We start from the raw sequence: 72,089 nt of genomic DNA on the forward strand, positions 1-72,089 counted from the left end.
GACGAACCTTTGTTGGCAAACTAATGTCTCTGCTTTTGAATATGCTATCTAGGTTGGTCATAACTTTCCTTCCAAGGAGTAAGTGTCTTTTAATTTCATGGCTGCAGTCACCATCTGCAGTGATTTTGGAGCCCCCAAAAATAAAGTCTGACACTGTTTCCACTGTTTCCCCATCTATCTGCCATGAAGTGATGGGACCAGATGCCATGATCTTCGTTTTCTGAATGTTGAGCTTTAAGCCAACTTTTTCACTCTCCTCTTTCACCTTCATCAAGAGGCTTTTTAGTTCCTCTTCACTTTCTGCCATAAGGGTGGTGTCATCTGCATATCTGAGGTTATTGATATTTCTCCTGGCAATCTTGATTCCAGCTTGTGCTTCTTCCAGCCCAGCGTTTCTCATGATGTACTCTGCATAGAAGTGAAATAAGCAGGGTGACAATATACATACCAGCAATTTATTTTCTAATGCTGGAGCCCAGGACCTAACACCATTTTGAGACACTGATATGTAACAGATGATTGAGACTAAACTATGCAGATGAGGCTGACACCATAGAAAAACTGAATAAACACAAATGACACAGGTCTGGAATTTCTGAAAAACAACCAAACCTTGCAAAGCTGATGGTACAATGTGAATAAGATAAGCAATCTCTCCTTAGCTAATTTATAACCAAGATGAGATGACAAATATGTATGATGTAAAGAAAGGACAAGGAAATGGAGAAGGAAAATGAAGGAGAAGGAAATGGTAACCCACTCCAGTATTCTTGCCTGGAGAATCCCATGGATGGAGAAGCCTGCTAGGCTACAGTCCACAGGGTCGCAAAGAGCTGGACACGACTAAGTGACTTCATTTACTTACCTACTTACTTAAAGAAGGGACAAAGCTTTCTATAAAATATTAGAGGAAGGACTTTACACCATTCTTTCTGTACCTCCACTTACCCTACGCCTAAAAGGAAGGAAAATCTCTCTGTTTTAGGCAGCTACTCACTATAAATTGCATCTTCAATAGAAGTCATTCATAAAGGTTTCTGTTCCTTCTTTTATAAAGCAAGGTCCTGTACATATGCACCCATGTTCAAGTGAAATATTATGATGTCTGGAATTTTCTTCAAAATAATCCCATGGTGATAGGAAGGGAGAAGGGGCAGAGATCAAACTTCATTGACCATCAGTTGATAATTATGGATCGATGATGGGAACACAAAGTTTCTCTGCACTACTTTTCAACTTTTCAAATGTTCAATGTTTGAACATTTCCATAAGTTTATAAATCGCCATCTACCTTGGAGAGCAAGCTCAAACACTGGTCATCATTAACAGTAAGTATTTTCTCATAATAACTTTCCTCTGGAGAGTGGGAAACCAAATCAACACTGCATTGGAAGTGGACTCAGAGAATAGGGGTCAGAGGCTCTGGAGATGTGGCTTACCAAACTTATCAGCATCTGGCCAGGACTGCAGATACCAGCATCTAAGGATATTTGATTCCTGACAGGGGACTTCAGACCAAGGATCCCACAAAAGATTATGAATAAAAGCACTGAGTGGCTCTGTGATGATCTCTATAAAGACTCATAACTCCAGTCACAAATGTGAAACAAAGTCATCACGTGTAAGTAATGCCATACAACCGAGGATGGTATTATAGGAAAGCAAGGTATGTTCCATGGAATCAATTTGGGACCACAGCTGTTTCTAGAAGAAACAAAGTAAAAGCATCTGCTGGCTTTAACTTGTTCTCTGTACTGACTCTGAATCTTGTTAATATCAGGGGACCAATAAACATGAGTGGATTGGCGCTGATTTCTACCCTGAAAATCCAATCCCTTTCATCTTTTTTAAAAAACTTTTTATTTTGTATTGGGGTATAGCTGATTAACAAACAATGTTGTGAGAGTTTTGGGTGTGCAGCAAAGGGATTCAGTCATATATATACATGTACCCATTCTCTTCTTTTTCTCTACTGTAGAGGTTGAAAAGCTAAACACACACACTTGCCTGGACTTGAACTTACTGGTAGCCATATGCAAAACGTATTGTCTGGAGGCTGCAATAACTGGATGAAAAGGAGCCACCAGGCCAACGTGTTAAGGAAGGCAAAGCTGGACGACCCTCAACAATGCCTGCTAGAAACAAGTGTGTTACACTACTGTTCAGTTGGGGTTTTGGTTTCATGCAGCCAAATACACTCTTATCTGCTTCAGGAAGAGAACCAATGTCTCCCTAAGCAAATGAGAACCCAAAAGAGATATGTGTGCTCCTAAATGTTTAACAACCAACTTTCTGAAAGACAAAAAGAAAAGGCCTAATTTGTAAAGTTTGCCGGTTTTTATGGTGTGAAAATTCCCACCATGGCCAAGTTCAAGGTACCAATGGATATCAGTGGTGAAGCTGGGAAGGAATGTGCATACACGTTTGGCAGCAATACAAACTGGGTCCAACACGCCACTGATTGGGACCTATCTAGAATTCCCAGGAAGCCAGACTCAAACAAATTGCTTAGAAACTGCCTCTAACCCCATAGAGAAATGGTATTGAGGTGCAAGAGATGACATGGGGAAGATGGATGGGAAGGAGGAGGAAAATGGAAAGAGCATGGATTATTTTAGAATTAGTAAATACTTACCAACCTGGAAAACATTACTTTAATGCCTAGATTTCCTTGGGAGGCAAGAGCTTTAGAACAGAGATCTCCAACCCCCGGGCCATGTATTGGTACTAGGCCATACGGCAGGAGAGGTGAGCAGTGGGTGAGTGAGGGAAGGTTCATCTGTATTTACAGCTGTTCCTCATCACTCCCATTATCACCTGAGCTCCACCTCCTGTCACAGCAGTGGTGGCATAATAAATATAATGAACTCAAATCATCCTGAAGCCATCCCCCTCTCCCAGTCTGTGGAAAAATTGTCTTCCATGAAACTGGTCCCTGGTGCCAAAAAGGTTGGGGACCACTGCTTTAGAATTCTAAGATATCAACAACTTGGGAAGGAAAGGTTTTGTGCTATTTTGTTATCTCACCTGACTCAGATTTGGTTTTGTAACCATTAGGCAAACCTAAAGTGCAGGTTGCTGCTGCTGCTGCTAAGTCACCTCAGTCATGTCTGACTCTGCGTGACCCCAGAGACGGCAGCCTACCAGGCTCCTCCATCCATGGGATTCTCTAGGCAAGAGTACTGGAGTGGGGTGCCATTGCAGGTACCTCTGTGTTTACTAATTTAACCCTTAAGCCTATACATGGTATTTTCACACAAGATATTTCTTTTCATCCCCACAATCATTCATAGATAAAGAAATTAATTTTTGTGCTTTTTACAGATTAGGAAACTGAGGCACGGTTCAGCTTAGTCACTCAGTTGTGTCCGACTCTTTGCAACCCCCTGGACTGCAGCACGCCAGGCCTCCCTGTCCATCACCAACTCCTGGAGTTTACTCAAACTCATGTCCATCAAGTTGGCGATGCCATCCAACCACCTCATCCTTGGTCTTCCCCTTCTCCTCCTTCAATCTTTCCCAGCATCAGGATCTTTTCAAATGAGTCAGCTCTTCACATCAGGTGGCCAAAGTATTGGCGCTTCAGCTTCAGCATCAGTCCTTCCAATGAATATTCAGGACTGATTTCCTTTAGGATGGACTGGTTGGATCTCCTTGCAGTCCAAGGGACTCTCAAGAGTCTTCTCCAGCACCACAGTTCAAACTTCTCCAACAGGCACAGTCATTAATGTATTCAAGGTAAGGCAGCTTCACAGTTTACACCTTATGGAAGTAAACATTTGTGATGACACTTCTGACTACAACCCCAGCCAGTGTGGGGCAGAGTTGCAGACACAGGGAAGGTTTCTTTTAGTGCCATTGGATTCCAACTTACAAAGAGAGCGCTTAGTATGGTGGCTTATGATGAATACAAACACAGTAGCTTGTTTTCCGTCTTTACAGAAATTGTGCCTCTAACACAAGAACAAAACCCACAGAGACTGTGCATAAAAGGTATTATCAATTTTAACATTTATTCCTCAGACTGCATAGTTTTCAGTTTTAGTAACAGTTCAGATCGTTGGCACTTCAGTTGCATTTATAGATAATTGCTCATAAAATGAAAAGGGTAAAAAGAAAATCAGAAGCTTCTAGAAGAGGAAACTGAAAATCCTATAGAGAAGATAATTATTGCAATAATAGATATAATTATTGCTAAAGGATAGTTTCTGCTCAGCAAAGCTTTCATTTACTACTTGTACTTCTCTTTGCTGAACTCCAACTTCTCCCTCAGAATTGTGAATGTGATCGCAGATGGGAAAAAAAATACAGCCATTAGAACAAAATCCAAATATGGCTAAATGAAATATGCCTTATACCTACCAGATTTAGGAGTGATTTCAGAATCCAGTTCTTGTCTCTTCATCACAAGACCCCAAATGCCACCAGTGAGAGGGGAGTATTGCTTCAGTAAATAAAGATTCACCTTGACAGTACAATTACTATCAAGTGTTGGGGAGACCAGCCTACTGAGAAAAGGAAAGTTTTAACGGGCTCTAAAGAAAGGTTATGAGAGGGAGAGAGAAGCAAGAGTAAGAGGTGAGTAGAATGTAAAGCGATGGGGAAAGGCAGTCTTGGGGAAATACTGAATGGAGGTTGCTAATATTAATAAATGCAGAGGATTCAGAGACTGAACGTGGTGAAAGCTGACATAAAGGTGGGCTATGAAAGATGGAAGGAATTTATCCAAAGCAAAGTGGTCTAAGGTAACAGTACCCGTGAACTAAGCTGCTGCATCCAGAGAGGCTGAGGGTTTGCATGTTTGATGTAGCAAAGTGGAAAACTATCTCCCTCAAAATCAGACAGAGGCTTGTGTGAATTGGGGACAATCCTATGGACAGTTCGTTGCCACCCTCGGCCCTCTGGGTAGACCCTGATAAAAGGACACTCATCATGCACAAGAATGTACACTCTGTACTAGAGGACACTGCTGAGTCCCACAATGCCCGAGACCCTGTAGCAGGTATAGAAAATAATTGCTGCATCAGGCCAGCTTCTGGGACTTGTATTACCACCTAGTCTTTCATAATGCAAATCAGTCAACGTTCTCTGCACCAGAACAACTGGAAGCAAAGTGGACTGGTGTGTTAGTGTAAAACCTCCCAAAGTCTTCCTTGCTTCAGTAGACACTTAAAGCCACAAGTTTGCAGATGAGTTACTCCAATTGCCTTTCTGGGGGTATCCAGGACTGTAGAACGAATGTATGACTTGTTTTACAATTTTTAAGTGAAGCAAGGGTTCTGTGGGGTACAAAAAGGAAGGATCAAGGATTTTAGGCAAGATTCCAAACGGACATAATTACTTTCAAGTATTTAGGAAATATGTTGCTGAAAACATAAAGCATTAAGCCCTGAACATTGAGCTATGTTTCAAGGGTCAGAAAACTGAGGCTCAGAAATTTACTACCTCAACAGTCACACAGGATTCTAATCCAAATAAATCAGAGGCCTGATGGCCCTGAAGTGGAGAATCTATGCCAGTTATCAATGTGTTGTATCTTAGCTCCAAAGTCCCAGGTCCATACCGCTATGCGATAGTGGACAGAATTCATTTAACATCCCTAGTTTACAATGAGCACGATGCTGGGCCTTGCCAGTAGAGGGCGTCGGAGGGACATTGCAAGAGAAAAGGAGTTAGTTCGCGGCTGCTTCCGGCAGCTGTCAGGAATGTGGTGTACCGTGGGTCAGCGGTCAGCGGTGTAGACGCGAGGATGTTTAGGGGAGAGGCATGTGGATCTGTGACCCCGAATGGACACGGGATGTGAAGATAGCAGGTGGACAGAAAGATGCCGTGGTGGCAGTGATGGAGGCTGTGCGTGGGCAGGACAACACAGACTTGCCCTCAGGAAGGCTGACCCGGCTACAGCTACTGCTGAGTGTGTAACCTGCTGAGGGCAAAGATCCATGCTGAGCCCCGGATATGGCACCATTCCTTGGCAGGACAAGCCACCCGCCTGTGGGCATATGGATTACCCTGGACCTCTTCTCCCACTGTTGTTTTAATTGCTAAGTCGTGTCTGACTCTTTGTGACCTCATGGACTGTAACCCACCAGGCTACTCTGTCAATGGGATTCTCCAAGCAAGAATACTGGAGTGGGTGGCCATTTCCTCCTCCAGGGGATTTTCCCAACCCAGGGATTGAATGAGCGTCTCCTGCATTGGCAGGTAGATTCTTTACCACAGAACCACCTGGAAAACCCTTTTTTTCCTATAGAGGGAATAAATATTTGTCCACACTGAAGTAGACATATATTCTGGAAATGGGTTTGTCATCCTGCCAGCACCACCATCCCTGGATTCACAGAAAGCCTTATCTGACATATGGCAATCCAACCTTGCATCTCATCAGGGAACTCATCTCCCAGCAAGGAAGTGCAGCCATGACCTTGTATCCATGGAAATAACTGGTCTTATGACACCCTCCATTACCCCACAAGCACCTGGCATGATTGAGAGGTGAAATGGCTTACTGAAGACTCACAGTGTCAACTGGGAGAAAACACCTTGCTAGGATGCGATTCAACCTCCCAGGATGCAGTTTATGTTTGAAATCACAGATTGTCCTGTGTCTGCCATACCCAGAACACATAAGTCCAGGAATTAAGGAGTGGGAGAGGCAGTGGGAACAGCCCCTGTTACTATTACACCCAGTACCACACTTCCCGCATTTTTGTTTTCCATGCTAGGAATTTTGAGCTCTACTGTCTTGGAGATATTAGTTCCCAAGGAAAGGATGCTTCCTCCTGGGGCCACACAAATGGCTTCAGGGAACTGGAGGTGGGAAGTGCCAACTGACCATTTTGATCTTGTGTCACTGAACAAACTGGTGTAAAGAGAGGTTCGTCTACTAACTGGGGTGGTTGATCTTCATTACAAAGGAGAAATCAGTTTGCTGCTACATCATGAAGGAAAGGACGACTGTGTCAAATAATAAAAAAACACCTGACTGAGGTCAGAAGAGATGGAGGTAAGGAGGAGGCTACTGCAATAGGAACAGGAGATATGCAAGTACCTCAAAGGGCAGGCAGAAAGTGTTTTTCTTTTATAGGAACAAGGAACTCTGGCTAGAAAAAAACGATGTGGGGGAGTAGGATGAGCCTGTGGCATAATCAGGCAGTTAATCAAGGAATATCTTTCTTGCTGGTCAGCCGATTCTCAGGAGGGGTTGTTAAGGAGGGGCCGTTCCACATTCTGAGGCTGAAAGCAAGTCAAAGTTCAGGGATCTGTGTGGAGGAGATAAGCTTGACTAATGTCTGGTCAAGCCAAACTAGCCAACATTATGTCCAGATTGGCTAATGGAAATAAATGTGCATATATGTGTGTGTGTGTGCGTGTGCACGCCCATGCATGTGCGTGCGTGCTAAGTTGCTTCAGTGGTGTCCGACTCTGTGTGACCCTATGGACTGTAGCCTGCCAGGCTTCTCTGTCCATGGGATTCTTCAGGCATGAATACTGGAGTGGGTTGCCATGGCCTCTTCTAGGGCATCTTCCTGACCCAAGGATCGAACCCACATCTGTTACATATGCATTTGCAGGTGGGTTCTTTACCACTAGCGCCACCTGGGAAGCCCATGGAAACAAATCAAATCAGATCAGATCAGTCGCTCAGTCGTGTCCGACTCTTTGGGACCCCATGAATCGCAGTACGCCAGGCCTCCCTGTCCATCACCAACTCCCGGAGTTCACTCAGACTCATGTCCATCGAGTCAGTGATGCCATCCAGCCATCTCATCCTCTGTCGTCCCCTTCTCCTCTTGCCCCCAATCCCTCCCAGCATCAGAGTCTTTTTCAATGAGTCAACTCTTCGCATGAGGTGGCCAAAGTACTGGAGTTTCAGCTTTAGCATCATTCCTTCCAAAGAAATCCCAGGGCTGATCTCCTTCAGAATGGACTGGTTGGATCTCCTTGCAGTCCAAGGGACTCTCAAGAGTCTTCTCCAACACCACAGTTCAAAAGCATCAATTCTTCGGTGCTCAGCCTTCTTCACAGTCCAACTCTCACATCCATACATGACCACAGGAAAAATCATAGCCTTGACTAGACGGACCTTTGTTGGCAAAGTAATGTCTCTGCTTTTGAATATGCTATCTAGGTTGGTCATAACTTTCCTTCCAAGGAGTAAGTGTCTTTTAATTTCATGGCTGCAGTCACCATCTGCAGTGATTTTGGAGCCCAGAAAAATAAAGTCTGACACTGTTTCCACTGTTTCCCCATCTATTTCCCATGAAGTGATGGGACCGGATGCCATGATCTTCGTTTTCTGAATGTTGAGCTTTAAGCCAACTTTTTCACTCTCCACTTTCATCTTCATCAAGAGGATTTTTAGTTCCTCTTCACTTTCTGCCATAAGGGTGGTGTCATCTGCATATCTAGTTCAGTTCAATTGATGAGACAGAGAACGGGCATTGGGAGGGTCTGTGTCTGGCCTTGTCATAGGTAAAGAAGGGGGCCAGCCCAGGTCTTACCTACATCCTATGGGAATAGACATTCTTTACAATAAGCCATTTCCTGGAACACAAAAGGTTTTGGGGGGTTTCTTTCTCTTTTTTTCTAGCTTTATTGAAATATAATTGACATATACATAAACATTGAATAAGTTTATAAAGTGTACAACATTTGGATTTGGTACACCTATATATTGCAAAATGATGACACCACAGCTTTAGCCAACTCCTCTATCCTGTCACATAATTACCAATTCTTTTTTTTTAAGATTTATTTATTTATTTGGCTGTGGTGGGTCTCCATCGGTACATGCAGGCTTTCTCTAGTTTCAGTGAACAGGGGCTACTCTTCATTGTGGTGCACAGGCTTCTCATTGCAGTTACTTCTCTTGTTGCAGAGCACAGGCTCTAGGTACATGGGCTTCAGTACTTGCAGTGAATGGGCTCAGTAGTTTCGGCTCCTGAGCTTTGTTACTCCAAGGCATGTGGGATCTTCCCAGACCAGGGATCTAACCAGTGTCTCCCGTGTTGCAAGGTGGATTCTTAACCACTAAACCACTGAGGAAGCCCCTACCATTTCTTTTTTATGGTGAGAACATTTAAGATCTGCTCTCAGCACCTTTCAAGTCAATACAGTATTATGCTAACACAGTTCTATCGGCATTATTAGCTATAATCACCATGTTGTATGTTAAATCCCAGAACTCATTGTTCTTAAAACTGGAAGTGTATATACTTGGTGGGACCATTGTATGATGTGTGGCATGTTATAAGGAATGGAGTATTAACCGCTGAACCACCAGGGAAGTCCCTGTAAAATCTTTTGATACAGTCTCAATATGGCCATGGATGTCACCTTCATTTCTTTATGTTTTGTTTCAGTCGAGTGCCATTTTGCAAGGTGTGTGTATGGGAGTCACTTACTTCCCTCCTCCCCATTATTGTGTTATCTTTAGCATAAGGAAGAGTCTCTCTGGATACAAGAGACCATTAATCAGCTTACCCAGCTGTTTAGTGGTCACATAGCTCGGGTAAGGCTCTGGTCGCTGCTCTTCATGACCCGCCTCATCCTTAGGGAGCAGAGTTTTAGACCCTTTTCTAGGGCCGCTGTGTGTCGTCATATAAGAATGAGGCAATCCATATGCTATGCCATTGCTACGCCCATTTCTTCCCTTGAGATGCCCCTTTCTCCACATAATTGAATTCTGTGCAACGTTCAAGGCTCAGCTCAACTGCCATGTATGTCTTTAAATTTTCTCTAATCAGCCCAGACAATAGGAATCCAGCTTCTCTGAAATTCTTTCCCTCTCAAAGTCTAGTTGTTCTTTTTTGTGCTGTGGGTTTTATCAATTACATGTTCGTATATACATCCCAGACTCAAAGGATTATGAGTTGACTGAGTTGGTTGATTAGTCTGCTCTAGATTGATATCACTGGGAATGAATGAAGAGGAAGAGACAGAGGATTGGTTGAATATGTGGTGGTTGAGGGAGAAGGTTGATGCTACTACTTCAAGGTTGGTAGGCTCACTGACAGAAATAAATCAAGTCCTCTCTTCTGAGGTAGATTATCTACCTTTTGTTGGCTGGTATAGAAGAAGTACTCAGTTAATCCTCGTTGAGGTTAACTGAATTCACTTCAATTGGCACCTTTTCTGTATCCTTTTGATATTTGTTCAAAGTCTCAGTGTGGTGCTCTCCATGCCATTCTTCTATGTTTGGGCTTGTCCTTGACAGATATTGCAAGGAATGGGATCCATACAAGTCTGTCATGCCGTGGTCCCCATTCTCTATCTGTATCCTCTGTGGATAAACTGTGTTCACATTCACACCCTGTCCTGCAGCACCTCTCCATACCCCAGCTTCCTCTCTCCCCCTGCTATCCCTGTGTTCATTTCTGCCCTAGGCTAAAATTTGGGAGAGAAAGGTATCTGGCCTCATGAACAGTGGAGTATTGCATCCACTGTTCCAATAGCAATAGAAACATCCCCAAATGATGCCTTCCTAACGGGGGATTTCAAGCAGCATCGGAGTGGAAGCCTAAAGGAAGGGCATTTTTTGAAGGGCATTTTTTAAAGGGCAAGATAGTAAATATTTCAGGCTTTACAGTCCATTTCACAACTACTGCACTGGGCTGCTCTAGTTAGAAATATGTAAATGAATCATCAGGACTTGTATCCCAATAATGTTTTATTTACAAAAATAGATAGCAAGCCATGTTTAGCCCACAGACTATGGTCTACTGAACTCTGGTCTATAGTCTTACTTTATGACATTCCACTCTTCCTGAAATCTAACACAAAATCAGTGGCCATTTCATCTATCTATCCATCTACTTATCTATCAACCCATCTATCCATCTATCTTGCATTTCTATGACAGGAAATTTTGTGATGTGCAAGGAAAATTGCAAGGAAGAAGCAAGGAAGTATGCCTTTCTACTGAGAATCCTGGTTGTGAATGTTCTAAGTGCTACCATGGCAGAGATGCCTTCCAGAAGCTTCAGTGGTTGGTGACCTCTAGACGTAGAATTAGAACAGGGAAATAGGAGTAGCTGTCAGGTTCCATTCTTGGAAACCTGCTCATTTTATGCAGTAAATTTTATGCTGCAAAAGCAATTTAACAATTATGGGTACCAAAAGGGAAATGTGGTGGGGGGAGGGGAGGGATAAATCAGGACCTTGGGATGAACATACACACACTACTACCTAGAAGATAGATAAACCAACAGGGACCTACTGTATAGCACAGGGTACTATACTCAATATTCTGTGATAACTCACATGAGAGAAGAATCGAAAAAGGATGAACATATATAAGTGCATCACTTTGCTGTACATGTGAAACTAAAGTGAAAGTGTTAGTCGCTCAGAAGGAGGGCTAATGCCACTGGCCAGCAACTCAGCCCTGCAGAGGGACAGAGGCTGCTGGAGAAGCAGGAGGCCTGCAGTGTGTGGCCTTGTGGGCATCAGGCCTGTGGAATCCAAACCTGGGAAAAGCACATGATCAAAGGGAGTCAGGGCACATGGTGTCCAGGTGGGGACAGCAGCTAGTCATCTCCAGGGTGGGCCAGGCCAGAACTGGGAAGTCTCAGGGGCCTTACATTCTGGTTCCATGGCTGGGTTTGTGAACCTCCTAGATTCTCACATCACAGCTCACAGTGCCAACCCCCCTCGACAACTGGAAATGGCAAGAGAACCCCTTTCACTTGCTGTGTACCTCATGCACCCTCTACTGAGAAAGCTCAACCTGTGTTTACTGTAAAGGAGAAAGGCCTAAAGGAATTCTGCCCGCTGTCACAGATCATGTACTGAAGGGTGAATGGGGCCGAGGCAGTGCGTTGTTAACCGGCACTGCCCGTCTTCGGTTATTCAGCTTCCCTTTGTACCCCTACGTACATTTGAACTTTTTACAGCAGCAGAATGATCCCATGTTTCTACCTAAGAGACACATCAATCCTTTTGTGTGTTCACCATTCCCCCCAGATTAGATGACTCAGTCCCAAGTCATTGCATCCATCATGGGATCTGTTAATTATCCCTCCAATTCAGTCAGGCAGTCATTGAATATTCTGTTGTTACCTTCAAAAACTAAGCTGTAAAATTAACTTCCAATAACTTGTATATAAAATTAAAAATAGGAAGCAGGACAGAGAAAAAGACAATGGTTGAGTATGTACAAACAGACACACTCATATGATAGACATAGAGAAAATACGCAAAGCTACTATAGACCTTGTTTCTGTAACTGGTCTCAAGATTTTTGCTTAATTACTGATTACAGTTTTACTTCATCCTTGGTTAAAACATCAGATGCTTTGGGTTCTTCACCTGGTGGTGGTACTAAAATGATCTCCCAGGGGTCCGTGTCCTGAATCACTCTACTCTTTGTTGCTGTGTTTCCCATTACCTTCTACTATTGTGTGGTGGCAAGAGTAAGGGTCCCCCAAAGATGTCCACACCCTAACGCTTAGAAGCTGTGACAATACTGTTAGGAGACAAATGGGAATTAAGGGTGCTAATCAGCTGACCTTCAGGTAGGGAGATTATCTTGAATTATCTTGGCTTAGTCTCACCATGGTTCTTAAAAGTGGCAAAGGAATGCAGGCGAACCAGAGATGGCAGTGTGAGGACTCAGTACAGCATTGTGGGGTGTGAAGGTGGAGGAATGAAGCCATGAGCCAAGAAATGTGGGTAGCCTCCAGGAGCTGAGAAAGAAAGACTGTCGTCCCCTTAGAGGATCTGGAAAGACTGTAGACCTGCCAACATCTTGATTTTAGCCCAGTGATGACTCTTCGACTCCTGACTGCCAGAATTCTAAGACAATAAATTTGTGTTGCTTTAAGCCATTTAATTTTGTAGTAATTAAAAAAAATTTTAATTTATTTTTAGCTGTGCTGGGTCTTCGTTGCTACACTTTTCTCTAGTTGTGGGGAGCAGGAGCTACTCTTCTGTTGTTGTGGATCATGGGTTCTAGAACACAGGCTCAATAATCGTGGCACACAGGCTTAGTTGCTCCACAGCACGTGGGATCTTCCCGGACCAGGGATCAAACTCAAGTCCCTTGCTGGCAAGCAGATTCCTTACCACTGTACTACCAGGGAAGCCTTGTGGTTAATTTTTTAAAGAACCAGTAGAAAACTCATACAGAGTGTCAACGAAAGGTTTTATATCCACAGATTACCCAGAAACCTGATCTGCAAAATAGAGAACCAATTAAAATCCATAATAAGTAGTCACTGAGTCACTTAAGAATTTTTAACTTTTATTTGAAATAACAATGTAATAGGTAAACAGTATACAGCCACTCATTGTGCACCAAGAATTTTTTCTCACAGAACAGTGATGGATTCCACCCAAACTATCTGTCCCAGAGGACAGAGCCTTCCTCTCATGGATACCAGAACCTTCTTCGCCTTTTCATTTGCCCTGCATTTGGAAGTGCAACAAGCTGAAGAGCAGCATATGCAGAATGTATAACACTCTATACTCCATACCAAAAAAATTTAATCTCTTAAAACTACTAGCATGGCAAGAGCAATACAATATTGTAAAGTAAAAAAAATAAATAAACTCAAAAGTCATTCAAAATATAAATAAATAAATAAATATAAATATATAAAATAAAAATATAAATAAAATATAAAATAAAAATATAAATAAAATATAAACTAAAAATAAATAAATAAAAATAAAATAAACTTAAAAGTCATTCAAAAGGAAAAAAAATAATAAAAGGGAAGACAATAAAGAAATGGAAAGTAAATGTAGCAGATTAAGCTTTTAAAAAAAAAAACTACTAGCATCTTCATTCTCCTTTAAAAAGGAAATGACTTTCCCTCACTCTTTCCAAAACTCTTGCTTTGATGCCAAGGAAAATAGGTTCAGATTTAACTATTCTATTAGAAGCAAAAAATCTGAAATTGGAAAACAGAGTGTCACTCTCTTCCTCTAAATCTAATTCCAAACTCCAGCTGCTGAGGTGCTACACAAGTTGAACAAATCTCATTATTGTGTCTTCAACACCTTCCACAGAGATAATTCAACCTAGGAAACATTCCCCCGCCAAACTCAGCAATCTTTAGCTTCCATTCAGACCTCTTTTTAGACACACTGTGTTCTCAACAAACTTATTTTCCCAAACTTTAGAATCTGGTTTTTCTCTCAGAGGGCAGTTTTAAACTTTCTCACACCAATGAATTCTCATCCACTTCTTTTACGGACCTCCAGAATGAACAGCATCAACATGCCCTTGGATTAATATAGCCATAGTAGAACCATATCCCATCCACAAGGGGGACTCACCCATGCTGGAAAAGGTGGGACTGAAAAGTTTAATCCTTTTATATGATGTAAGAAAGTCTCTTAGTACAAATCATTTGTTAATAGCAAAGGTACAAGGCATTACAAATTCACTGCCTCAAAGACAGCAAGAAGCTAAGTTACAGAGATGGCATGAACTTAATATCAGAATTACTAAATCCCTGAATTACATGGCACTTCAACAGAATATGACCACCTCAGGATCCACAAGGCTTTTACCCAGAAGCAGATCATATCCAGGCACAGGTTTTTTGACACTGTATCAAATCAGTAACAAGACTTTGAAATCCTACAAGTACACTTTAAAGCATGTATGGTTTACTCATTGAAGGAATAAGGCCACCATACTATAAGGTTTAAGTAAGTAAAAGAAATCTGGAATTAAGTCTTATAAAGTTGAGTGAAGCTTCGTCAAGCCTTCAGGTAAAGTTCTGGTCATCAATATTCCTTTTAGGCAGTGCAAGTGTCCCTCTGAAGAAAATGGCATGGCGCTCTTAGATAACCACGAACACTTTGCCAGCAGACAAACAGGAAAACGTGTTGAATTTCTTGAGGGCAAATCAACTTCTCCGTTCTCAGGGTTTAAGCTTGATGGTATACAGCCCTTTTGGCATTAAGGAAAAGTTAAGCAAACAATCTGTAGACTTGATATGGTGTTCAGTCTCATCTATGTACGCCCAAAAGGATGCATAAACGACGGGCTTCATTTAGTGTTTATTGTCAGGACCCTAGCAACTATTGTTTTATTGCCAGGACTTCAGCAACTAGTTTTTTCATTTGTTTTGCTAGAACTTCAGAAACTGCTTTTTCCCATCAAACTGCTGAATCTGATCAGCAGAAGAGTAATTTTGTGTCTTTTGATGTTAATATTAATACACTTACAAAGGAAAGGTATGAATGAATATAAGAAAAAATGTGATCAAACTCCTTTACAAAATATAAACAATTCAAATATACAACAAGAAAATACACCAAGATACTCTACACACTATGGAAATGATTCTCCAACTTTCTGGAAGCTCGCCATCAAACTGCTGCCTCTCTCCTCAGTTTCAGAATTAGTGGGTCCATGGTGCAATCAAGAAACTGCATTTCTCACAAGTCCTTCCATGTTTCTTATAGTACTGGCTTGAGGACCACACTCAAAATTCACTGCATTAGTAGAATATGGAACGCACAGTTCTAGTCTAGTAGGGGAGATGAATGTTTATCACAGAACTGTGGGTTAAGGTGTCTCGATCAGGGTTAGAACAAAGATTTATTTTCAAGTCAGTGTTTCTGCTTAAACTTTGGTCCTGGATGCTAGTTGCTCCTTTGTGCTTGGCTAGAGTTGAAAGTTTTCCTTCCATGGAGAAAGTGATAGCCAGAGAGGCAGTCAAGCAGATTTGTGAAATGTAAGTCTGTCTTTATTCCTGCTCTTGAGAGGTCTTCCCTGCCTCTGTGCTTGAAGGTGGGGAGCTCTCCCTTTCCAACAGCTCTTCAAAGATCTCATTATGCATGTAAAAGAAAACATACCCAGAGGAAAGTCTAGCTTTTTGCATTGTGGCCTCTTCGATATTTGACACCTGCAAATCATTGTAAGTGAACCACTCTTGCCTTACAAAGTCATAGGCATCACAGATATAATGGCCTGAATTTAGGCTCTTCCCAAGATGGCTGAGAACACCAATGAGCCGGTAGGCCTGACGGTCTTCCATCTCAGCTTCTCCTTTTGGTTCATTGGATGCAGCTTCTGTCTTCTCTGTACGTAAAGAGCCCTTTTTTCCAGGCTTTTTATTGCGACCCGATGCACCTGGGGACTTCACCTTGGTTCCCCGGACGCCTGATTCCTTTGGTCTTTTGAGTTTCTCTGTGCACTTTTTCTTTTGAGTCTTTGTCTTTGGAATGCTTTGAAGCAGTGCCAGCCAAAGGGCTTGTTCATAGGTTTTCATCCTTTCTTTATCTGGGGTCTGTTCAGCCACTGAGGAAACTTCTGAAATTTTGGCGTTTTCATCTTTATCTTCGGTGGTCTTAGCCACAGCATCAAAATCTGCAAACATACTCATTCTCTCGTCGTCCTTTAGTTTTGGATTTTCAAACACTCTCTGACATACATCTGGGTCGCTGATGGTTATCTCTCTCAGAGAAAATGAGCCGTCTTCCATATTCATCATTAAGGCCACTGCTAACAGCTCTCTTGCAACGATTATTCCATCTTGTGAGTTTGCCAATGCAGAGTCTAGTATCTCTAGTACAGAGCATTTTCCGAGGTCTTTTTGTTTCTCTTCTTCTCTTGAATCTTCATGATGAACATGATCTTTTTGTGGTTCGGGCTCTTCGTCTGGTACAATGTGTGAAGGCAAAGAATTCATGAATTCCAAGGCCATCTTTGCTGATGGTGTCAACTTACTGATAGCTTCAGAATTTATGTTTCGAAAGATTTTTAAAACTTTGAGATTCATAAGATGTGCTTTCTTGTTTAAAGGAAATGGTGGTCTGGTATTTTCATTGCAATAGGAAGATATCTTTAAATTTTTGGAAATAATGACTTCTTGGTCATCCTTCTTTAAGGACCGAAACTGAATAAAGTTATAGCGCTTCAGATGAACAATAAGGACCCTAGGTAGCCTACTGAATGTATACTTTATATGAGATTTCTTGTGTTTACACTGCTCACATGTATACTCTAGATTTTCTGTTTCAAAGAAAAGATCAAGACTAGATTGAATAGAAAAGGGAAGTGCTTGCTGTCCTTGGGGAGGATTGATGGAGAGGTAATTATTCACTTCTGTCTTAAGAACAGTGTGCCCACAGCCTTTACAAGTAATAGAGCACAGCAACTCAAACTCGAAATTAGTGATGACAGGACAAAGGAGTGCTTGCTTGGCTGCACTGCCAGCAAAAAATGGTTGAGGTGACCTTTCTTCCTTAGATTCAATTTTAGTCTTCCCAAGTGTGTTTAATTTTTCCATGTTTTCTTTCATCTGACTTAAATAATGACCCAAAAACTCATGGGCATCATTCTGCCTGTTGTTAGCAAATATCTCTGCAACTGCTGAAATGGTTTTTTTAATATTCACAAGTAACCTCTTCTTAATATTTATGTTATAAATGTCTTTCAAGACAAACATCTGTGCCAAGCACATGCTAAGTGCATCAGGGGGAATTTTACACCATGGGTAACTCCGATTGAGTAAATCATCACCAAATGATGGAATCAAAAATAAAGACTGTAGAACTGCATTCATGTAACAGGTGTTTCCCAAATTGGGGAAGCCTTGCCATAGTTTCTCCGGGTAGTAGTCAAGAGTCAGCTTGAGTCTGTCCCAATATGGGTCATCCTTATCATACTCTGCTTCTGACAGAAATGTGAAATATATATTCTCAGACAGTTTTGGGACAAGATTAGTGCCATGTAGGTAAGGACTGATCTTAAATAAAAAATCTAAATCTAATTTACTCTGTTTTAACCCTTTTATCCTCAATTCCTTCTTCTCATTGTGGCTTACAATTCTTAATAGGTGTCTCTTGGATTTCCTCTTTTTCACAGAGCTACTCTCATTTTGGAAATCCCATGAGAGCTTCTTATTCCTCTTCCCATACTCATCTTCTAATAACTGTTCATAGGTAGATGTTAGTGATTCTGATGCAGATGAAGGTGTCCCGTTTTTTTCTTCTTTCTCAGAAGATTGACTATTTGACTTCTTACCCACTTTTTGAAATGAAGTTTCATCAACGATCTTCTGTACTGTTGTGCTGGCAGAGGCACTGCTATCCACATCAGGTCTTATGGATGGTGGAAGATGATTTTGACAGACTCCATCCAGGAATGCCTTCAATGCTTTGACATCTTTAGAGGATATTTTTTCCATAAAAAAGAAGCTGTTGTTTTGGAAAGTTAAATGCAGGTGATTCACTTTTTCTCCATAGGATCTAACGATCACGTTTTTAATATTATTATGTAGTTCAAAAGTTCTGCTTTCTCCATTACAGAAATGGATCACCAGTTTAGTTTTCTTCTTTTTTCCCGATAGTTCAACGATTGCTTCCTTCGACTTAGACGTCCCATTCTTCTTGTTCCATAATTGGACAAAACCATGTGCTGCTACAGGATCCATGGTTTCTTTACAAATAAAATACACCTATCTTGAATTATTGACAATCTTAAAGTTCCAGTATGTTGGCAAGTTCACCTCTGGAGACAACACCAAAGAAATAGTTCTTTAGTTCTCTATATAGAATGATCCTGTTTCAAGTGCTAGTTTTATCCTAGAGCCTCTTTGGGCTCTGGATAATCCAGCTTTCTAGTGATAAAACCAGTATGCTTCAAGAGCTATCCACAGTTGCATGAGGGCAGAGTCTTGATTTCCAAAGCAAGGCCTCTATGGAAAAAAAAATCAAGAAAAATTATTTAAGTTATCAGAGAAATGCTTGGATAGAATTCAAACCTCACTCTCTCACACTAAATCTCTTTTCCACTGCAATACTAGATTCTATCCTGATTAATTTCCACACTTCAACTGAAATCATTAAACACTTGGAAGACTTTCAGTACATAGCTGAAGGGCATAATGAATAGTGTCTCAAATGTATGTATATAATATGCTAATCCCCCTGTCACAGAATGACCCCATAGGCCAAGCACAATAAGTGAATAAGAAAGTGAGAGGCCCTATGCAACCCTCAACCCAATAACAGACGGACAGTTGAATCTACTTCCTTCCAAATCCTGTTATGTTCTTTTCTTTCATGTAGCACCAGAGTAAGTCCATACATTCTACCCCGTGTAGGGTGGGGGCCTAACTACCACTGCTTAAAGCAGGTATCAAAGAATTGGCTAACTTCAGCTCTGGCCACAGGGTCCATATAACCTTCGCTAGCTCCCTGTACTCAAAACCAGCCAGGAAGGATTGGATGTACTTAATCACTCAAAATTTTAAATTTCTGAATAACTGTAGTGAACCAATCTGAATTAATGAATAGCTCAGCACTTAGCACTACAAATGTTTTTTATCAGAAAGCATATGTCCAAGAATTGATTGGAAACTATGTTTTCTCCCTACATAGTTAATATTATTCCTGAATCTTGTCTATGTTATTAACTTGCTCAACAAACCCTATCTTTATGAATAATAGTAAATGAAACTTCTGCTTGATTCCTATCCAAATTATCAAAAACTCAAAGTTGGTGAAGCAAACATTAATGAGATTTTTGTTTTATCAAGTATTTTATCTATCAACCTATGTTTAGTAAAGTAGGGATTGCACTCATCCATATAAAAAAGTGCATATGAATCCAAGTGAGAATGATTATGTTTATCATGATGGAAATGGGGCCATAAAAACTTTGAAGCACAACTGCAAATTCAACTGCTTGGATTATTTATAGTTCACTGTCCTACTATTGGTGCTAAGTAGGAGTTTAAACTATTCCTCTCCACAAAAAGTCTTAATTGCTCCTATTTCAACCACTTGAGAGGAACTACAACCCCAGAACTGCTAGGGGAAGCACACTGATTGAAACTGCCCACCCTGGCCAGGCACCATAGTAACCATTTGCATGAGTTGTTTTATGACAGGAGGTCCTGGTAAGGAACACGGAACTAATAAGCCACCACCAACCAGAAGAGGTCGAAAGGAGACACCGCCTGACCGTCCACTTCCCAGAATCCCTCTCGCTAGCATCCATCTTGGCTGAGCCATGCGTGCACCACCAGGAAAGACTCTGAATTAGAATGATTGGCCAAAGACCACCCGGAAACTAATCCTATCACCATAAAACCCGACATTGCAAGCCACACGGCAGAGCAGTTCTCCTGGGTTCCCTTACCCTACTGCTCTCCACCCAGGTGCCCTTTCCCAGTAAAATCTCTTGCTTTGTCAGCACGTGTCTCCTCTGTCAATTCTTTTCCGAGTGTTAGACAAGAGCCCGCTCTTGGGGCCCTGTAAGGGGGCCTCCCCCTTCCTACAACAGAACCACTTCTAGTTTGCATTTTAAAATGCTGTGATCCCAGTTAATCTGTATTTATCAAAAATGGTTATCCATTCTTTGAAATGATAGCCAAGATAATCTAGACTCCCACGGCATTTCCACTCTCTGCTTTCAGAAACAGTGTAGAGACATGTTTCCAAAACAATGGCTCTACTTGTCATACCTTCTTCCCAGTTCAACTTAAAGGAGACTTCTTTGAGCCCACCGAGTACTGGAAGTGAAGATTAAGGACTGTGTTGCTGATACACAGTTTAATGGTCACTGCTCACTTCCTAGCACATCTTTAGCTTAAATCTCCTTTCTTGATTCTGCCTCATCACTCAAAGGCTTTTAGGGTTTCCTTTGATTGGTAGGTTTGGGGGAAGATTTTAAACTAAAATGTATCAATTCTTTAAAACTCATCTGGAGAGAACTTTGTGACTATTCTATACAGCCTAAAGTAAACGTATGATACTCTTCCTCCTTTGCCAGACCCTCACCAAATTCAAAACATATGGATGACAGCTACATTTAAAACTTATGAAAGTCAAGGTGCTTTTCTCTCCTTTTTGTCCACAAACTCAGTACACTGTTTGATTAATCACCTACTAGTGCAACACACTGGGCTAGCTGCTGATCTCAAAGTATAGCCAGAAACTCATAAAGTTGCACTACTCCTATCATATTTGGAGACATGGCCTACAGTGTCAAGAACTTGATCCTAAGGTAGAAATACTCCAGGTAGAAATGTCTGCTTTGTTGTTATTCTACTGATTTACTTTACACTCATCTTCTTGGTCACTGAGTATTTGCTAAGCACCTGCCTTATGCTGATTATGAGCTCTTGAGTGTCTGCTTCATGCCAAGTATTGTGGTCAGTGTTGTCAGGGACAAAAGGATGTGAGCACTCACTGTCACTAAACATCTTAGACTCCAAACATCACTGCGTAAACATCACAGTTAAAGGGGCCTTGCTTCCAGTGGGAGAATCTGGGAAAATATCCTTTCACTGCCATTTTCTTGAGCTTAACACATACCACAGGTGGGAGCTGTATTTTGTAAAAGAGAAGATCACCTGGACTGAGATTTCTCAAACCCTATCCACACTCTGCAAAATGATGAGGCTTAACCTAAAGTTTTGCAGAGCAAATAGAAATTGGTCCTTGGGAAGAATGCCTGCAAACTTGAGAACCTGGAAACCCAGGTTATCCATTCTATAGTAAGATAATGTAATGAGGACTTGTGAGGCTTTTAGAGTATTTCCCCTCTGTATCCCTTATCCCCACCATTCATGCTGTCATTATTTCAAGAATTTGAAGTGAGAGAGCAAAGGCAAACCTCACATATGGGGAGAAATCCTGCCCAGTTACTCAAGCAAGCCTTACTGGGTAGAGATGATGCCGGACCCATGAGGTGCTATGCCAGGCACTGAACGCACTAAGTTAGAAAAGATGGGACCGGATATTAGCAGAGATTTCCAGTAATTCCTAGGTATCTCCACAAAGCGCAAACAAGAGCTGGAAAAACCCAACAACTTCAACTCACACTTATTTTAAACTAAACATAGCTTAGTGTCCTAGGATAAGCCAAATACACTATCGGGGCCATTCAGATAACTGAAAAATGATCATCTTTTTCCTTTGAGGACTCTATGCTATAAGACTATGATTCTAGGTAGAATATACTTAATAAGCACATTGAATTTCCCAAGACAGTGCAAAATAAAAGGTTTTTCCCCACCAATTAGGTGACATGTTTTAATCTGGGCTTAGAAACTATGGTCACCATACAAAAAACATGGTTATGAATATGTTGGTATTGGCAAATGGGAAGAGGGGATTTTCAAAACCCAATAGGCATTCATTATTCATTCATTCCTGAAACAAATTTGTATGGCACACTAGCAAGCATTGTATTAAGCACTAGCTATAGAAGAATGAAAAAAAAACCCAAGATTTCATAAAACTTTCATTCTAGTAGAGGGATAATAATATACAAACATAAAATATATAGAATACCAGATGGTGGTAACTGTCAAAGAAAACATAAAGTTAAGAGGACAGGGTGTGCCCCAGGCTTGATGGGGATGTACTTGCTGCCTTCCCTAGAGTGGCCCGAGAAGGCTGGACTGATAAGGATGACATCACATAGCAAGGCCTTGAAGGAAGTGAGGAAGCAAACACTTAGATGCAGGGTGCTCCAGGCAGGAGGAAGAATAAGTAACAAGGCCCTCAGGTGTGCTTAACATGTTATAAACAGAAAGCAGATCAGCATGGCTGGAGATCAGTGAAGAAACTTCAAGACAGAAGAGAAAGAAGGTGCGAACATTTTGTAAACAAGTAAACCAAGAGAGTGAGTGGACTGGTAAACGTGCTGAGCAGCACAAAGGGGCCACTTCAGGCTAGTGGTCATGAATTTACAGCAAAACCAATGGGCGTGTTTGAGTTTTTCTGCAGCTATACCTAGCTGCCCGGCTGCCATGGTGCAGATGTGTAATAGACAGAGCTATGAATTTAATTTTGCTCAAGATTTTGCCATTAATAACCAAGTAAGAAGGAAATGACCAACCTAGACAGCATATTAAAAAGCAGAGACATTACTTTGCCAACAAAGGTCCATCTAGTCAAAGCTATGGTTTTTCTAGTAGTCATGTATGGATGTGAGAGTTGGACTATAAAGAAAGCTGAGCACTGAAGAATTGATGCTTTTGAACTGTGATGTTGGAGAAGACTCTTTGAGAGTCCCTTGGACAGCAAAGAGATCCAACAAGTCTATCCTAAAGGAAATCGGTCCTGAATATTCACTGGAAGGACTGATGCTGAAACTGAAACTCCAATATTTTGGCCACCTAATGCGAAGAACTGACTCATATGAAAAGATCCTGATGCTGGGAAACACTGAAGGCAGGAGAAGGGGACGACAGAGGATGAGATGGTTGGATGGCATCACTGACTCAATGGACATGAGTTTGAGTAAACTCCAGGAGTTGGTGATGGACAGGGAGGCCTGGCGTGCCATGGGGTCACAGTCAGACACGACTGAGCAACTGAACTGAAGAAGGAAAAGTCAGGTGTCAGAAGGAAGTGATTATAAATATGGACTAGAAAGGGTGAAATGGGAGTGGAGAACAGAAACATGGAGACATAGCCTAAATCTCATGAGATATTGGGGACGGGGCTGGGGGTGGGGTAGAAGCATCAGGGGACCAGGAGTTCAGCCCCCACTTCTGTAGCTGTACTTCTGCCCCGTGCTTCTGAGCAGCTGTCAACTGCCTGTAGACTTCCTTCTCAAATGCTACTGCCTTCTTCCTTTCGGTTCTTTCACTCTTTCTCCCTTGGCCCCAAAGCTGGAAGTAACTAATGGGGATGGGGGTGGAGAGATGAAAGTTAGGAGTATGTGGACAGGGTTAGAGGCAGGCAGGATCAGATGCGGGAGGGGGAAGGGAAAACCATCCCCTCTCTTTTTTCAACTTCCCAAGTCTGGGTTAAAGGTCAACACATCAAGAGGCACACTGCCTCTAGGGCATTAGCAATTAAATCCTGTCATTATGTTTGGCCCCAGCTTCAGTGCACATGGCTTTTCAAAATGATTGGATCAGGGCAAACTGCTTCTTTCTCTGGTTTAAAGGTGCATTTCTGCACTCAGCAAATGTCCAAGTCATTGTATAGCAGAGAAATGCCATTATTTTGCCTCTTGACATACACTGCACATAAATCTCTCCATAGGAGGCCGGGACCAAAATGAGAAGAAATCTCCACTAGCAAATTGTTCCCATGAACTACTCAAGCTTTGAACCTTTTCTCAGAGACAGGTTTGGCAGAGCTTTTTTGTTGTTGTTTTTCATTCTTTTAAAATGATTATGTTAGTGCTATTAATAAGACATAGTTGATTAGGAAAACAGAATGCAGATTATTTTCCAGAAATTAAATATGATTTCATTAAGAAAGTGCTCTTTCATGAGAAAGTGCACTTGTTACATTGAAACCAGAATATTTGTTGGTACCTAGTCGAATATGGACATCAACTATGTACAAGATGTGAAGATGAAGCAATAAAGCACTCCCGACCTCAGACAAGTTGTAAGACAAATATACTGGAAAATGGCAGCTCAAGGAAAATGTATCAAGTAAAATTCAGTTAGTGTTGGGGCTTCCTTGGTGGCTCACAAGGTAAAGAATCTGCCTGGAACGTGGGAGACTTAGGTTCGATTTCTGGGTCAGAAAGATCCCCTGGAGGAGGGCATGGCACCCCACTCCAATATTCTTGCCTGGAGAATCCTCATGGGCAGAGAAGCCTGGTGAGCTACAGTCCACGGGGTCGCAAAGAGTCGGACATGATTGAAGTGACTAACACACACACACTTTCGGCTATTGTTACGTAAGAGTTCATGGGTTTTCTGCCATCTCAACTTCTTATGGCATCTCTTCTCTGTCTGAAGTTTGTGCATAATCTCCCTATTTTTGTCTTAGTTCTACTCTTCCTTTTAAGATTGAGTCCAAGTCTCAGTTCATTCAGAATGAGTGCTAGGGCTGAGTTTTCATGCCTCAGAAACTCAGAGCATTCACTTTTTTAAGACTGTCATTTAGCCATGCTACCTTGCATGGCTGCTTCTCATGAACTGACCACAAAGTTAAGGAGTGCCAGAGAATGACGAGTGGGCGTACTCATCATTCTGTACTCGTCAACTGTACTCCAATTTATTTTCAGTCAGCGTGGAGTGAAACTGTCTTTCCCAAGGGAAATCATAAAGCTGGACAAGTAGGAGTCCTTTAAGGATTGGGATCAAAGAACTCTAACTTTCCTTAAGAAAACAGTATCCAAAGTTTTAAGATGAGGGCCAGCAGGACAGGAAGGGGGTAAAATTAAATGGGCTGGAACTATTACTGAAACATCAAGCTATCACATGAAGAGACCAGGTTAAATGAGACGGGAGACTGAACAAGTGAAAACTACCGTCTATAGAATTTCAAAGGCACACACACTTAAATGAAGCAATTCTATTATGGTTTTGTCCTCAAGATATAATTGCAAAACTGTTAATCTTTGAAACAATCAGTATATTTAACTTAAATAACTTTTAAATGACCTATAAAATGAGAGTTTCCCTCTTCTTGCAGTATTGGCAAAGATGCAAAATTAGTAAATAAAAAAAAAACACATTATATAAGAATTGCTACACTTATGTAGAATACCAATTAGTTATCAAATATAAATTGAAGTAAGGAAAGTCATTAATAAGGAGCACTGTGGCATTTCCCCTACTCCCACATGGAAGTCAAGTGTGGCATAGGAACTAAGATTGGGGAATCACTTCCAAAAGAGATGTGTGGCTGCATCTCACACTCTGGTTGCACACTTATTAAGCAGCTAAAATGTTTAATTCCAAACTCATGTGCTAGAATGTGAGAGACTTGGGAATACTTGACATGTTTACTCTGGAGATGGAAGGGCAAAGAAACCAGTGACTGCTCAAGCTGAAAAGTCAGGATACAGAATGAAGTGACCCCGATCATAGGGCAAGAGGGGGCCACAGTGAAAGCAAGCTCCACTTGCTCTATTTGGACATGAAACTGTACAAGATTTGATGGACTACGTGGCAGATAAGTGGACTACAACCTCATGAGGAAAATCATCCCAAACTGCCAGAAAAAGGTGATCCTCCAGGTAAGAGGCCCTTGGGAACACTGCAGAAAAGTAGGAAGTGAGATGAGAGATCACAGATTAGCTGGGTGCCCTGGTTCTTTCCTGTGTACAGCAAATAGCAAAGTCCCATCCCCAAAAAGCTTTGAGGAAATACTTTTAGGATAATTAGTGGAGTGGATTCTGCTGACGTGGATCAAGCAGGATGTTTTTGGTCTCACATAACACAAGAGGGAGCTACAGCATTTTCCTTTCTAAGGTAAGAAAGTGAAATTGTTAGACACTCAGTCGTGTCTGACTCTGTGACCCCAAGGACTGTAGCCTGCCAGGCTCCTCTGTCCATGGGATTCTCCAGGCAAGAATACTGGAGTGGGTTGCCATTTCCTCCTCCAGGGGATCTTCCCGACCCCAGGATTGAACCTGGGTCTCCCACATTGCAGGCAGACTCCTTACCGACTGAGCCACTAGGGAAGATCCTTTTCTAAAGTAAGGAGAAGGAGGGCAGCAATTCCAACACATCTGCAGCTTGGTTATGGATAAATGTGACACTGTTAGGCCTAGGAAGAGCTATGAGGGAACTTTACAAAGCCACTTTTGGGGGAAACACTCAAAAATGTATTAGATGCCACAAGTGCTGGAATTAAAATCTCTTCTCATACCTTTAAAACACCCATCTGTCTTATCTGAAAGATCAGTTAGTTACCTGAACAGGAGAAATGCAAAGTTGCCTTAACTTGTTCATTGCTTTATTTTAACTTGTCTGTAAATAGTCTTAGGAATGGAGTCCCAAAACCTAAGTCATACTTCCAATCCTTCTAAAACAGCAATTCTCATTCATCTCCCTACTTAAGCAGTCCCTCATTCTGCATACCAGTTTTTCCCTCTTTGCTGCCATTAACAAAAATGCCTGTGTGTACACGTGTATGAGAGAGAAAACACTTCAAAAAAATCAAAGTAAGTGCTCCTGCTTCCAGTGACTAACTCATTGTTTGAAAAAACAGAGCTCCTCTCAGCTTAGTCATCTTGGAACGAAAAGGAACTCACAAAGCTGAAATGAGAAAATGAGCAGCTGCTCTGGACTTGCATCCTTGCACAGCATCCCTAGAGTCCAACAAAGCACCTCATTCCTTCTTTCTCTGCTGATATTTTAGTGATGTTTATGTGGTGCTAATGGAAGCACTCCTCAAGTGAAAAAGGCAGAGCTAAGAAGCTCTGCTCCAAAAGATGAGCTCATTTATAAAAAAGCAGTCAAGAAAACATACCACCTTGCTTCAGAGGGCCTACAATCCTTCAAAATGTAATACTGAATCAGTGTGCTATACACCTGAAACTAACACATTATAAATCAACTGTACTCCAATTTAGAAAGGAGGGGGTGCTGAACTTGCTTTCATTTTCCACCCACAGGACTATGACTTTACTAGCCCTGAATGAACTCTTAAAGAAGAAAGGAAGACATGACTAACCAAGTAGTAGTAGCCTTTAGCATGAAACACTAGGTTACCACTCAAATATTTTAAACTTATAACCAATGATCAAGGCATACATAGCTCAAATGTTACCTCTCTCATGAATCCCTTCTCCAGCTGATCTTCCTGACCCAGATATTAAACCGGGGTCTCCTGCATTGCAGGCGGATTTTTTACTAACTGAGCTATCAGGGAAGCCCCTTTCACTCAGTCATGTCCGACTCTTTGCGACCCCCTGGACTGTAGCCTACCAGGCTCTTCCGTTCATGGAATTTTCCAGGCAAGAATACTGGAATGGGTTGCCATGCCCTTCTCAAAAGTAGTAGTAACCTTTAGCCTTTTTTTTTTTTTAATTTAATTTTATTTCTAAACTTTACATAATTGAAACACTAGGTTGCCACTCAAATGTTCTAAACTTATAACCAATGATCAAGGCATACATAGCTCAAATGTATACCTCTCTCATGAATCTGTCCACCAGTCTCCCAACTCAGTGCTATCCCTCTTTCCTCAATTATTGCTTCTTATCTCTGTTAACTTTAAAAAACACGTGATGGGAGGCAGGGCACATGTACTCCCCCAGTAGATAAGTGCTGAGAACCAAAGTCATATACCCTATATAGCTTCCTGTCTATATTCACATGAGTCTTCTATTCCACTATTTTCATCAATATGACCTTCCTACCCAAAATGACTTGGCCCAGAAAGATACAACTGCAAACAGCTTTTCAGTTCATTCCAGCAACTCTTCAAAACAAAGCCTTGACTAACAGTTTATATCCCACAACTTTTTCAACCTCTTGCCTCCAAATCCCTGTTGTGCCATGCCCACCATTCTAATCTAGTTTATCATGATCGTTACCCAATCAGAATCAAGCATCAATCTTTACCCAAGTCAGATTCTCCATGGATTATTACCTGTGTGTCATTTTCCCAAGACACAGTAAGGATTTCCATTTACGTCTTTTGGATAGGTGAAACCTTATTTTTTTAATATATGAAGAAAGCTTTCTTTTTTCCATAAACAAAGCTGAGCACCAAAGAACTGATGCTCTTGAACTGTGGTGTTGGAGAAGACTGGAGAGTCCCTTGGACTGCAAGGAGATTAAACCAGTCAATCCTAAAGGAAATCAGTCCTGAATATTCATTGGAAGGACTGATGCTGAAGCTCCAATATTTTGACCACCTGATGTGAAGAACTGACTCATTGGGAAAGACCCTGATCCTGGGAAAGATTGAAGGCAGGAGGAGAAGGGGATGAGGACAGAGGATGAGATGGTTGGATTGTACCGCTGACTCGATGGACATGAGTTTGAGCAAGCTCCGGGAGTTCATGATGGACAGGGAGGCCTGGCGTGCGGCAATTCACAGGGTCGCAAAGAGTCGGACATGACTGAGTGACTGAACTGAACCATACGGGACAGCATAGATAAGGTGACTGTAGGCATAGCTTAATTCCTTGTCAGTTCTGGAAATTCTACCATTATATTTACTTCCATATGGCTTTCCAATCACCCTTCCAGACTGTTGAGGACATCTGACACAGTTATCAAGACACTAGAGCCCAGACATCTTGGAGTGTGAAGTCAAGTGGGCCTTAGGAAGCATCACTACGAACAAAGCTAGTGAAAGTGATGAAATTACAGCTGAGTTATTTCAAATCCTAAAAGATGATGCTGTTAAAGTGCTTCACTCAACATGCCAGCAAATTTGGAAAACTCAGCAGTAGCCACAGAACTGGAAAAGGTCAGTTTTTATTCCAGTCCCAAAGAAGTGAAAGTCGCTCAGTCATGTCTGACTCTGCGACCCCATGGACTATACAGTCCATGAAATGAATTCTCCAGGCCAGAATACTGGAGTGGGTAGCCTTTCCCTTCTCCAGGGGATCTTCCCAACCCAGATTTTGAACCCAGGTATCCCACATTGCCGGGGGATTCTTTACCAGTTGAGACACAAGGGAAGCCCGATCCCAAAGAAGGACAATGTCAAAGAATGTTCAAACTACTGCACAATTGCACTCATCTCACACGCTAGCAAAATAATGCTCAAAATCCTCCAAGCCAGGCTTCAACAGTACATGAACTGAGAACTTCCAGATGTTCAAGCTGGATTTAGAAAAGGAAGTGGAACCAGAGATCAAATTGCCAACATCTGTTCGATCATAGAAAAAGCAAGAAAGTTCCAATAAAACACCTACTTCTGCTTCATTGACTACGCTAAAAGCCTTTGACTGTGTGGGTCACCACAAACTGGAAAATTTTTAAAGAGATGGGAATACCAGACCACCTTACCTGCCTCCTGAGAAATCTGTATGCGGGTCAAGAAGCACAGTTAGAACTGGACATGGAACAACAGACTGGTTCAAAATTGGGAAAAGAGTATGTCAAGGCTGTATATGGTCACCCTGCTTATTTAACTTATATGCAGAGTACATCATGCGAAATGCTGGGCTGGATGAAGCACAAGCTGGAATCAAAATTGCAGAGAGAAATATCAATAACCTCAGATATGCATATGACATCACCCTTATGGCTGAAAATGAAGAGGAACTAAAGAGCCTCTTGATGAAAGTGAAAGAGGAGAGTGAAAAAGCTGGCTTAAAACTCAACATTCATAAAACAAAGATCATGGCATCCATTCCCATCACTTCATAGCAAATAGATGGGGAAACAATGGAAACAGTGACAGACTTTATTTTCTTGGGCTCCAAAATGCTGCAGATGGTGACTGCAGCCATGAAATTAAAGACACTTGGTCCTTGGAAGAAAAGCTATGACAAACCTGCTGCTGTGCTTAATTGCTCAGTCATGTCTGACTCTTTGCAATACCACGGACTGTAGCCTGCCAGGCTCTGCTCTCAGGATTCTCCAGCCAAGAATACTGGAGTGGGTTGCCATGCCCCCCCTCCAGGGGATCTTCCAAACCCAGGGATCGAACCCAGGTGTCCTGCATTGCCGGCAGATTCTTTACCATCTGAGCCACCTGGGAAACTCGAGACCACCAGAGAGGGTGGCCTATCTCTTCTCCAGGGGATCTTCCTGACCCAGAAATTGAACAGGGGTCTCCTGCATTGCAGGCAGATTCTTTACCCACTAAGACACCAGGGAAGCCCACAAACCTAGACAGCGTATTAAAAAGCAGAGACATTACTTTCCTTACAAAGGTCCATTTAGTCAAGCTATGGTTTTTCCACAGAGTTGGACCATAAAGAAAGCTGAGTGCTGAAGAATTGTTGCTTTTGAACTGTGGAGTTGGAGAAGACTCTTGAGAGTCCCTTGGACTGCAAGGAGATCAAACCAGTCCATCCTAAAGTAAATCAATCCTGAGTATTCACTGGGAGGACAGATGCTGAAGCTGAAGCTCCAATACTTTGGCCACCTGATGCAAAGAGCTGACTCATTAGAAAAGACCCTGATGCTGAGAAAGACTGAAGGCAGGAGGAGAAGGGAACGACAGAGGATGAGATGGCTGGATTGCATCACTGACTCAATGGACATGAGTTTGAGTAAACTCCAGGAGTTGGTGATGGACAGGGAGGCCTGGTGTGCTGCAGTCCATGGGGTCACAAAGAGTCGGAGACGACCGAGCGACTGAACAACAAAGCAGGAGTCTACTGAGTTTGTGTAGCTGATAAAAAAAGATACCTGCAAAGACCCATTTTGCCATTCAACATTCACACTTTCCCTTTTTACCAACTGAACATAAATAGAATAAGGAAGCCTTCTTATCTCATGAAACAACAAGATGAAGATGAATACTGCAATAAAGAAGCCTTATTAATTCCAAGAGACAACCACCAGCAGATAAAAGACAACCAGAATTGAAGACTGAAAATCTTTCTTAAAAACATGGTTCCTTGAAGATGCCACTGAACCACTGCAACAACCATCATATTTATTTAGGCTACTGAAGTTCTGTTTTGTTCCTTGCAGTTAAAAGCTCAGGACCACTGGACATGGAATACCATGAGGTTTAAGTCCAAAGGTTGGGAAAGGAGAAGTCATGCTAGATTAATTGACTTAAAAAGTTAACAAGTTCAGGATGGCAGAGTAATATGAAAGCTCATAAGAGCACTGATCCTTGATGAGCTGGAGCTGTTACACAAGGAGTAAATTTACTACCAACACAGTTTCTGTGATGTGAGCCTGTAGTTTGCATGACATACATTAAAACATTTTGTTACATGCAGTCAAAACTTCCTAAATGATAGTTTTAATCGTTGATTCCATATTCATGTTGAAAAGCCTTAAATAGAAATTTTGACAACGCAAGACATAGCTCTTATGTGAAAAATAATGAAAATAATTAAACTCCTACTTATTTAAGCCAGTAGAATTACTTAAAATGAACAGTTTCCTGATAGTTTAAGTTTCTATTCCACATTCACATTCCCTTCTAGTATGGAATAGATGGGATTTTGGCTGTCAACAAAGGAGCAGTTAAATATAGAGAGAAGAAATTGTAGAAATGAGAGCTCCACATCAAGAAGCAGGCCCTGGGAAAACAACAAAGCAAGAGCAGTTAACAGCCCCTCTGGATGGAGAGTCTGGTGCTAAGAGCCACTAGGATGTGGAACTTAGTGAACCCAAGATGTGGTCCCAGAGATGGAGAATGAAAATATGATTTATGACAGTGGGGTCTGAGTCCAAGAGACACTGAAGTAGACAACTGGTTATCCATTTAAGGAGCTAAGACAGCACCCCTGGGTGGGAATGAAATAATATTCAGATTGCAAATGGCACCTGATGCCATATGTATGACCAACTGAATGAACACAGTGGGTCTGAATATTTACAAGGCTTCAGAATGACTTAACTTTTGCATTGCAAGGTGGATTCCTAGCCACTGGACCACCAGGGAAGCCCCAAGAATTACCTGACTTTGAAATGTAGAAAAGGGAGTGAATGTGTCTGTGACTACCAAAAAGGTGGAAAAAAGTAAAATTTGATTTTTATTCCTGTTAAAGACTTCACAAAGTGAATTTCACAACTGCAGAAAGAAGTCCCTCCACAGGTATCACTGGAAACATCAGCTTGATTATATTTCATCTCACCGAGGGTGTGTGAGTGCTGAGTAGACTAGGAATAGTGTAGTGAAGGGCTGTTGATTTTTTTGTCTGCTAGCCGGCAATCAGAGCACTGCCTGCCCATCATGGTGACCCAAGATCCCTGTCCACCAAGATTGGTACACGCGACGCACATGAGCCATGCAGAGACAATCGGATGCCACAGAGCTTAAACATCTTGTCTTACAATGTAGACAAGGGGGAGCCCTGGAAGTTGTGTCCTCTTACCATACGGATAGGGCCTTTTTGTGTCAGGTAAGAGCCAAGACTTACAGGACAAGAGAAAGCAGCACTGAGAAACAGAATGAAAGTCAATGCTGTATGTGAACTAAAGTGCCTCCATCAGATTTCTCAGTAATATGTCATTCATTCCCTCTCTTGCTTAGAAGCTACTTTGAATTGCTTTTCTTTCTGACACTTTCATTTAAAGTGACTCCACTAATATACTATGTGTAAATTACTTGGTTCAAGATATATGGTCACTGTTAAGAAGCCCATGAGATGGATATATTAAGAAAGGAGGATATGAACCCTGAATACAGTATAAACTCATGTCTTAACAAAAATATGACTAGAGAAAAAATACAGTGTTAATATTTTCTACTACTGATAGAAAACAGATTCATACTTGAGACAAGCACAGTAAGTAGGATTAATCTTTTAATGTGAAAATTCAGGGGCCAGGTCAATGTTATTTCCTAGATGTAAGTAAATCCCACATCCCTCTACATGCCAATGGGCCACAGAGCAGGAACCTCTCTGAGGCTGGTAAATGCTCAGACTTAAGAACTGTTGGCACTGATGAGATAAAAGATCCCTACCCTCACAATCAAGTATGTCAGGTAAGGACATTCAGGTCAGAGAGATTTTAAGTGTCTGAGCTGAGACTAGAACTTAAATTTCCTACCTAAGTACTTACCTAAGTGCAGAGTCTCATTTCCTAAGTACAGTCTCTCCCCTTCCAGTCTACTCATTACGTGAAAGGAAAGGGGACACATTCTGGGGATGAGGAGCAATACAAAGATCTAAAGTACAAGGAATCATGTTAGGTTGAAGGAGAGAGTTGGAGTAATGAGGATATTATTTCGGTAATGGCACCCCACTCCAGTACTCTTGCCTGGAAAATCCCATGGACGGAGGAGCCTGGTGCACTACAGTCCATGGGGTCGCTAAGAGTTGGACACAACTGAGCGACTTCACTTTCACTTTTCACTTTCGTGCATTGGAGAAAGAAATGGCAACCCACTCCAGTGTTCTTGCCTGGAGAATCCCAGGGACGGGGGAGCCTGGTGGGCTGCCGTCTATGGGGTCGCACAGAGTCGGACACGACTGAAGTGACTTAGCAGCAGCAACTAAACTGTCCTAGATAAACTCCAACAACTTCTGCCTTATTTTGATTTCTATTTTCTAGTGCCCGGAGTCTGTTCCAGGGGCTATGCTTCCTATATGTGGGCAAGAGATTAACAGCCTTCCAGAGATTCAAAAGAAGCGACTGAGTCCTCTAGACAGCATTTACTTCTTTAACTTTAGATGAAGCTGACCGGGTGGGCATGTCCTTGGTCTCAAAGCTCCAATTAATTTTTTCTACCTTCCTCTTTTCCACTCACTTTACATTTTTCCCTCCTGAGTTGTAATGATGCAAACAGCACTGAGGCACCATCATCTTCCATATGTAAACTGAACACGATTCACATAATAGTTTTACAGCACTGAGCATTCAAGTCACAACTGCTGTCTGGTTTGTGTTGCTCTGTCTTAATGGCCAACAGAAAATACTCTCAGAGACCTTTATAGGAAAGCAGAGAACTTCTTAACATAATAGCATCCTAACAATTCACTGGAATGCATCATGGGCTTAGCTGGTTTTGAGAGTCTGTTCTTTTCCAAGCTTCTGATGCACTTTTTTTCCCTCTCACCGCCCATAATGAACCTCATTCTCTTAATTTATCAGTCACTCAAAATCTGAGTGACTTGAAAATTGAAGACCATCCACTTGGATAAATTATTTGGTGTAATGCCTAATGATACAACCTAAACAATCATATCAAATCTCACCCTTGAAATCCTAGTCCTGCATTCTATTACTCCATTTAACGTAGCCCACAGAATAACTGGTGCTTAGGTACTGTCACCGAACTGCAAACTTGACAATAAAATTATGGGTGTTTATTTATCAGCTAAAGCATCTGTTACAGTCCTAGAAGACAGTTACAGTCCTAGAAGACAGTCACAGAGATGGCTGCTGCTTACATACAGGTGGCTGAAACTCCAGTTTCAAAGATCTTCCTGAAGTATAGTAGCCAGTTAGAGAGCTCATTCTAAAAGAATACATTTCTTAAAAGAATACATTTAAAATCTGCAGCAGAGATATGCTCATGAATATTTGAAATTAAAAAAAAAAAAAAAAAACAGCCTAAAGTTTCCAGATTGATTGCACAACCATGTCTGCATTTACTGAAAAGATGGGGATGGAGGGTATGGGAAAAAATATTGCTTTGACTGAGTTTTTAAGAGAAGTGATGTGTTGCAGTTGGTGGGGCTGGGGGTAAAGGATGTAATTAATTATACTCAGTCTAGTTTCATGATTGAATGGAGGGTACCCCAGCTCTCAGAACGTTGCCAGTGACAGATTGGAGCTGCACAGATGCAGCAATGGCCCTTGCAATGGGAGTCATTACATTAGGTGTCAGGCGATGTAAATCACAAGCAAAAAATGCAAAGCCCCACTCAGAGACAGAGATTAGAGTGAACCATGGAGTTGAATTATTATGTGAAATGTCTTTCTGCTATTAAAACACAAAAGAGACAAGCCAAATTGCCCTTTAAACAACTGTAAATGCCATACTTCCACACAGGGAATTTCTTTATCTGTGTTTTATACGCAGGCAATACTTTCCTTATTGTTCCCACTGATCCTCCATGGCCAAAGAAAGAAGAATGGAGGATGCCTTAGTCAGCTTGGGTTGTCATAACAAATACCAGTATTGGTGGTTTAAAAAATAGAAATCTATTTTCTCATAATTTTAGAAGCAAGGCTTGGTTTCTTGGTGAGACTGCTCTTCCTGGCCTGTAGATGGCTACCTTCTCACTGTGGTCTCACATAGCCTTTCCTCAGTGTGTGCGCATGCAAAGAGAGCTCTCTTTCCTTATAAGGCCACTAATCCGATCCGATTAGGATCTCACCCTTTTGACTTTATTTAAACTTAATGACCTTCTAAAAGCCTTATCTCTAAATACAGTCACATTGGTGGTTAGGGCTTCAACATATGAATTTTATATATACAATTCAGCCTAGATCAGAGGTGATGCTCACTGGGGCTGAAAGCATGATTGTTTTGTTACCAGTGAGACCTGTTCTCTCTTCATCGGAATAAGTCACAGCATCTAATAAGCAAAACAGAGTGTAATCAGGGTCCTGCAGCTGTCTGTTAAGGACATTGTCTATGCTGAACAGAAATGAGTGAGTACTTAGTCACATTTGGCAACCATTTTTTAAAGATTAGACACTCTCTGTCTGACTTAGTATGATAATCTCTAGGTCCGTCCATGTTGCTGCAAATGGCATTTTTTTCGTTCTTTTTTATGGCTGAGTAGCATTCCATTGTATATATGTAGCATATCTGTATTCATCTGTCGATGGACATTTAGCTTGTTTCCTTGTTTTGGTTTGTAAACAGCTCTATGAACATAGAGGTGCATGTATCTTTTTGAATTATAGTTTTGTCCAGGTATATGCCCAGGAGTGGAATTGCTGGATCATTCGGTAATTCTAGTCTCAGTTTTCTGAGGAACCTCCATTTTGTTTTCCATAGTGGCTGCATCAACTTACATTCCCACCAACAGTGAAGTAAGTTAGAAACACAAATGTCATATGATATCACTTATATGTGGAATCAAATATATGGCACAAATGAACGTGTTTACAGAACAGAAACAGACTCACACAGAGAAGAGACTTGTGGTTGCCAAGGAGGAGAGTTAGTAAAGAAGGGAGAGGGATGGAGCGGGAGTTTGGGGTTAGTAGATGCAAGCTATTATACATAGAATGGATAAACAACAAGGTCCTACTGTATAGCACAGGGGACTACATCCAGTCTCCTGTGATAAACTACAATGGAACACAAAATTTTAAAAAGAATGTATACACGTGTGGAACTGAGTCATTTTACTGTACAGCAGAGACTGGCACAACAGTGTAAATCAACTATACATCAATTTAAAACAGATGATGACCTGAACGAACAGTAGAGTCCAGGTGCTATCAAACTGTGAACACTTGGGCTATCCTTTCCCAATATCTGAGCACTGCCATTTCCTACCTCTTCCCTTCTGTAATCCCTTGCTACCAAGAGGGCAGATGTGGTGGCAGTTCATTGGACCTTTTGTTCCTCCTGCCTGAACCTCTTGACATTCCTTACTCTCACTCCTTTCTGACCCATCTGAATTTTCTGAAAATAGAGAGCTAGCGATTCCTAGAAATAGACAACTGAGGGATTTCTCTTTGTCAGGAGCTACACAAACAGCTCAGTGACTCAGAGGCAGAGATTTTGGACACATAACATTTGAAATTGCATATAATCATACCCATCAAAAAGGAAAACATTAATTCAAAAAGATGGATGCACCCCAATGTTCATAGCAGCACTATTTACAATGCCAAGATATGGGAACAATCTACATGTCCATCAATGGATGAATGGATAAAGATGTGGTGTATATATACATAATAGAATCCTACACAGCCTTTTACCAAGTGAAATTTTGCCATTTACAGTAGCATGGATGGACTTGGAGGGTATCATGCTTAGTGAAATGTCAGACAAATACTATATGATATCATTTATATGATATAACTTATGGTATCAAGAAAACTAACTAGTGAATATAACAAACAAACAAAAAAGAAACAGACTCATAGAGAACATGCTAGTGGTTACCAGTGGGAAGAGGGAAGGGTGAAGGGGAAAGAAGGGTAGGCTTCCCAGGGATCTCTGGAAGCCTACTGATCCCTAAACGCAACAAGACCTTTTGTGAGCTCAGCCTTTTTATACACTCTATAATCTGCAGAGAATCCATATCCTTTAGTAAACCCTTAATAATAACTCATTTTAAAATGTTTATTTTAAATAGATAGTTATTTTAGAAAGTTTTAGATTTAATGCCCATCATTATCAACAGTCATACATCTCTTGCATTTCTGGTATTAGTAGTTTGTGTCTTCCCTTTTTTAACCTTCACTACCCTGGCTAAACTTTACTCTCTTTTCAAAGATCCAGATTTAATTTCCTTGATTTTTTCTATTATTTTCCCAATTTTAATTTCACTGATTTTTCCTCTAATTTTTATTGAATCTATTTCTTTTCTTTCATTTGCTTTAGGCTCATATTGCTTTTCTTTCTCTACTTTCCTAACATGTGAGCTGAATCATTTTTAAATATTTCTTCTTTTCTAAATTTAATGCTATAAATTTTCCTTCAAGCACTGTTTTTGCTGCAACCTTACACAGTTTGATAAGTTTTATTTCCCTTCTTTGTTTAGTTCAAAATATTTTAAAATTTATCTTAAAACTTCTTCTTTGATCCATATGTTATTTAGAAATGTGTTGATTAATCTCCAAATATTTGTGGAATTTCTATTTCTTATTGATTTTAAGTTGAATCTTATTGTGGCTCAACTACATCCTTTACATGACTTCTATTCTTTCAAATTTGTTTAGGTGTTTTTCATCACCCAGAATGTGATCTATGTTGGTGAATGTTTTATGTGAGTTTGAGAATATGTATTCTGCTGTTGTTGGATGGAGTACTCTTTAAGTGTCAATTAGATCAAATTGACTGATGATGTTTTTCTGGTCAACTATGCCATTACTGATTTTTTGCCTGCTTCATCTATCAATGAATGAAAGGAGGGCACTGAAACTGCCAACTGTAATAGAGGATTTGTCTATTTCTTCTTGAAGTTTTACTTGTTTTGCCTTAGGTATTTTGACAAACTGTTGTGAGATATAAACGCATTAAGAATTTTGTTATGTTTTCTGGGAGAGCTTTCTCCTTTTTCTCATTATGTAATGCTCCCTCTTATTCCTGATAATTTCCCTTGTTACAAAATCTATTTTGTCTAAAAATAATACAACTACTCATCTTCCTCCATCTCTTTATGTACAAAATACAGAATATTTACATCTAAAATGGGTCTCTCATAGACAACATACAGTTTCATTCACTCTGAAAATATGTTAATTGACACTTTTAGATCATTTGCCTCTAAAGTGACTACTGATATAGATATATTAATATCTACTACGGTAGTAACCATTTTTATTCCCTGCTCTTTTCTTTTCTTCTTCTCTATCCCTGCCTTTTCTGGTTTTAATCAAGTGCTTTATGAGTACATTTTACTTCTTCTCGTGGAATATCAACAATAGTTTAGAAGAAAATTTAGTGATTCTCCTAGTGTTTGCAATATGTATTTACAACTAATCTGACATTCTAATAACACCATACTTCTTCACAAGTCACGCTCATATCTTGTAACAGAGTATTCCCAATTCCAAATGCCTATCCTTAATAATATTGCCATCAATAGCCTCACTTTATCCAGATGCTGCTGCTGCTGCTGCTACTGCTGCTAAGTCATTTCAGTCGTGTCCGACTCTATGCGACCCCATAGACAGCAACCCGCCAGGCTCCCCCATCCCTGGGATTCTCCAGGCAAGAACACTGGAGTGGGTTGCCATTTCTTTCTCCAATGCATGAAAGTGAAAAGTGAAAGTGAAGTCGCTCAGTCGTGTTCGACTCTTAGCGACCCCATGGACTGCAGCCTACCAGGCTCCTCCATCCATGGGATCCTCCAGGCAAGAGTACTGGAGCGGGGTGCCATTGCCTTCTCCTTAGAAGTATAGAAGTCCTGATAATTCCTAAAACTCCTATCATTCTACTCTGGTAAAATGCATCCTGTTTAACAGATTAGTGTTATGAACACCCAAGAATGACAACAGGCCATTGCCAATTCCTTCTCTGTGACCCAGCATTTCCCAGGTCCAAGGTGTTGAATGCTGAATGACAGAAAGGGGTGTTAATCAAAATTGAATTCAGTATTACAGTAAAACTGAGATTTGGTGTATGAGAGGTTTAGGGTTTTGGGCAATCATTTCTCTAAGATGTTGAAGCACTCTTCTGCTGCAGCAAGAGACAGTATGACACACAGAAGTCCTAATAATTCCTAATAGTACCATTCTGCTCTGTTGAAATGCATTCTGTTCAGCAGATTGGTGGAAGAGCACAGAAAACTGACAATAAGAACAGATATTGATTTTGCCTTCAAATTACACACAATTTTAAAAAACACTACTTACCATAATGTGCTGTGCTTAGTCGCTCAGTCATGTCTGACTCTGTGATCCCATGAACTGTAGCCCGCCAGGCTCCTCTGTCCATGGGATTCTCCAGGCAAGGATACTGGAGTGGGTTGCCATGCCCTCCTCCAGGGGATTTTCCAAACCCAGGGGTCGAACCCAGGTCTCCCGCATTGCAGTCGGATTCTTTACTATCTGAGCCACCAGGGCAGCCCAAGAATACTGGAATGGGTGGCCTATCCCTTCTCCAGGAGATCTTCCTGACCCAGGAATCAAACCGGGGTCTCCTGCATTGCAGGTGGATTCTTTACCAGCTGAGCTACCAGGGAAGCCCGCTTACCACAATATGAACATTTAAAATGCCCTTTTCCCCTAATACTAATGAAATACTAAAAATTTACATTTTTCTTCCCAGATTGTAAAAATCTTTCTTCTCACAGTTGCTTTGAGTGCTTAAAAACACTATGTAGATTATTATACTGCATTTAGAATCAGAGTAAAAATTAATAATGTTTTTAAAGTTGTATCAATTCATGTAAAAGATTCATTAACAAATGTACTAGGGTAATCTTAAAGGCAAACCATATCCAAATCTTAACATCTCTAGGATAATTTAATGTTCAGCCTCAGGGTATAGTAAAAATACACAATTATGCTGTTTTTTCTAAATATTAACCACAAACAAAAGTTTGCTCTAGGAAAATCCTTGACACATGTTAAAAGGAGACTATAGAAACAATTAATTAATTGAAGTTGGTGGTTTCTCAATTGCTAACATACTGTCTTCTAGAATGCCCTCTTTGCTTAGTAAATCCAGATATAGAGAGACACATAATGAATGCTCCAATGAAGCAGAATGGACAGCAAAGTATGTTGCAGGTCTTATTTCTTTTAGTCACTTCTAAGTATGAAAGACTTGTCCCCCCACAACCAGTCACTTCCAAAAAGATAATCTGTGTATGCTTTCACAGGCTGTGAAGTGAGGAATAGCATATGAAACTTTGGCCCTAATAAGAGAAGCTTAAGTGAACAATGAATGGAAAAGAAAATACAATAGTTCTTCAAAGAAACAGAGCCTTCTAGCTCCAAATTGTAAGATCAAGCTCTAAAATCAGAAGCCTGTCCCTTATTTCACAATCTTGCTTTGGGCACCATGAGATAGTTTAAATATTGAGAAAAACCTATTTCATTTACCTATTTCTTGTACCCAGTGACAATATAGACCCTCAGTTCAAGATGAAGGATTTGGTTAATTACCAGGCAGGAGAAACTGGTAGGGCTAAGTGTGCCAGGAGTTTTGCAGCAAGTAGGAGGCTGGATGAGCCCGTCATCTGGGAAGTTTCCATTTAGCACAAAACAACATTACTGCAGGAAAAGTCTCAAGAGTTTCTGTGACAGAAGGGATGCTATATATTTCAAGGAGCAAAGTGCAGTGTAGAGCTTAAATTAAGTGACTTGTTGACACCAAGGTGGTATTTTGGGGGCATTCTGCCAATTAGGGCTTCCCTGATAGCTCAGTTGCTAAAGAATCTGCCTGAAGTGCAGGCGGGTCCCTGGTCCGATTCCTGGGCAGGAAGATTCCCCACTCCAGTATTCTGGCCTGGAGAATTCCGTGGACTATATAGTCCATGGGGTCGACAGAGTGAGTTTCACTTTCACTTTCTTTCTGCCAAATAAGAATGAGTTAATTTGCAGCTCAAAGGAATAGTGCTTACTGTAGATTTCTTAAATTTGTAATTATCTGCATAGGCAGACTCCTACACAAGTAACCTCCTCCCTTTTTCTATTTGTTACTTGAGATATTTTGAAATGGCTCATTTAATGCATGATCTTGTACTATTTTTATTTACCCAGATTCAAGAGGAAAGGGTATAGAAATCAGACGTGGAACAAGTTCACAAAATAAATTCTATTCAAATCCCAGGCATTAACAGCATGAAAGGCAACCCTCATGATGTGTTGGCAAATAGAAAAGTTTATAGTTGATGCCTATATTGCATAATGATATTCTAAGGGAAGAAGAAACTATATTTTCATGAGAAATTAAGGGGAAGACAGAGAGGAAAGGAGGTTTATATTATATTTCTCAGAGAACACAACTAAGATTAGAAATAATGACATTTGTGTCTAGTATCACCATAGTCGGAGTCATAATTATGAGTGAGAAACTTCAGAGAGCCTAATAAGAGTATGTCCCATCAAAGACCCAGGTAACAGAGTAGGGAGTTCACTGGGGCCTAGAAAAGGGTGTCTGATGAATCATAAGTTTCTTAAGATTGAGAATATGCTCCCAGAATACAGAGCAAAAGTATAAGATAGAAGTAAGGAGAAATACAAACATAACAGATGATTGGTCCAGGAGACCCAATATCTATCTAATAGAAGATCCAAAAAAGAAGAAAGAAAAATTTAAAAAGAAAACCCTGGGCCCATGGTTTTGAACACAGAATTCTATACAAGTACCAATCAAGTGTGAGGTCTAAAGAAAAATATTTTCAAATAATTAATAGTTCATAAACTCTGCCTTATGCATACCTTTCTTAGGAATTTACTTAATGATTTATCCCACAAAATTAGGTGATTATAAAAAATAAGAGTGCTTTTAACAACCTTGATAATGTAAAAGAAAAGGTATGTTTGACAGAGTGCAGAATGTAAAAGGGAAAGAAATGAAGTGAAGGACAGACGGGCAATATACATGTCCTTGTTAAGTATGGACTCTTGATGTAACAAGAGATGAATGTTAAAGTCCAGTGGCTAAAATAGTAGAGAAATGATGATGTAATTTGGGAGGAAAGAAGCTAAAGATGAGAGTGGGTTAAATGAGCCATTAGAGAAGAATACAATATGCAATCTCCTAAGGTAAAAATTTAAACAATGAGTATTAAGAGAGTATATGTAGACAGGGAAATAGCCAAAACGAAAAACAAATATTAAAAAAATAAAAACAGGTATTAGAGAAAGGGTAGAGAACATGGCAGAGAAGGCTCCTGATCATCATCACAAATGCAACTATGTTTAAAAGCATTTTTCTTTTTACTCCAAAATATTTTAAATTTAAATTAAAGGGAGTAAAGTCAACATTTATAGTATCTGTGCTCTTCTCCAGTGTGCTGGCATATTCTAGCTTCGCCAGCTACTTGTTATGAATCTAATTGCCTTGGGCACTCCCTGTTTACTCCTAAGAACAGGAAACCTGTGCCTTCGTTACACCTTCTGCCCTCACCTGTCTGCATTTTCTCACTGCTCTTAGAGTTGGACTGTGAAGAAAGCTGAGCGCCGAACAATTGATGCTTTTGAACTGTGGTGTTGGAGAAGACTCCTGAGAGTCCCTTGGACTGCAAGGAGATCTAACCAGTCCATCCTAAAGGAGACCATTCCTGGGTGTTCATTGGAAGGACTGATGCTGAAGCTAAAACTCCAATATTTTGGTCACCTCATGCCAAGAGCTGACTCATTGGAAAAGACCCTGATGCTGGGAGGGATTGGGGGCAGGAGAAGAAGAGGGCAACAGAGGATGAGATGGCTGGATGGCATCACAGACTCGATGGACGTGAGTCTGAGTGAACTCCGGGAGTCAGTGATGGACAGGGGGGCCTGGCGTGCTGCGATTCATGGGGTCGCAAAGAGTTGGACACGACTGAGCGACTGAACTGAACTAGCAGCATGAGTGTCTTTGTTACTCTTCTTATAAAATTCTTTCCCCTATAACGTTTAATTACTCCAATTTTCCAGTTGATCTGATTTGTTTAATGTGAGTTATATAAATTTCTCATATGAATGATAAAACATTGATAAGTCTGATTTATCTTTCAGACATATTGAAACCAACTAATTTTGTCTTCTCAGAAAATTATGAGTGTTTGGGTGGCATTTGATTATTATTGACTGACATATTTAAGCTCCAGAGTGAGCATAAAGATATTTTCAATTTAATAACTTTAATATGTCATTATTTATGTTGATGAATTTCTACTTATTAGGAGAAAATCTCCCAGAATTAATGAACTTATTTGGACATCCTGATACAAACTTAAAGTCTCAGTTAAATTAAATCATGTTGAAAAAAATAAAACAAACACATGCCTGAAATGAGCAAATGAATTATTTGAAGGCTGAATAAATACAGACACAAGCAGCCTAGGGACAAGTTTACTAAGAGCTTTAGAAATGCTTTCAGTAGAGACTGTAATAACATAAACATCTTAAATATAGTTTACTTGGAAGAGTTTGTGTGAAACTCCGCTCTTCCTTACACAGGGTACCATCTCCCTGACTTCCTGCAGTCCAGTAACAGTAACTTGACCCATTAAGTACTTGGTTGAAAAGGAGTGAGTTTTTAAAAAATTTAAAAGCAACTCATCAATAAAATTAAAAAATTATGCAATAGCCCAAACGGATTAATGATGTGAGCATTCATTATTATACAGAGGCCACATGTAGAGACAAACTCAGTGCTGTAGTTCTCACACAGCAGCAAAACAGTTTCTTTGCCTAAGTGTCTGTTTCAAAGGACTAAACAGGAGCCGCCATCCCTTTTCCCTTTGCTTCTTGCTTTTGCCTGCTCCTGGTCACTGTTCTGCTTTATTAGATGCTTGGACTGTGCATTCCTATCTGTACTTAGAACAAGGCTGAGTATATAAAACACTATAAGAGACTTTAGAGATCATTCCATTAAAACACGCTAATCTTATACACAAAACTTAGAGTTGGGGAGGTGACCCCAAGGTCACAGGGTTACTTAGCAAGGAACTGGCACAGGGCCCAGAGTACATGGCAGGCAATCAAATGTCTTATGATCAGATAAAGAAATAAGTGCTTATAACATGAAGAGGAATTCTTACCGTCAGTAATATGTTGGACTCCTGAGGTTGGCCCCTGATCTCCTAAAAACTCTATGTCTATGGATATGTGCAAAAGCCTTTTGTTTCTCCAAGAGATGGTATACAATGTCAACAGATTATGAAACTGACCTGTGCCCCACCCCAAAAAGTTAAAGCAATACAACGCATCTTTACAAATAGAACTCTTGGCCTTACAGGTGACACAGGCTGTCATATGGTTGCCCTGCTGTGTATGTCTAAGTGTGCGGCACACGTAGTGGGCGGGGGAGAGCATTCCCCACAAACAGGCACACTATCACTGCTCCTTTCGCTCTCCACGCAGTCACTTCAAATACATATGTTAATGTATGGAGGACCTCTGGGAAGAGAGGAAAGGTGCACGACAGAATGAAGATGACAACACAAAGCAGGAGACAAGGTGGTAGTGTCAGCTTAATCACAGTCTCTGTGGTCACTATCTCACTGCGCTGACATTTCTTCACTTATACAGTGGACAGTGATGTCCAAGGGCCCACCTGTCTATGACAGTTTGAGAGTATGGACCAAGTACTAGGGAAGAAGACTGAGAATGTGGCTTAACTGATCTCATCAGGAACTCAATATAAATAAGAATATAAATGGTCCTGTGTGCTAATTTCCTGGTACACACACAGATCACCAAGAAAACCTCTGTGAGAAGCTTGGATGAAGTAGCCTGTTTTATTTCTATACTCAGGAAAGCAACTAGGATGTGGCACAAAACAGCCACTCCTTTTCTGACCTTGCAAAATAATCAGTGTTACAACTGTATGTGCATATATGTGCAAGCATTTGTTTGATAGCCTTGAACAACACTGAAATGCTCTGATCAGGTATTTTTCTCACCAGTTCCTCTGGGGAGGAGTGCAATACTTACTGTAAAACTCAGCCTAAACTGTTAACACAAAATGTTTCTCAACAACTCTGGAGATTTATAGACTGAATGTAGAATTATTCCCTATTCTTTTACTTCTAGTCCAAATGCAAAGAAATTAATTTTCTGGTCATAATTTCAGTACTTCTGGGGCATTTTGGGGACAGAAGTAAAAATAGAACATCATTATATTGTCAGGTCCTATGGCTGAGTATGATTAATAGCTGCAGTGTCACAGACATAATAATCCAATAAAGCATCTGTATACTCAGGGCCAAGCTGCACTACAGCCGAGAAAGATGTAAATCTGGTGGCAGCAGCAGATTTCCATCAGCAATTCAACTTTAAAGATCACAGGTCTGTCTGTGCCCTCCCACTTTTGTCCCCTTACCTCACACCTTTCTCTTCAGTACTTTCCCTCTCCTTTATGGGTTCTGTGTGTGTGTTGGAGTGTGTGTGTGTGCTCAGTTGTGTCCAACTCTTCTGTGACCCCATGGATTGCCAGACTTCTCTGTCCACGGGATTCTCCGGGCAAGAATACTGGAGTGGGTTGCCATTCCCTTCTCCAGGGGATCTTCCAATCGAGGGATAGAACCCATGTCTCCTGCAGTGTCAGGTGATTCTTTACCACTGCGTCACCTGGGAAGCCCCTGTGATTCTGACTTTTCCTCTATCCTTGCGAATCGAGAGCAAGAAGCACCCCACCATTGACCTTTTCTAAGACTTCTCTATTGAAATCGCAATGTTTCCTTCCTCTTAACTCATTATACAGATGAAATGAATTTAAGTTAGTTTTGTCTCTAACTAGATTGTAAGATCCTTGAGAAAAGGATCATTCCTTGCCATGTTTTTAAATTCTCTCTTCCATGTCTGGCATTGTCGTGAGTTTATTTCAAGTATGTCATGCACTCTGAATCCTAAAGCAAATCTATTTTCTTTGTTGCTTTTACTTGAGATAAAAAAGTACTATGAGATAGGAAAAGTACTATGTAGTCTGAAAACTTACAGTTTTTCTATTTCATGATGGTCCACATTTGTACAACAATGGTCAAATACCTCAGTGCTCTTTCCTCTGTGTCCACTTATTTTCTATGACAGTGTCAGACATATTAAAAATAATTCACACCTGACTATCAAAGTAAAAGAGAACTAATCAATAGTGTTGATATGATATTTATGTTGCCTAGAGATAACAGACCTGCAATAACTCTCTTGGGAGAACTATATTTTAACTGCTAGTCCAATGTTAAATATAATATTCCTATGATATTTTACCTACATTAGTCTATCTTAAAGGTTATGCCCAATGAGCTTTTAAAAACAGTCTATATACCATGTACCTGGAGTTAACTAGTGAGCCAGTGTTAGGCCAAAATGGAAGTTATAAAGGAAAGAACTATCCAAGATTTTATTTTCAGATAAGGAAGGCAAAAGGCTGACTCTTGATTGGCCAAGTGAGGAGTTTTGCTTCACTCACCATGTTGGCATATATTTTCCCCCTAAATGTTTTATCTTACTTTGAAGGTTTAACCTGAATTAAAACTCCCTGACTTTGCCTTCATTATCTCTTGTGATTAGTTGCTTTAAAGAGTTGAGGAAAATTTTGTAGAGGTTTCACACGACTTTTTCAAGGCTGGTCCCAGGCATCAAAGAGCTAAATAACATATCAAAAGTTTAGTCATTCTGAATACAGATTTCCCCTTTCTACTGAGTTTCAGCAGAAAAAGACTGCATTTAGATAAAAAGGCATAAGAATCAAAAACAAGTGAAACACTTGCCTCATGAATATGACCACCATTTATACAGTACTTATCATTTACAAAGTGCTTTTGTATACCAAGCACTAAAAGCTTCAACCTCCTCACAGCTCACTGCCTACATTAACATGATTTTACTCTTCAGCTGTCTTACCAAACAATTTAACTATTCTACTGTATTCATCAACATGACTTTACAATTCCAGGTAACTCTTGCTCGTGAAGAAAGAAATTGCAAATAATTCTGTGGCTCATTCCAGAGATGTCCCAAAGATACTCACATGAATCGCGAACAGACTTTCAGCAGATAGGATTGAGATCAATACCCTTGTCTCAAAACCCTTGCCTTGTTGTGTCCACCAATCCAAAGTATAATATTATGTCATGAACTTTACCTAATCCTAATCAATCACCCATACTCCAATAGCCACCTGTAATCAGATTCCCAAACCGCATAATTATCCCCATTTAGCTTTCAAGATAGTACTCTTCCTTACCACAGTAAGGATAAACTCAACTTGTCCTTATCAACAAGTTATTCTGGTGATATTTCTGAGGACCCAGTATTCAACAATGCTTTAACTTCTGCTCTCATAACAGCCGCTTTAAGAAGCTGGGGCAGATCTCATCGTCTCCATTTTATACTTAGAGTAATTAAAGTTCACAGAAGTTAAGTAATCAGCCACATCAAAGAACATCAGCAGTGGAAGAATGAAAACAGGTTAAGTTCAAAGTAAGAGTTCTTAATATTAACTATGAGATCTTTATAAGTCAGCCTGTACAGATAGGGAAATGCCAGATCTTTAAGACCAGAAGGGACAAATAAAGGAAATACATGTGGAGTCTACATTCTCCGTAAGAGTGTGTTGTACAAACAAGGATGTTTAAGTTGTTACAAGATCACAAAGGGTGACCAAGATCGTAGAGAACCTAAGAAGTAATGATATATAAGAACTCAGTAATCAGAGAGGGTTGACTCCACTCCCACTCACTGAAGGAGCCATGAGCAGGAAGTGATTAAGAAGCACAAAGGGTCAGAAAAGATGCTTGGAATGATGTCTATTTTTTTGAATTTACCAAGGCTAGCTTTATGGCCCAGGATCATTCCAAGCATCTTTTCTGACCACAATGCAGTAAGATTAGATCTCAATTACAGGAGAAAAACTATTAAAAATTCCAACATATGGAGGATGAACAACACCCTGCTGAATAACCAACAAATCACAGAAGAAATCAAAAAAGAAATCAAAATTTGCATAGAAACGAATGAAAATGAAAACACAACCACCCAAAACCTGTGGGACACAGTAAAAGCAGTCCTAAGGGGAAAGTTCATAGCAATACAGGCACACCTCAAGAAACAAGAAAAAAGTCAAATAAATAACCTAACTCTACACCTAAAGCAACTAGAAAAGGAAGAAATGAAGAACCCCAGGGTTAGTAGAAGGAAAGAAATCTTAAAAATTAGAGCAGAAATAAATGCAAAAGAAACAAAAGAGACCATAGCAAAAATCAACAAAGCCAAAAGCTGGTTCTTTGAAAGGATAAATAAAATTGATAAACCATTAGCCAGACTCATCAAGAAACAAAGGGAGAAAAATCAAATCAATAAAATTAGAAATGAAAATGGAGAGATCACAACAGACAACACAGAAATACAAAGGATCATAAGAGACTATTATCAACAATTATATGCCAATAAAATGGACAACGTGGAAGAAATGGACAAATTCTTAGAAAAGTACAACTTTCCAAAACTTAACCAGGAAGAAATAGAAAACCTTAACAGACCCATCACAAGCACGGAAATTGAAACTGTAATCAAAAATCTTCCAGCAAACAAAAGCCCAGGTCCAGACGGCTTCACAGCTGAATTCTACCAAAAATTTAGAGAAGAGCTAACACCTATCCTGCTCAAACGCTTCCAGAAAATTGCAGAGGAAGGTAAACTTCCAAACTCATTCTATGAGGCCACCATCACCCTAATACCAAAACCTGACAAAGATCCCACAAAAAAAGAAAACTACAGGCCAATATCACTGATGAATATAGATGCAAAAATCCTAAACAAAATTCTAGCAATCAGAATCCAACAACACATTAAAAAGATCATACACCATGACCAAGTGGGCTTTATCCCAGGGATGCAAGGATTCTTCAATATCCGCAAATCAATCAATGTAATACACCACATTAACAAATTGAAAAACAAAAACCATATGATTATCTCAATAGATGAAAAAAAAAAAAAACAAAAAAAGAAGCACAAAGGGTATGGAAATACCAAGTAGGAAAATACCTCTTGAAAATTAAGACAAAAAATAAAAACTAGACAGATTACAACAAAAGTCCAGGAGTACCAGTATAAAAGAGTTAACAGACTAACTGGATGATTTTCTAGGGACAGCTCTTGTAGGTGGATTGGCATATAGGAATTGTATGCTTCTTAAGCGCACAGAGCAGAGGAATTTGTGGAATTAGGAACCATATATCAAAGATGAAACATGATAAAGTCTAGCCAAGCAGGGAAGGGATAGAGAAAACCAAAGCTTAGAGCAGATTCTAGATGGCCTGCTGGTCTTCATAGAAGACAGACAGGATTTAGCTGAATAGATGCTTTCTGGCAGACACAAACCATATCACCTTCACAAGTGTCATTGCCATGAAACCTCACAAAGAATATACTAAGAAAACAAAGATCTGGGCTAGAAAACAAAAAAGTAGAGGAAGAAAAGGCACTGAATCTCAGCACATAGAACTAACTCAAAATAAGAAAAAGAAATTGATCAATGTATGGAATTAAAACTTGGAAACTTAGCTGAGTCCTCCTGAAAAAAAAAAATCAATGAAAGATCACAAGAGGGAGATGAAATATTACAGGTACCAACCATGACTTCAGATTAAAGTCCAGAAGAAAGATACGGAATATGGGAATATTGAAGGAAAACAGTGTCTTGAGGAATATATTGGAACAATCTCACCCTTAAAATAGCTCATGTGCAAAAAGTCTGTACCAGAAATTCGACTCTAAACAAATGAGAAGCTGAGAGGCCACTTATTCCCAGGGTCATTTTTCAGAGGCCCAATAAAAATCCACAAGAAACAGGAGCAGCAAAGCCTACATCAACAAAGAAATAAAGAATTCAGAGAAAAATGGTAAAGAGTCATCTCCATCACCAGTTTCTCAACTTTGCCTAAAGGGCAGTTCTCTCTCCTATACTCACAATGGGCACTGGTATCTTCTTCTTCCTTATACATACTTGGAGCACTGTACTGCTGCTGCTGCTGCTGCTGCTAAGTCGCGTCAGTCGTGTCTGACTCTGTGCGACCCCATAGACGGCAGCCCACCAGGCTCCCCCGTCCCTCAGATTCTCCAGGCAAGAACACTGGAGTGGGTTGCCATTTCCTTCTCCAATGCATGAAAGTGAAAAGTGAAAGTGAAGTCGCTCAGTCGTGTCCGACCTCTAGCAAACCCATGGACTGCAGCGCACCAGGCTCCTCTGTCCATGAGATTTTCTAGGCCAGAGTACTGGAGTGGGTTGCCATTGCCTTCTCTGGAGCACTGTACTGGGGACCCTTAAATCTCTATAATTCTTAAATACTCTTCCCATGTTACTGCAGATGTGAATAGACAAACCAATCCAATTCCAAACTACTCATTTTCCAGTGGGCTCAAGATGCTCTGGAGAAAAACGAATCAAATATATAAACTAATTCTGAGAACTGAGAAAGGTTCTTTGATGATGGTCTCCTTACAAATGGTCTGACTATGAATTGCCTATTGAGTACTTTCCAGTTCAGACACTTTTCCTTCACTTGTTTCTATACTGCCTAAGTTGACCTATCTTCTTCATGATGTGTGTTTATATACCTAAAACTGAACTGTAATTTTTCCAGGTTGAGAAACTACCACTAAGAAATTAGTATCTAAAACAACTACAGTGGAATCCAAAAATTCTGCATATTGGTGAGTACAATAACTTTTCAAGGCTAAAAGGAGCCACTCTCAGGCTCTAGATGATAAATACTACCATCCTTTCCTCATGTATCAAGAGCCATCAATCTTTCTGTCACTGTAATAACAGACCAAGAAAGATGACAGTGTTAAAAGTGTGGAGCTACCAGTTCTTTATTCAAGTGTTTGATAAATAGACCATGCTACTGCTACTGCTGCTAAGTCGCTTCAGTCGTGTCCGACTCTGTGCGACCCCATAGACGGCAGCCCACCAGGCTCCCCGTCCCCGGGATTCTCCAGGCAAGAACACTGGAGTGGGTTGCCATTTCCTTCTCCAATGCATGAAAGTGAAAAGTGAAAGTGAAGTCGCTCAGTCGTGTCCAACTCTTAGCGACCCCATGGACTGCAGCCTACCAGGCTCCTCCATCCATGGGATTTTCCAGGCAAGAGTACTGGAGTGGGTTGACATTGCCTTCTCTGAAATAGACCATAGATGGCATATATATCTAAATGAAGCATTTAAAGCAATTAATTGATGCATCTCAAACTGAGATTGCCTTCAAGTCTCATCTACATTGATATCTTTGCCTACCTTTAAATATTACTTTGATTAGTTGAATCAAACCCCAAGGCAGAAGGTGGGAAGACGCATGAAAGTTTAAAAAATCAAGTGGCCACAGCACTAGACATTTCTTTTGAATACCTATATTCTGAAGCTAAAATGTGTAGGGAAAAGCAGTATTTGCAATAAGTCATGGTTTTGCCTCCTGATATATACATCTCCTTCCATATTTGCTAGCTACATCTCAGACCACAGTAATAAAACTTCCAGATCTGTGATATTCTTTATGTTACTTGTTTAGTTGAGGAGATGCTGAAGCACAGGGAGGATTGAGAAGAGGAAAGGGGGTAGGAGACACCCCCTGAACCCACAACGCCCATGACACCTTTCATACCAAAAGCCCTATCCTTCTAACTGTCTGCTTTGTCCTCATCCTCGGGAGCACAGCACTACTGTTTCAAGCCTTCTCCCCATCTTTGGGCCGGGCTGAAGGTAAGAGACCATTTCCTACTTGTCATTCCCTCTCTGATTCATTTTCTGAGGATTTATCTGCTGCAATTCTTCTCCCCTCAGAAAAACAGACAATAAGTGGCCAAAGAACTACATCTAAAATCCTTTTAGTGCTCTCATGATTTTCTGAGCAGTTTTCAGCACCAGCTACTTCTACAATTGCAAAATCACGTGTCACTTCTGGATAAACATGGTGAGCAGGAAATGGAATGGTGGTAGGCTGGGGGAGGTATTATTTTGATGAGTAAACCTCATGGAATTATTTTATTCTTTAAATTTCATACTTGTATAAATTTGATTCAAATTTTTTAAAAAACACAAACTTTTATTTTTGGACTGGTTTGTGCACCCACTTTGTGCACAGACAGATTGCAGGGAATGCATGCCAGGCCCACAGCTGGACAGTCATTGACCAAAGGACAGTCTTTTCTGGATCACTTTTGACTCATTAGAACTCCATGAAAAATATGAATTCCCACAAATGCCTACAAATGACGAGTAGAGTTTACCATGAAATGAGACAGTAGGGTCATGGTACTGCTAAAAGAACCTCTCATTTTAATAAAATTATCATTATATCCCTTGATTCTGCTGAGAAATCACAAAACAAAATAACAGGAAGGAAGAATAAAAGCTTTCAAGATAAGGGTAGTATTTATGTCATTAAGATGCACCAAGCTACTTCCATTCTGGGTGTGTGTGTGTGTGTATGTGTAATGAATCCAGCCAAACCACCGACAAGTAACATTTGGAAATTAGACAAAATTGATTCCTAGATTCAAGCAAAAGTTCAAGGTGAGAGGGAGGAGGCGAGGAGCAGACTCCGATGGAAAAGAAGTCATTACCAGCTAGCTCCTCTGGAATACCAATAAACCTCAGTCTTGTGAAAGCATATTTTTATGGAATTTCATAAACATTCCCCTGTGGTCCCTTGACATTTCCAACCTAACTACATACATAAATGGAGAAAACAGGTCTATAGAACAGCCAAAAATGAGACATGCTGAAATAGGTAGCTGGAAAGATTTTTGCTTAAACGAGGAATCAAAATTCCCACTGTGTTGAAGTACCCAAATGATCTACACTTATACTAACTAGGTGTGTGTGGGGTGACCGTTTTGGTCAAAAGTCCAAGGAACAGATGGGTTTTGGGGTTTCCTTATGGCTGGATGCCAGCTATGACTAACTGAGTAAGGACCAGTTTCTCTGCAAAGATATTTAAATTAAACAAGTGACACTCACATCCAAGGCTTCTAGTTGTTTCTAATTAACACTCATGCAAGCTGTGAAAATCTTTACCTGCCGCCATTTTGCTTATTCTGTGAATCAAAATGATGTACTAATAAAAACACTTTTCTGTGACTGTCGAATGTCCTTACCTCCACAAAGATCCTGAGAGGCACGTCCTTATCAGCCCAGGTGGAAACAGTGAAACTGGATCTGTTGAGAAAAGATCATGTTTAGAAAAATTATTCCCTGACCAGCAAGCTACCCATGTACCTTTGTGCACTAGGAACAATCATTCTCCTCTACTCTCTTCCCACCATGCTTTTATTTTTTTTAATATTTTTATTTATTTATTTGGCTGTACCGGGTCTCTAGTGGCAACACGTGAGTTCTTCCATCTTCGTTGAGGCATGAGGGATCTTTAGTTGAAGCATGTGAAGTTTTAGGTGCAGCATGTAGGATCATAGTTCCCTGACCAGGGATCGAACCCCAGTCCCCTGCATTGGGAGCCATTGGGCCACCAGGGAAGTTCACTGCACTGTGCTTTTAGCTGACATCTCTTGCCTTGCCTCCTCTAGGGAAGTCCTTCTCTAGACAGTAAAGACTGCATCATCAGCTACAGAAAGACCCAAGTAAGGACAGCAGAACCTCCACTCTTGACCCTGGAAGAACTCTAGCAGAAGCTCACAGGTTTGCTTTTTGGGGATCTAGCAGTTTCCAGACTCTCCTGAGGCACTCGTGGCTATCCAGAGTCCTAATGCAGTATTCCACTAGAGTTCTCTGCAGATTCTGCCTGATCCAACCACCTCATCAGCTCCTCCTGGACTTTGGATAGAACTTCTTAAAAGTGTGGGCTTCCTTGGTGGCTCAGATGGAAAAGAATCTGCCTGCAGTGAAGGAGACACGGGTTCGATCTTTGGGTCGGCGAGGGAAATGGCTACCCACTCTAGTATTTATGTCTACACACAGTTACTGGTGGAATCAGATTGGAACTGTGATCTGACTGACTCCAAAGCAATCCAAGTGGCAAGTTATAAAGTACCAAGCATTAGGGCTACATGAAGTGAAGTGAAGTTGCTCAGTCGTATCCGACTGTTTGCAACCCCATGGACTGTAGCCTACCAGGCTCCTCCGTCCATGGAATTTTCCAGGCAAGAGTACTGGAGTGGGTTGCCATTCCCTTCTCCAGGAGATCTTCCCGACCCAGGGATTGAACCCAGGTCTCGCTTATTGTACACAGACGCTTGCTTTACCGTCTGAGCCACCAATAATGCAGGAATTTACACATGATTCTAGTTTATAAGGCTTATTGTTAGATGACTGCAGGGGAAGACTGCATTCCTAAACGTACGCCAGAGTGAGCAACAACTCCAAATGTAAAAACTGTGGTTAGAAGATATCCCATGCTGCGATTTGGTATTCCAATATTCTGAAAGCTTCAACCCCAAATTAATATGAAATCTCATCACTCACCAGAAAAGAATCCAGATCTAGCTACTACTTACCTTGTCAGAAAATTGCCTGCAAAGGTGAGATCAGGTTCACACACAAGACCTTTACATGTTTTACAGAAACATCAGAGAGCAATCTGGGAAAAACAGCACCAAATATGGGGAATTCTTACCAATGAAGCCTTGTGGTTTGGCCACTGTACTGACAGAGACGATGACCTTGACATAGACAACAGACAGCATTTGTTATACAGGAGCTTAAATGTAACCCAATAACATTAGCACTTTTTGTCATGATGACCTCACCCAAACCCATTCATCCCATGGTGTAACTAACAGGAAACACAGGGGTCAGGGAGACTTAAGCATGAAAATCTCAAATCTTATTCCCAGCTTCCAATACCTGAATCAGTTGAAACATTTTAACAGTGACACCAAGTATTGAATACGTTAGAAGTCAGCTGAACTACCAGACCTGTCTTAGAGTGAAAATGAGCTGAGTGTCTCTCAAGCTTAGAGACTGAAGGCTTACTATGTATGAAACATGATATGTGGTCCCAGCAATGTCTATAGAGCAGGAAAATGCCCAAAATGCATGGGAAGGTAAAGATTTGGAGGAGTACGACCTACATATTACCTTAATTGCTGGCCTTTGCCTTCAGGACTCCTACCAAATGTCACAATTAGGGTAGGTAGGCTGGCAGACTACCATTCCCTGCTCCCCATGAATCTCATCCCTCCCCCTTTTCCATAGATAGAACTGGGCTCTAAAATTACATTCAGATCCACGTTCTCGTACCTGTTGAAACAGAGGAATTTAAGCAGCACCCTGCACTCTTGACTCCCGAAGTTTGTTTTCTACAATCTAGTCCATTCTGGCTTTCCAAAAAGAATAAAAAGAAAAGTCAAAATTCTGGTTTTAAAAAGTCAAAGTGAGATTTCTTTGAAATTCAACCAGTCTGATTCTGCCAATGTCTCTGTAACAGTAGCACTCACAGGGTACAGAGGAATACAAATAAGTATGGGTAAAAACATGCACCTGCTTAATTAAAACAATGGGTTGTAGAAACACGGTCTCTACCATCGAGTTAGTCGGCAGTGTCCAGGAGTGACCCTGCCACTGCTGGTAGTTCCTATCTCTAGAGACACAGGGAAGGGGCCCAACACCTTGTGTAGTGACCCAGGAGACAGCAGAGTTGCCCTCTGGCCAACACCCCTCACCTCTCACTACACAGCAATGCACTGAATCATCTGGCAGGTTCTGGTTCCTTTTTCTTCATGTTACAAGTCCACAGATTTATCAGTACTGGACTTTTCCACAGCAGGTCCCGAAAAAGGTGGTAACTTAACAAATCTGCAAGAAGACTTGCCTGAGGGTGGGCAGCTTAGCACCACAGAGGGAAAGTTACTTCACTTGGAAACTTATTTAGGTGAGTGGCTGGAACAAACATCCTTTTTTTCCCCTTATCCAGAGGAACTTTTGGAAATGGTTGGTGGGTACCCAATCATTCAGAGTGAAATATAACGTAAGGGACAACACTCATTTTGTGGCTACAAGATCAGATGAGATTGCTACTTCAGAGGTCTGACTGCCCCTTCAAAATCAACCTTCATCCTGCTTTAATCAAACATCACAGGGAAAGTATGAAATATTAGGCTAAAAGGCAATGTCCCTTAATTTCTATGGGGGACGGTGCATCTCAAACCAATCTGTTTATTTTCAATACCATAGCTAAAGGCTTAAACCTTTGAAATGGGAGGCTGAACTGTTCACCATACTCTACAACAATTTCATGAGGTATTAGTTTAAGTAATCAGTAACACAGTTAGAAAATCACAGACAGCAGAAAGCAGCTAATATCATTAGGGGTACTTTTATGAATAATCCAAACCATTAAATAACATTGCTGCTGTCTGAAACTGAGCACAGATCCTTCAAGGTAGTAGCAATGAGAGAAATGTAACCATTGCTAATATTGGCTTTTGTAGATGTGTTCTTTGGAAAATATGCCCTCTAGGATTCCTATGAGCAAAGTAGATGCAATAAAGATGCCTTCAAGCCTGACCCTTGGACCTAAATCCCACAGTCAAAAACGAGGTTTAGAGCTTGAAACGGTAGTATTTGTGATGCTTTAATGCCCCAATGCCTAAAACCTCGGTATGTCACATAACAGAGGCAGAAGTAGCTTTCAATCCTACCAACAATCCAACTTTCTGATTTCTAAACATAATCCAGGAAGAGAACAGTCGGAAATCACTAGTGTTCTACCAAAAAAGGTGTCCAGCAGTCACCGACATATTGAACAATGCGCATTATTCAGGTAGAAATCAAGAACAAACCAGACAAATTCAATAATAGCATCATTTTACCTCAAAGCAAGAATTGGGCTCCTCTCAGTGAGTTTGGTCTTTGGGTTTCTGAAAGACAAGGGTTTTCCTTTCATTAAATTCTCCTCATGAATACATGTCAGGTAACAGAGGCACAAGCAACCATTACCATTTAGATTTCAGAAGCCTCCCCTCGCTCTATGGATAAACGCAAAAACCTCTGCTGGGTGTGGCCAATAGGGGGGGGGGAAGGCAGCACATTGGGGCGGGACTTGGAATTCCCGCCGTTTTCGGTTCTGACTACCCCGGTACCCAACACTGCTGTCCTCCTTGCTTATGAACAGAAACTGTACAAATCATTTCCCCCCTGTGGAATAACAGGGGGAAAGGGACCTGGGAAAGAGGACCCGGACCAAAATTTTAAAATTACTATTATGTTAAATGCACACTGAGCCTGTAAAATAAAACTCAAAACTGAACACACAACACGACTTCGCTGCCTGGAAACACAAAGCCCTCCATCTCCCCGTTACTTTCCTGATTTTTATCTTTAAATGACTCACATCTTTCAAAGCAAATATATGCCAAAGGCTAGGGACAGAATCGGAGAAGGCGATGGCACCCCACTCCAGTACTCTTGCCTGGAAAATCCCATGGGCGGAGGAGCCCGGTGGGCTGCAGTCCATGGGGTCGCTCAGAGTCAGACACGACTGAGCGACTTCCCTTTCACTTTTCATTTTCATGCATTGGAGAAGGAAATGGCAACCCACTCCAGTGTTCTTGCCTGGAGAATCTGAGGGACGGGGGAGCCTGGTGGGCTGCCGTCTATGGGGTCGCACAGAGTCAGACACAACTGAAATGACTTAGCAGCAGCCGCAGGGACAGAATATTTTATGGAATAACGTCATATTCAACATGTGATTTTACAGGAGACGAAATCCAAAACATGACTCAACTCTGGCCAGTACCAGGCATTTTTGAGCATCCGGTGTCCTAAAACAAGCTCGTGGCCACTCAGGTTGTCCAGGTGTGTATTTTTACACTGAAAATACCATAAATCTATCGATTAGAAAACTTGTTTCCTTACTTGTGAATTGAAGGCAACATACGGTGTTTTTTTTTTTTTTTTTAAACACAAAGCTTGTGAAAAGGACCAAGATCTACATTTAATGGATTCAAATGATACCAAACACACAATTCCTCTGTAAAACTGCCAAACTGCACTACAAGGCAGCCTATGACGGACACTTAAGTGCATTCACTATCGTAAAACATTAAAGACTCTGCCTGATGATTAAATCCTGCATTTGTAAATCCCGAGTACCCTAAAATGTTTATTTTTAAAGAAATTTATGGAATGGGCTATAAAATCACAATTTAAACAAATAAAACTATACCAAATACACAATTACCAAATAAAAGACACACAATCTGACTTAATTTTCTCCCCCTGTAAATCTAAATTTTCACAAAACCTTTCATAAGAAAACTATGAAATCCCAATCAAGAAAACTTAACTGAAATGCAAAGAGAATGAACAAACAATTGTTACATAAAATTTAAGGCCAAACTGCATCCAATATTGGCTGAAGAGAGGCTTTGGGGTATCCACAGTGTTTGTAAAATACCAAGTGCAAATAAGATCAGGCTTTTAAAGGAAAACACATGAAAAACCCCAGGACCACGTTTGGTCAAATATGATATCAAATGCACAAGTACCTTAAACAAAAACATAAAACTGCCCCAACGGTGACTGAAAGCTATTTAAAGTCATTAGTGAACAATTCCTGTGCCAATCAGACCTTTGATTACCTCATTCCAAGCTTAAAATGTCAGAAGCTTTTTTTTTTCTTGTTAATTAAATCAGCGTCTGAGAGGATTGATTCCAAAATTTAATGACACAAGTGAGAACTCACACATATGGGCACCCACGTGGGCATGCACGCAGGTGGGCATGCACATGGGCATGCATGCATAGACACATATGTGGGCATGCAGGCATGCACATGCACGCCAGGGCACACATGAGGGCCCATACACATGGGCACACATGGAGGCACGCAAGCGGGCATGCACGCATGAGCAAACATGGAGGCACGCACGCGGGCACGCAAGCATGAGCAAACATGGAGGCACTCAAGCATGAGCAAACATGGAGGCACGCAAGCGGGCACTCACACATGGGCACACACGGAGGCACCCAGGCATGGGCACACGCATGCACAGACACGCCGGCACAAAGGCACACACTGGGGCACGGACGCTGGCACATAAGCACAAAGTTATTCTGCTGCTGCTAAGTCGCTTCAGTGGTGTCCGATTCTGTGCGACCCCATAGACGGGAGCCCACGAGGCTCCCCCGTCCCTGGGATTCTCCAGGAAAGAACATGGAGTGGGTTGCCATTGCCTTCTCCAATGAAGTTACTCTAAAGGTAACCAAAAGCGACTAACTGTCCTAATCCCATGCACAACTCCTCTCAGTTTGTTAAGTTTCTCCTTTTCAGGTTGAAAACAACAGAAACAGAGGGACCAAGACCAATAATTAAATACACAGTGACAACAATCATGCAAAGATTTAAAATAAAAAGCCAAAATCAGCTCCCTGGCAGCCCCAAGACTTCCCTCTACCTGCTCAGCTAACCGTACCTTAACAACGATTACAAAAGGGAACCAAGACCAATATTTAAAACAAGTAAAATATTAAAGTTATCATGCTGTACTATAAAGCACAATACTGTGTCCAAGTTCGGCTAAAAGACCCACACAGCCAAAACTCCAAAGCCCTCCAGACTATTAAAGTATATTATTAATTACATTATTAAAGTATATTCCTCTATAAAAAGCACATTGTAAATAGTCAACTAGCAATGACAAATAAAAATTAAATTAACCTAACTCACCTAGGAGCAGCCGCTGTGTTCCCTCACCGCTGAAAGGACCAACTCACTACGCACCCACCAAGAGACCCAGGAAAAAACGGCGGGCAAGAAGCAAGTGCACTCCTTTTATAGCCTACTGATGGTCTCGCCTATAAAGATCCTGATTGGCTGAGGCAAGAATGATTGACAAGTACAGTATCCACTCACTCTTTCTCTGTATGTGGAACTCGTGCCTGTAATCCAAGCGTCGCTCTTACTGGTGGAAAGAATTCCCGCTTCAAGTGTTTTCATTTGAACTGGGGTTGCAGGAATTGTGGGAAGCACGGGACAAACCGCGCACAGAGAGTCACAAACCAGACTCTGTGATTGGTTCAAGCAGTGAATTCAAACTATTTCAACGGTCCTATTCAGCTTTCCATTGCCTTTGCCTCCTTCTACAAAGTTCTTTGCTGCCATTTCTGTTAGGGGGTAAAACTAAAGTACAATAGGGTAAAATTAAAGTGAGATATCAAATCTCTCAGCAGCGAATTTAATTCCCCACAGCAACTATATTCGAGAGCGCTTGCTTAGGAAACCGGAGAAGGCAATGGCACCCCACTCCAGTACTGTTGCCTGGAAAATCCCATGGGCAGAGGAGCCCCATGGGCTGCAGTCCATGGGGTCGCTCAGAGTCGGACACTACTGAGCGACTTCACTTTTACTTTTCATTTTCATGCATTGGAGAAGGGAATGGCAACCCACTCCAGTGTTATTGCCTGGAGAATCCCAGGGACGGGGGAGCCTGGTGGGCTGCCGTCTATGGGGTCGTCAGGGTGGACACGACTGAAGCGACGCAGCAGCAGCAGCAGCTTAGGAAACACATATACTAAAATTGGAAAAAAAGAAATGGAGATGACACCGGGATAGGAATCCATCTGAGAGGGAAAGTGAGCCTAAAGAGCTGCCCACCTGACAACTGCACAAACAAATGTACTAGGGACATGAAGTGGGGTGGGGTCCAACCACTAAAGCCCAGATACACATAATGGAGACTACCTCACTGAGCGTGAGCAGTTAGGGGTGCATTCACGCCACAGGAAGGATGGGCATGGGCTGTGAGAGAACTAGGGGATGGTATCATGAAGACTAGGAAATGGTCAGAATCGTTTTAACTCATGGCCCTCTAGCCACAGTTTTACCTATTACTAGAGTCACTGTCGGGTAGCTCCTCCCGGCCGCCGCCCCTGACCTCGGGCGAGGGGTAGGTCCTCCCGGCCACTGCCACCAACCTTGGGCATGGGGTAGCTCAATTCGGCCACCACCCCCGACCTCGGGCGTGGGGTAGCTCAATTCGGCCGCTGCCCCCAACCTCGGTCATGGGGTAGCTCGTCTCGGTCGCCGCCCCTGACCTCGGGCGTGGGGTAGCTCAATTCAGCCACCGCCCCCGACCTCAGGCGTGGGGTAGCTCGTCTCGGCTGCCTCCCCCGACCTCGGACGTAGGTTATCTCCTCTCGGCAGATTTGGAGCCCCCCAAAATAAACTCTGTCACTGTTTCCACATTTCCCCATCCATTTGCCATGAAGTGATGGGACCAGATGCCATGATCTTAGTTTTCTAAATGTTGAGTTATAAATCAACTTTTTCACTCTCCTCTTTCAATTTTCATCAAGAGGCTCTTTAGTTCTTCTTCACTTTCTGCCATAAGGGTGGTGTCATCTGCATATCTGAGGTTATTGACATCTCTCCCAGCAATCTTGATTCCAGCTTGTGTTTCTTCCAGTCCAGCGTTTCTCATGATGTACTCTGCATATAAGTTAAATAAGCAGTGTGACAATATACAGCCTTGATGTACTCCTTTCCCTATTTGGAACCAGTCTGTTGTTCCATGTCCAGTTCTAACTGTTACTTCCTGACTTGCATACAGATTTCTCAGGAGGCAGATCAGGTGGTCTGGTATTCCCAATTCTTTAAGAATTTTCCAAAAAAAAAAAAGAATTTTCCACAGTTTGTGGTGATCCACACAAAGGCTTTGGCATAATCAATAAAGCAGAAATCGATGTTTTTCTGGAACTCTCTTGCTTTTTTGATGATCCAACGGATGTTGCTAATTTGATCTCTGGTTCCTCTGCCTTTTCTAAAACCAGCTTGAACATCTGGAAGTTTGTGGTTCACGTATTGCTGAAGCCTGGCTTGGAGAATTTTGACCATTACTTTATTAGCATGTGAGACGAGTGCAGTTGTGCAGTAGTTTCAGCATTCTTTGGCATTGCCTTTCTTTGGGACTGGAATGAAAACTGACCTTTTCCAGTCCTGTGGCCACTGCTGAGTTTTCCAGATTTGCTGGCATATTGAGTACAGCGCTTTCAGAGCATCATTGTTTAGAATTTGAAATAGCTCAACTGGAATTCCATCACCTCCACTAGCTTTGTTTATAGTGATGCTTCTTAAGGCCCACTTGACTTTGCATTCCAGGATGTCTGGCTCTAGGTGAGTGATCATACCATCGTGATTATCTGGGTCGTGAAGATCTTTTTTGTACAGTTCTTCTGTGTATTCTTGCCACCTCTTCTTCATATCTTCTGCTTCTGTTAGGTCCATACCATTTTTGTCCTTTATTGACCCCATGTTTGCATGAAATATTCCCTTGGTATATCTAATTTTCTTGAAGAGATCTCTAGTCTTTCCTATTCCATTGTTTTCCTCTATTTCTTTGCACTGATCACTGAGGAAGGCTTTCTTATCTCTCCTTACTATTCTTTGGAATTCTGCATTCAAATGAGTATATGTTTCCTTTTCTCCTTTGCTTTTCACTTCTCTTCTTTTCTCAGCTATTTGTAAGATCTCCTGAGACAGGCATTTTGCTTTGTTGCATTTCTTTTTCTTGGGGATGGTCTTGATTTCTGTCTCCTGTACAATGTCAGAACCTCTGTCCATGGTTCATCAGGTACTCTGTCTATCAGATCTAATCCCTTGAATCTATTTCTCACTTCCTCTGTATAATTGTAAGGTATTTGATTTAGGTCATACCTGAATGGTCTAGTGGTTTTCCCTACTTTCATCAATTTAAGTCTGATTTTGGCAATAAGGAGTTTATGATAAGAGCCACAGTCAGCTCCCGGTCTTGTTTTTGCTGACTGTATAGAGCTTCTCCATCTTTGGCTGCAAAGAATATAATCGATCTGATTTTGGTGTTGACCATCTGGTGATGCCCATGTGTAGAGTCTCCTCTTGTGTTGTTGGAAGAGGGTGTTTGCTATGACCAAACTCTATTGGCAAAACTGTATTAGCTTTTGTCCTGCTTCATTCTGTACCCTATGGCCAAATTTGCCTATTACTCCAGATGTTTCTTGACTTCTTACTTTTGTATTCCAATATCCTATAATGATAAGGACGTCTTTTTTTTACATGTTAGTTCTAGAAGGTTTTATAGGTCTTCATAGAACCGTTCAACTTCAGCTTCTTCAGCATTACTGGTCGGGGCATAGACTTGAATTACTGTGATATGGAATAATGCCTTGGAAATGAACAGAGATCATTCTGTCATTTTTGAAATTGCATCCAAATATTTTTGTTGTAGTAAACTAAAAATAACATGCATTTACCACTTTAGCCATTTAAAAGTATACAATTCAGTAGCATTAAGTACGTTCATAATGTTGTGCAACAATCCCCACTGTTGAGTTCAAAACTTTAAAAAAATTCATCCCCAAAAGATACCCTATACCTATTAAGCAGTCACTCCTCATCATTAATACAAAAAGTGGCAGTAATGGAGGAATAGAAGAACAAAAAGTCTATAAGACATACAAAGTAGATATTAAAATGACAAACATATACCTTAAATTATGAATAATTAAATTAATTGCACATGAATTACACTCTAAATGAAACACTGCAATGAAAAGGCAAAGGTCAGTAGAGTGGATTTTAAAAATGATCGACTATATATTATCTACAGTGTACACACTTTGCATTCAGACAGAAATAAGTTGAGAAGTAAAAAAAATGAAAAAGATATACCATGCAAATAATAATCAAAGAGAGCTGGAACAGCTATTTTAATACCAGACAAAATAGACTTAAAGACAAAAATTATTACTAGAGACAAAGAACTTTTTATAATGAGAAAAGGTGAAATCACTCCAGAATTTATTAGCATTTATAAATGTGAATATAACTAACAACAGAATCCCAAAGTACATGAAACAGAAAGTAACAAAACTGAAAGGAGAAATTAACAATTTAAAATTAATAGTTGAAAACTTTAATGCTTTCAATAATGGATTGAATAAACAGAAGAACAAAAATCAACAGGGAAAAAGAAGACTTGATTGATATTATAAACCAATTAGACAACAAACTACAGAACACTCCACCCCAAAACAGCAGAAAACACATTATTCTGAAATTCACAGGGAACTAACTACAAGATAGACCATACACAGGCCATAAATCAAATCTCATTATATTAAAAGGGAATGAAATTAGACAAAGTATCTTCACAAAACAACAATGGGATGTAGTTACAAGTTCATAAAATAAATAAATTTGATAAATTCACAAATATGTGAAAATGAACACCCACCTTAATAACCAATGGGCCAATGGAAACTAAAATACACATAACAAAACTTGTGTGATGCAGGAAAAGCAGTACTTTTAGAGATAACTTTGTACATGTAAACACCTATATTAAAAAAGAAATAAATCAATAGCCTAAACTTTCACCATAGGAAGTAAAGTATGAAGAACCAACTAAAATGAATGTAAACAAAGGAAAAATATAATCAAGATTAAAGGAAAAACCAATGAATGGAAATTGCAAAATAATAGTGACTATCAACAAAGTAGAAAGTTGGTTATTTGAAAGATTAGCAAAACTGACAAACTTTTAGCTAAACTGACCAAGAAAAAAAAGAATACTAAATATACAAAAATCAACTAGAGGACTTTGCTACTGACACTACAGAAATAAATGAAATTATAAGGGAATACTATGAAAAATTGTATGCCACCAAATTAGATAATCTAGATGAAAGGGATAAATTCATAGCAGTATACTGTAAGACATATAGTATATGATGTTGTAGAAAGTGTTGGAGTTCAGTCAGAAAGTTCTAAGTTTGTCCATCAGCCTAACTATATACTGTAAGCTTGGGAAAATTACTTAATCTCTCTGGATTTTACTTTCTTCAGCTATTAAAAATGGATAATAATACCTACTTTGTGTATCTTTTTAGAATTATAAATTAAATATGTATGATACTACGTTATATATTGATATTAAATATAGGGAAATGTATATTATACATATGTTTATTTATACTTATGTATTAAACATCCATATATTTATTTATACTTCAGCAACTAGCTGTTCCTTTTCAGGGCTTCTTTCTGGTTCTTTCTCCCTTCTAAATAATTAAGTGCCCAGGGCTCAGGCCTTGAGACTCTTCTCTATCTGTCCTTATCCTTGTATTGATTTCAGAGTTTAAATACTACATAAAAATATATTTGTATGTATACTTGTGTATGAATATTCTCCATGGGATCTTTCTGACCAAGAGGTCGAACCCAGGTCTCCTGCATTGCAGACAGATTCTTTATGGTCTGAGCCACCAAGGAAACCCATATAAGATTCGCTCAGTCGTGTCCAACTCTGCAACCCCATGGACTGTAGCCTACCAGGCTCCTACCTCCATGGGATTCTCCAGGCAAGAGTACTGGAGTGGGTTGCCATTTCTTTCTCCAGGGGATCTTCTTGACCCAGGGATCAAACCCAGGTCTCCCGCATTCCAGGCAGATGCTTTAACCTCTGAGCCATCAGGGAAGCCCAAGATATAACCAGTAGTGCCCTATTCTTTGTGACCCAATGAACTAGCTCTCCAGGCTCCTCTGTTCATGGAATTGTCCAAGGAATAATACTGGATGGGTAGCCATTCTCTTCTCGAGGGGATCTTCCCGACCCAGGAATCAAACCCACATCTGTGTCTCCTACATTGCAGGAGATTCTTTACCACTGAGCCACCAAGGAAGCTCACATGTATGTATATACACGTGTGTAACCAGAACAAGACCCAGTTTTCCTCACACTCAGTCTCTCCCATCAGGAAGCTTTCACAAGCATCTTATCCTCATCTATCAGGGCGCAGACAGAAGAAGCAAAAACTACAATCCCATGGCTTCCAGAATGAAAACCACAATCACAGAAAACCAAAATGATCACATGGATCACAGCCTTGTGTAACTCAATGAAGCTATGAGCCATGCCAGTAGGGCCACCCAAGACAGATGGATCATGTTGGAGAGTTCTGACAAAATGTGGTCCAGTGGAGAGGAGAATGGCTAACTCTTTCAGTATTCTTACCTTGAGAACCCCATAAACAGTATGAAAAGGCAAAAAGATATGACAACAGAAGATGAGACCCCTAGTCCGTAGGTGTCGGATATGCCACTAGGGAAGAATGGAGAAATAGCTCCAGAAAGAATAAAGAGACTGAGTCAAAGCAAAAACAGCACCCATTTGTGGATGTGACCAGTGATGGCAGTAAAGTCTGATGCTATAAAGAACAATATTGCATAGGAACCTGGAATGTTAGGTCCATGAATCAGGGTAAATTGGATGTGGTCAAGCAGGACATGGCATGAGTGAACATTGACATCTTAGGAATCAGTGAACTAAAATGGATGGGAATAGGCAAATTTAATTCAGATGACCATTATATCTACTACTGTGGGCAATAATCCCTTAGAAGAAATGGAGTAGCCCTCATAGTCAACAAGAGTCTGAAATGCAGTACTTGGGTGCAACTTAAGAAACAACAGAATGATCTTGGTTCGTTTACAAGGCAAATCATTCAGCATCACAGTAATCCAAGTCTACAGCCCAACCACTAATGCCAAAGAAGCTGAATATGAATGGTTCTATAAGGACCTACAAGACCTTCTAGAACTAACACCAAAAAAAGATCCCCGTTTTATCATAAGGGATTGGAATGCAAAAGTAGGAAATCAAGAGATACCTGGAGTAACAAGCAAATTGGCCTTGGAGTACAAAATGAAGCAGAGCAAATATTAACAGTTTTGCCAAGAGAATGCACTGGTCATAGCAAACACCCTCTACCAACAACACAAGAGATGACTCTACACATGGACATCACTAGATGGTTAATACCAAAATCAGATTGATTATATTCTTTGCAGCCAAAGATGGAGAAACTCTATATAGTCAACAAAAACAAGACCAGGAGCTGACTGTGGCTCATATCATAAACTCCTTATTGCCAAAATCCGACTTAAATTGACGAAAGTAGGGAAAATCATTAGACCATTCAAGTATGACCTAAATCAAATCCTATATGATTATACAGTGGAAGTGAGAAATAGGTTCAAAGGATTCGAGCTGATAGAGTGCTTGAAGAACTGTGAATGGAAGTTCGCAACATTGTACAGGAGGCAATGACCAAAACTATCCCAAAGAAAAAAAACGCAACAAAGCCAAATGGTTGTCTGAGGAAGCCTTACAAATAGCTGAGAAAAGAAGAGAAGCCAAGGCAAAGGAGAAAGAGAAAGATATACCCAACTGAATGCAGAGTTCCAGAGAAGGGCAAAGAGAGATAAGAAAACCTTCTTATGTGAACAAAGCAAAGAAATAGAGGAAAACAATAGAATGGGAAAGACTAGAAATCTCTTCAAGAAAATTGAAGACACCAAGGGAACATTTCAAGCAAAGACGAGCACAAAAAAAGACAGAAATGGTATGGACTTAACAGAAGCAGAAGATATTAAGAAGAGGTGGCAAGAATACACAGAACTATACAAAAAAGATCTTCACGACCCAGATAACCACGATGGTGTGATCACTCACCAAGAGCCAGACATCCTGGAATGTGAAGTCAAGTGGGCCTTAGGAAGCATCACTACAAACAAAGCTAGTGGAGGTGATAAAATTCCAACAAAATCCTAAAAGATGATGCTATGAAAGTGCTGCACTCAATACACCAGCAAATTTGGAAAACTCAGCAGTGCCCACAGGACTGGAAAAGATCAGTTTTCATTCCAATCCCAAAGAAAGGCAATGCCAAAGAATGCTCAAACTACCGCACAATTGCACTCATCTCACACGCTAGCAAAGTAATGCTCAAAATTCTCCAAGCCAGGCTTCAACAGTATGTGAACTGAGAACTTTCAGATTTTTGAAAAACAATGGAACAAGTGATCAAATTGCCAACATCTGTTTGAATAGAAAAAGCAAGAGAATTCCAGAAAAACGTCTACTTGTGCTTCATTGACTATGCTAAAGCCTTTGACTGTGTGGATCACCACAAACTGTGGAAAATTCTGAAAGAGATGGGAATACCAGACCACCTGACCTGCCTCTTGAGAAATCTGTATGCAGGTCAAGAAGTAACAGAACTGGACATGGAACAACAGACTGGTTCCAAATAGGAAAAGGAGTACGTCAAGGCTGTATATTGTCACCCTGCTTATTTAACTTCTATGCAGAGTATGTGTGCGTGAAACTCTTATCAGTCACATCTGCCTCTTTGCAACCCCATGGACTGTAGCCCGCAAGGCTTTTCTGTCTATGGAATTCTCCAGGCAAGAATATTGGAGTGAGTTGCCATCCCCTTCTCCAGGGGTCTTCCTGACCCAGGGGTCAAAGCCAGGTCTCTCACATTGCAGGCAGATTCTTTACCATCTGAGCTACCAGGGAAGCATCATGTGAAATGCTGGACTGTGTGAATCACAAGCTGGAATCACAATTGCCAGGAGAAATATGCAGATGATACCACCCTAATGGCAGAAAACGAAGAGGAACAAAAGAGCCTCTTGATTAAGGTGAATGAGGCGAGTGAAAGAGCTGACTTAGAACACAACATTAAAAAAAACTAAGATCATGGCATCTGGTCCCAACACTTCATGGCCAGTATATGGGGAAAAAAATGAAACAGTGGCAGGTTTTATTTTCTGGGGTTCCAAAATCACTGGAGATGGTGACTGCAGCCGTGAAATTAAAAGATGCTTGCTCACTGTATGGAAAGCTATGAAAAACCTAGACAGTGTATTAAAAAGGAGAGACATCACTTTGCTGACAAACATCCATATGGTCAAAGCTGTTGTTTTTCTGGGAAGATCCCCTGGAGAAGGGCATGGCAACCCACTCTAGTATTCCTGCCTGGAGAATCCCGTGGACAGAGGAGCCTGGCAGGCTACAGTCCATAGGGTTGCAAAGAGTTGAACACACTGAAGTGACTTAGCACTCACACTGTTTTTCCAGTAGTCATGTACATATGTGAGAGTTGTACCATAAAGAAGGCTGAGCGCCAAGGAACTGATGCTTTCGAACTGTAGTGCTAGAGAAGACTCTTGAGAGTCCCTTGGAAGTCTCCTTCAAGGAGATCAAACCAGTCAATCTTAAAAGAAATCAACCCTGACTATTCATTGGAAGGACTGATGCTGAAGCTCCAGTACTGTGGCCATCTGATAGGAAGAGCCAACTCATTGCTGCTGCTGCTGCTGCTAAGTCACTTCAGTCGTGTCCAACTCTGTGCGACCCCATAGACAGCAGCCCACCAGGCTCCTCCGTCCCTGGGATTCTCCAGGTAAGAATACTTGGGTGGGTTGCCATTTCCTTATTGGAAAAGACCCTAATGCTGGGAAAGATTGAAGGCAAAAAGAGAAGGGGGCAGGAGTGGATAAGATGGTTAGATAGCGTCACTGACTCAATGAACATGAGTTTGAGCAAACTCCGGGAGATAGCGAAGGACAAGGAAGCCTGGAGTGCTGCAGTCCATGGGGTCGCAGAGTCAGACATGACTTAGTGACTAAATAACAACAATAAACATTTAGCAGCTTAGCATAGTATCTAAGAGATAATAACTAATAGGTGGTATTTGTTTTTACCTAAATAGTAGTTATTATTCCAGGTAAAGTATTTGTGCTTTTAAAAAAAAATAGGGGCCAAAAATTTCCTTCCCTGGTCTTAGCTTGGCTCCCATGCACGAATAATTTCCTTACCTGCTTGTGCTTCTGAGTTTCCCTCATTTCTCTCTGGAACATCCTCCACTCTCTCCCAGCCTCATATCATCCTTGCAACCTTGGCTTTCTTAATAAAGATGTGGCATCAGGCATGCACCTCTTTGCATCTGCCTTCTGGGCTAATTATTTGACACCGGACAGGAATCCTGCTCCATGATCAGCCCTTTGCTGCCCTCACCTGGCCTGTTGCAGTGTTTGTTAAAGTTGAATAGATGACCATTGGCCAGCAGAGGCTCAGACTGGCCTAGTTCTGACAAGGAGGTTACAGAAATAATTCCCTCGGCAATTCAGACTACTTGTGTCCTTTTCTCTGGGAGATAGGAATGAAGAGGCCATGGCCAGCTCAATCTGATACCACCAAAAGGGAAAATTGAGTGGTTTCACAACAGTCTGTCTCAGAATTGTTCAGGGATACTTGTGGTTATGTCAGCATCCACAGGGAGAAGGCGAAAATCATCCCAGGCCTCATACGACTGCCTTTCTGAGCTCAGTTCAGCTCTGAACTTCTAAACGCTAGGACCAGACTTCCCTGGCAGTCCTGTGGTTGAGACCCCATGCTTCCACTGCAGGGGGTGGGTTCGATCCCTTGTTGGGGAACTAACATCCCACATGCTCACAGAGCTCAGCCAAAAAAATAATAAAGAAAGAAATGCTAAGATCTACCTAAGCCATAACTCTATTTTTATTTTTTTTTAATTTTATTTTATTTTTAAACTTTACATAATTGTATTAGTTTTGCCAAATATCAAAATGAATCCGCCACATACATAACTCTATTTTTAAAACTCAACGCTGTCTTCATAGTCTAGCATCACATGCTACTCTAAGGAGAGGATGAGCAGGGAGAGCACCATCTTGTTTTCTGTGTGTTACGTAAGATGCCAGCTTGGACTTGCCAAGAGAAATGCATCTTCTTGAAGGCAGATAGCCTGAACCACCTCCCACAACAACTATCCAAAGAACAAATACAAATTAGGGTTGGGGTGGGAGACATTGGGTGAAGGAGATCAAAAGGTAAAAAGACCAAAAAAAAAAAAAAACAACTTTTAACACTGTAAGACTCTCAGAAACTTGGACCACAGTTTCCCAAGGGAGCAAACAATCCTTTTTACCATCATATGTTCATTAAACAAATATTTTATAGGTTAAAAAAATTGGGAAAGATGGTTGTTTTGGGGAAAAAATAGATCATCCATTAGCTATCTACTTTTAAAAAGTGTATGTGTGTTTCTGTGTGTTGAGTGGGGGAGAGGTTAATGGAAAAAGATAATACCAATACCAAAACCAGAAAATTCAGACAAAATAGAAAAATGCAGATATATCCTATCTTGGAATGTTAATATAAACCCCTTAATTATTAGCAAATAGAATCCATCTTCACATGTATTAATACAGTACATGTAATACATATAACCAGTTATAATACATATAATCAGTGATGTTTTTCCCTAGAAAGGAAAGAACTACTCAAGATTAAGTATTAATATTATTTGATGTATTAATAAACCAAAAGAAAAAACGATTCAGCATGCGATTATCTTAATAAATGCCAAAACAGATAAATGATAAAATTTTTCTATAGCTGATTTGATACTTAATAAAATATGAAACAGATGGATATTTTCTTAACTGTATCATACAAAAGGTTGTTAATTTTGAAACAACAGAAGATTTTCATTAAAATCAGAAACAAAGCAATGAAAACTATTATTGACTATTATTTAACATTGTTCTAGAAGTATTAGCCATTGCATTTAGAGAGAGAAAAAATAAAATATATAAAATAGGAAAGACGGAAAACACTGTAATACATAAAATGACTACATATCATTACAAACTCAGAAATGATAAATTATTAGAAGATAATTTATAAGGTAATTGGTTA

General features: G+C 40.7%; 1 protein-coding gene across 1 annotated transcript; it reads right to left on the reverse strand.

Moving 5' to 3' along the window:
- Positions 1 to 13,225: 13,225 nt before the first annotated feature.
- Positions 13,226 to 55,861, reverse strand: USP26 (ubiquitin specific peptidase 26). Its single transcript, XM_061408347.1, has 4 exons — positions 55,780 to 55,861; positions 55,154 to 55,199; positions 53,682 to 53,742; positions 13,226 to 18,665 (listed from the first exon to the last, which is right to left on the reverse strand). The coding sequence occupies exon 4, from the start codon at positions 18,399 to 18,401 to the stop codon at positions 15,711 to 15,713; it is 2,691 nt and encodes an 896-aa protein (XP_061264331.1). The 5' UTR covers positions 18,402 to 18,665; positions 53,682 to 53,742; positions 55,154 to 55,199; positions 55,780 to 55,861; the 3' UTR covers positions 13,226 to 15,710.
- Between the last annotated feature and the right edge of the window lie 16,228 nt (positions 55,862 to 72,089).

This window comes from Bos javanicus, chromosome X (assembly GCF_032452875.1).
Source record: "Bos javanicus breed banteng chromosome X, ARS-OSU_banteng_1.0, whole genome shotgun sequence".
Taxonomy (NCBI): domain Eukaryota; kingdom Metazoa; phylum Chordata; class Mammalia; order Artiodactyla; family Bovidae; genus Bos; species Bos javanicus.

What these genes read in the sequence shown, in the direction of transcription:
- USP26 (XM_061408347.1), bottom strand. Translation starts at nt 18,401, where the DNA reads ATGGATCCTGTAGCAGCACATGGTTTTGTCCAATTATGGAACAAGAAG.